This window comes from Amblyomma maculatum, chromosome 2 (genome assembly GCF_055883805.1).
Source record: "Amblyomma maculatum isolate TAMU_Amacu chromosome 2, ASM5588380v1, whole genome shotgun sequence".
Classification (NCBI taxonomy): domain Eukaryota; kingdom Metazoa; phylum Arthropoda; class Arachnida; order Ixodida; family Ixodidae; genus Amblyomma; species Amblyomma maculatum.
In genome coordinates, this window is record NC_139345.1 from 136483566 (window position 1) to 136554029 (window position 70464).

The following is a 70464-nucleotide window of genomic DNA, read 5'->3' on the forward strand; positions in this document are numbered from 1 at the left end:
ATTTTCTTAGAGTGAAAAGAGGCCAAGAGCATGGTGCTTACCTTTCACGTCTAGCATGGCGCTAGACGCTTTCGTTGACGCCAGAGCCATGAGGTTGGACTGGCAGACCTTGTGACGGGGGCGGCTTTTCGGCAGCTCTCCTGTCCGTCGAGACATTCGGTCTTGGTTTGAAGGTCGCCCTCCTCCCTATTGGCGTTTTTATCGGCGGCTCGTCGTTGCTAGCTGCCTCTGCCTCATTCGTCTCACTGGCGCTCCCGTCGTGGGCACGCTTCGCAGGGCCCTGGACGTTGGTCGCTCGGCCGCTGCTCCCTTCGAGGGTCCCCCGTCTGCCCGCAGACTCCGGAAGTTCAATTTTTGAGCTCTCAGCATCGCTCACCGTTTCTTTCTCCGACGGTCCGTTGCTTGGCAGTGCCACTTCCCTGTCTGGTCCACCGAGCATCTCGTCGCCACCCCCCGGGGGCACTAACATGCCTGTCGTTGCTGCCATCCTCTCATCCTCTCCGACCCCTTTTGCGGCCTCCTCCGTCTCTGCGACGTCCATTCGGTGTTCCGTCATGTCCGCCCTCGCTGTTGGTGCAGTAGCCACTGCATACGTTCGTACGCAGTCTTCCTCCGAGTGGCCAAACCGCTTACACGTCGCACACCGCGGAATCTTACATTCCCGGCGCACATGACCGGTCCCGCGGCAGCGCAGGCACTGCATGGGCCGCCCAGGCACCACAACAAGGGCCAACTCCCCTGCTACTCTTATCTGGTGAGGCAGATCTTCTATCTTCATCCCAGGCTTCAACTTCAGAAGCACGGTTCTCGTTGTTGAGCCCTTTTCGTGCATTCCCTGGACTCGCCACCGCTCACGGGTCACTTCCGTCACCTCACCGAACGCCGCAAAAGCTGTTCGGATATCCTCATCCGCCACGCCGTGCAACATCCAGTGGAGCCGTAGCTTCACCTGTTGGTCCTCGGGGTCAATGACGATACACCGTCGACCTTTCACTTGAAGCTCCTTGAATGCTAGCAGCCGCTTGGTTGCTTCCGTGCTGTTCAAAGTCACCGCCCAGACATGATTTATTTGGTAAGCCCCCAAGGCCACCACGTCTGGGAGCGTATCAATCTTGGCCAGGGCGTCCCGGAAATCTTCAACCCTGAAGGGTCGCACTCGTACGTCACCGTGCAAAAAAACTGTGTTGAAAACAACACGTCCGGTGGGCAGATGCGGCAAAATAATCTGATATTCCTTGTCGTCGTTTTCCTCAAGCCTGTTACCGCGGCCAGCCTGGGCCGCAATCGCCGCTCCGCCGGAGCTCATCATTCTGCGTCCGTACACGCCGGTGGCCGGAAGTAGAATCACTATACCACCGACGCCGGACGGAGACGCCGCATTTGACGTTGGCTTTTCCGCTATGCCCATTCAGACCAGCTGTGGGATTCGGACTGCAGGTCCAGCTGTGATGTGACAAAAAAAAGTAAAAATGCTGCGTCGGGCGGGAATCGAACCCGGGTCAACTGCTTGGAAGGCAGCTATGCTAACCACTATACCACCGACGCCGGACGGAGACGCCGCATTTGACGTTGGCTTTTCCGCTATGCCCATTCAGACCAGCTATGCGATTCGGACTGCAGGTCCAGCTGTGATGTGACAAAAAAAAAGTAAAAATGCTGCGTCGGCCGGTATTCGAACCCGGGTCAACTGCTTGGAAGGCAGCTATGCTAACCACTATACCACCGACGCCTTTTTTTTTTCTTTATTGCCTGGCTTTGACACAAATACACAGCACTGGAACTCAAAACAACAGGAAAAAAAGGAATAATATATGTACACAAAGGTAGCTAGCGTTCCCTAACACCCACTGAGGGGCAGGCATTGTCATGTTAAAATTCCTTGAGCACCGTCAAAGGTTCCAGCTTTGACAGCCACTCAGGAGCACATGGTTGCAATTTAAGCACGTCGAGCCATCGCTGCACACTTTCACGGAAATACATGCGGGCTGGCCGTGCATCTGGATCGCAGTGATAACCAGCCATTCGTGCGCGCCATATACTGTGGAGGCACATTAACATAACCTGGTCTAACGGCATATCATCGTGGTTATCCAATGGCAAATACCTAATTCCATGGGAATCAAGTGGCAACTGTTTTTTTATTGTCCTTTGCAGAATATCCCACAAATATACTCCCTCCCAGCAATGCAAAAACACGTGATCTATTGTCTCTGGCTGTTTGCAGATGAGACATTGGGCCCCCCACGGTAGGAACATACCCTTTTCCTCCATAAATAATTTTACACACAAAGTACCGGTATGTAGCATAAAGAAAAACGTTTTAGCTCCCGTAGAAACTTGCATTTTCTTTACGCGTTTTAATACATTACTTCCTGTGCCTCCATAGTATAAAGCTCTGTACAATGGCACCGGGAACACCACTTCACAAACATCCTTGTGTAATGTTCTCCTGTTAACATTACTTAAATACACTTTCGAAAAACGTGCGGTTAAGAATTTCACGCTCACAACAATTTCCCTAAAGAATCCAAAAAGAGAACCCGGCATACATTGAGTATAAACTACGAAATCAGGCAACGCTCGACCAAGTCTTTGTTGACACACTGTGCGCAGGAATGGATCGCTGGCATCCCTAAAAAACATAAACCGATTGACAATCTGTCGCACAAACAAATGACCCAGACCAAGCCCCCCATGCTTCACCTGCCGGAACAAATTTGTCCGACTGCATCTCTCCCAACTCGAGGCCCAAACAAACACCGCAAAAACTCGATGCAATTTTTGCACATTTACACGGGAGCAATGCAACACTTGCATAACATACCATAACTTACTAATTAAAAACAGGTTGCAAACTGCGGCTCTTGCAAATATTGATAATTGAGCGCTTTTCCATTTCTCCGCCTTTTCACGGGTTTTTTTGACCTGCTCTAGCCAGTATGGCTCGCTTTCCTTGTAAAATTCCAAGGGCACACCCAAGTACTTTGCAGGCGTTGTAACCCACGACACATTAGCGAAAGTGTCGGGGGTCAGCTGCCATTCTCCGTGCCAAAATCCCAGGCACTTACCCCAGTTAACTTTACTCCCTGTGACTTTGCTAAAATGTTTTACCACATCCACTGTCCTCTTTATACTGTCTTTATTCACACAAAAAACCGCAATGTCATCTGCGTAAGCCAGCAATTTGACTTCTGACTCTTGCAGTCGAAAACCATCAATGTCATTGTTTTGTAGGATGCTTAAACACAATGTTTCAATATAAATGCCGAACAAAAGAGGGCTGAGGGGGCAACCTTGGCGCACCGAACGTCGTACGTTGATGGGGGCATCCAGTGACTTATTGACAATTAATCTCGTAGTGCAGTTACGGTACGCCAAGGCCACTCCCTCTCGAATAACAGAGCCGACATTAACATATTCTAATATACTGAACAGAATAGTATGTGCCACACAATCAAAAGCTTTCTCCAAGTCCAACTGCAGTAACGCAACACATGCATGAGTTGCATCGCAGCATTCGAGCACACTTCTCGCTTTGTGAATGTTCTGAAAGATAGATCGCCCTTTGATACCGCACGTTTGGTGAGGGCCCACTAGTTCGCATATAACCGTTTGTAGTCTGCCAGCAAGCACCTTCATATAAATCTTGTAATCAACGTTTGTCAGAGCAATGGGCCTGTAAGACGACAACTGCCTAAGCTTATCTGGTTGGTCAGTTTTCGGAATAAGTACTGTGTGCGACGATCCGAAAGACGCAGGCAGTACCTTCAGTTCATACGCTTCATTAAATAAGTCACACAACAAAGGAGATAGCTGTTCCTTGAACGCTTTATAAAAAGCCGCACTCAGGCCATCAGGCCCGGGTGATTTCCCTGGGTTTAAATTTTCTATTGCCTGCTGCACTTCTTTTTCGCTTATTGGCCGCTCCAGTCTTTCTTTTTGTTCGTCATCAATTTTTGGCATCGCGTCAGGAAAGGATTCTTTAAATCGGTCCAAATTAACCTCTCGGGACGAAAATAGCTCTTCATAATACTCCCGGAAAGCTTTCGCGATTCCTTCGTTATCGGTTTCTGTGCGTCCTGCCCAATCTAGCTCTGCCACGTGATTTCGCCTTGCATTTGCTTTTTCTATTCCCAACGATCTTTTTGTCGGCGTCCCATCCATGGCCAATTTTTCCGCTCTCGCACGCACCAGTGCTCCGCGATAACGGTCTTCGTCATTCAGTTGAAGTCTTTGCTTTATTTTTCTAACGTCGTCCATGTATAACCCTGGCGTGTTACACTCCAGGGCTAACAATTTATCTAGCAAAGATCTTAAATGCATTTCATTTTGTTTTTCTTGAAACCGTACGCAGCTGGCTTTTTCTATAGCTTTGATTTTAACTTGTTGCTTACACAGTTCCCATTCTTGACCCAGTTCGTGGGTGTCCTCCTGACAAATCTTACCAATTTCTTCTTCTACTAGTCTGGTGAATTGCTCGTCATTCAGCAGTTTATTATTTAACTTCCACAATTCCCAATTAAAACCGCTACCTCCCTTTCTTGTTCCAATTGTACACTGAACCATGCAGTGATCTGAGTACATTACCGCCAAAACATAATAACCCTGGCATTTTGGGGCCAGTTCTGCGGACACATAAATCCTGTCAAGGCGGGCGTGGCTGGCACACTGAAAATGAGTATACTGAACCCGTCGCTCGCTCGTGAGACACTCTGCAACGTCTTCCAGTGCAAACTCGTCTATCAAGCGCGAAAGTACCTCTGTGCTACGATCCCTAAATGTACGATGGCTAGTTCTGTCACCGGAGCTCAGTACACAATTGAAATCTCCCAGGAAGACAAGTTGCTTATCCGTTTTTAAATACCCTTCAACAAAATCAAACAAAGCAGCCCTCTCATGAACTACCGTAGGTGCATATATACAAACAGCACGCCACTCAGCCGAGCAAATACTAAAATCGAGGACCACACCCCGACCCGACGGAAAAGAAGCATGCGACTGCACTACAAGACCCGGCAACTTCTTCACAAACAGGACGCATCCAGCAGAAGTACCGACTGCATGGCTGACAACTGCGTAAAACCGCGACGTGAAACGCTGCACCATGCTCTCGGTCTCTTGTTCACCATCGACTTTTGTCTCTTGAACTCCAAGTATATCGATGTCATTTTCATTTAAAAGGCGCAGGACCTGGCTCTGCTTCCTTTTCGCTGCTAGACCTCTCACGTTAAGGGTCTCAACCTTTAGTGACAGTACATAAGCCATTTTCTTAGAGTGAAAAGAGGCCAAGAGCATGGTGCTTACCTTTCACGTCTAGCATGGCGCTAGACGCTTTCGTTGACGCCAGAGCCATGAGGTTGGACTGGCAGACCTTGTGACGGGGGCGGCTTTTCGGCAGCTCTCCTGTCCGTCGAGACATTCGGTCTTGGTTTGAAGGTCGCCCTCCTCCCTATTGGCGTTTTTATCGGCGGCTCGTCGTTGCTAGCTGCCTCTGCCTCGTTCGTCTCACTGGCGCTCCCGTCGTGGGCACGCTTCGCAGGGCCCTGGAAGTTGGTCCCTCGGCCGCTGCTCCCTTCGAGGGTCCCCCGTCTGCCCGCAGACTCCGGAAGTTCAATTTTTGAGCTCTCGGCCTCGCTCACCCTTTCTTCCTCCGACGGTCCGTTACTTGGCAGTGCCACTTCCCTGTCTGGTCCCCCGAGCATCTCGTCACCACCCCCCGGGGGCACTAACATGCCTGTCGTTGCTGCCATCCTCTCAGCCTCTCCGACCCCTTTTGCGGCCTCCTCCGTCTCTGCGACATCCATTCGATGTTCCGTCATGTCCGCCCTCGCTGTTGGTGCAGTAGCCACTGCATACGTTCGTACGCAGTCTTCCTCGGAGTGGCCAAAACGCTTACACGTCGCACACCGCGGAATCTTACATTCCCGGCGCACATGACCGGTCCCGCGGCAGCGCAGGCACTGCATGGGCCGCCCAGGCACCACAACAAGGGCCAACTCCCCTGCTACTCTTATCTGGTGAGGCAGGTCTTCTATCTTCATCCCAGGCTTCAACTTCAGAAGCACGGTTCTCGTTGTTGAGTCCTTTTCGTGCACGCCCTGGACTCGCCACCGCTCACGGGTCACTTCAGTCACCTCACCGAAAGCCGCAAAAGCAGTACGGATATCCTCGTCCGCCACGCCATGCAACATCCAGTGGAGCCGTAGCTTCACCTGTTGGTCCTCCGGGTCAATGACGATACACCGTCGACCTTTCACTTCAAGCTCCTTGAAGGCTAGCAGCCGCTTGGTTGCTTCCGTGCTGTTCAAAGTCACCGCCCAGACATGGTTTATTTGGTAAGCCCCCAAGGCCACCACGTCTGGGAGCGTACCAATCCTGGCCAGGGCGTCCCGGAAATCTTCAACCCTGAAGGGTCGCACTCGTACGTCGCCGTGCAAAAAAAACTGTGTTGAAAACAACACGTCCGGTGGGCAGATGCGGCAAAATGATCTGGTTTTCCTTATCGTCGTTTTCGTCAAGCATGTTACCGCGGCCAGCCTGGGCCGCTATCACCGCTCCGCTGGAGCACATGATTCTGAGACCGTTCACTACGGTGTCCGGAAGTAGAATGACTATACCACCGACGCCGCACGGAGACACCGCATTTGACGTTGGCTTTTCCGCTATGCCCATTCAGACCAGCTGTGTGATGACGACTGCAAGTCCAGCTGTGATGTGACAAAAAAAAGTAAAAACGCTGCGTCGGCCGGGAATCGAACCCGGGTCAACTGCTTGGAAGGCAGCTATGCTAACCACTATACCACCGACGCCGCACGAAGACACCGCATTTGACGTTGGCTTTTCCGCTATGCCCATTCAGACCAGCTGTGTGATGACGACTGCAAGTCCAGCTGTGATGTGACAAAAAAAAGTAAAAACGCTGCGTCGGCCGGGAATCGAACCCGGGTCAACTGCTTGGAAGGCAGCCATGCTAACCACTATACCACCGACTTTTTTTTTCTTTATTGCCTGACTTTGACACAAATACAACGCACTGGAAAACAAAACAACAGGAACAAAGGAATAATATATGTACACAAAGCTAGTTCGCGTTGCCTATCCCCCACTGAGCGGCAGGCAATGTCATTTTAAAATTCCTTGAGCACCGTCAACGGTTCCAGCTTTGACAGCCACTCAGGAGCACATGGTTGCAATTTAAGCACGTCGAGCCATCGCTGCACACTTTCACGGAAATACATGCGGGCTGGCCGTGCATCTGGATCGCAGTGATAACCAGCCATTCGTGCGCGCCATATACTGTGGAGGCACATTAACATAACCTGGTCTAACGGCATATCATCTTGGTTTTCCAATGGCAAATACCTAATGCCATGGGAATCAAGTGGCAACTGTTTTTTAATTGTCCTTTGCAGAACATCCCACAAATATACCCCCTCCCAGCAATGCAAAAACACGTGATCTATTGTCTCTGGCTGTTTGCAGATGAGACATTGGGCCCCCCCACGGTAGGAAAATACCCTTTTCCTCCATAAATGATTTTACACTCAAAGTACCGGTATGTAGCATAAAGAAAAAAGTTTTAGCTCCCGTAGCAACTTGCATTTTCTTTACGCGTTTTAATACATTACTTCCTGTGCCTCCATAGTATAAAGCTCGGTACAAGGGCACCGGGAACACCACTTCACAAACATCCTTGTATAATGTTCTCCTGTTAACATTACTTCAATACTCTTTCGAAAAACGTGCGCTTAAGAATTTCGCGCTCAAAACAATTTCCCTAAAGAATCCAAAAAGAGATCCCGGCATACATTGCGTATAAACTACGAAATCAGGCAACGCTCGACCAAGTCTTTGTTGACACACTGTGCGCAGGAATGGATCACTGGCATCCCTAAAAAACATAAACCGGTTGACAATCTGCCGCACAAACAAATGACCCAGACCAAGCCCCCCATGCTTCACCTGCCGGAACAAATTTGTCCGACTGCACCTCTCACAACTCGAGGCCCAAACAAACACCGCAAAAACTCGATGCAATTTTTGCACATTTACACGGGAGCAATGCAACACTTGCATTACATACCATAACTTACTAATTAAAAACAGGTTACAAACTGCGGCTCTTGCAAATATTGATAATTGAGCGCTTTTCCATTTCTCCGCTTTTTCACGGGTTTCTCTGACCTGCTCTAGCCAGTATGGCTCGCTTTCCTTGTAAAATTCCAAGGGCACACCCAAGTACTTTGCAGGCGTTGTAACCCACGACACATTAGCGAAAGTGTCGGGGGTCAGCTGCCATTCTCCGTGCCAAAATCCCAGGCACTTACCCCAGTTAACTTTACTCCCTGTGACTTTGCTAAAATGTTTTACCACATCCACTGTCCTCTTTATACTCTCCTTATTCACACAAAAAACCGCAACGTCGTCTGCGTAAGCCAGCAATTTGACTTCTGACTCCTGCAGTCGAAAACCATCAATGTCATTGTTTTGTAGGATGCTTAAACACAATGTTTCAATATAAATGCCGAACAAAAGAGGGCTGAGGGGGCAACCTTGGCGCACCGAACGTCGTACGTTGATGGGGGCCCCCAGTGACTTATTGACAATTAATCTCGTAGTGCAGTTACGGTACGCCAAGGCCACTCCCTCTCGAATAACAGAGCCGACATGAACATGGTCTAATATACTGAACAGAATAGTATGCGCCACACAATCAACAGCTTTCTCCAAGTCCAACTGCAGTAAAGCAACAAACGCATGAGTTGCATCGCAGCATTCGAGCACACTTCTCGCTTTGTGAATGTTCTGAAAGATGAATCGCCCTTTGATACCGCACGTTTGGTGAGGGCCCACTAGTTCGCATATAACCGTTTGTAGTCTGCCAGCAAGCACCTTCATATAAATCTTGTAATCAACGTTTGTCAGAGCAATGGGCCTGAAAGACGACAACTGCCTAAGCTTATCTGGTTGGTCAGTTTTCGGAATAAGTACTGTGTGCGACGATCCGAAAGACGCAGGCAGTGCCCTCAGCTCATACGCTTCATTAAATAAGGCACACAACAAAGGAGATAGCTGTTGCTTGAACGCTTTATAAAAAGCCGCACTCAGGCCATCAGGCCCGGGTGATTTCCCAGGGTTTAAATTTTCTATTGCCTGCTGCACTTCTTTTTCGCTTATTGGCCGCTCCAGTCTTTCTTTTTGTTCGTCATCAATTTTTGGCATCGCGTCAAGAAAGGATTCTTTAAAACGGCCCAAATTAACCTCTCGGGACGAAAATAGCTCTTCATAATACTCCCGGAAAGCTTTCGCGATTCCTTCGTTATCGGTTTCTGTGCGTCCTGCCCAATCTACCTCTGCCACGTGATTTCGCCTTGCATTTGCTTTTTCTATTCCCAACGATCTTTTTGTCGGCGTCTCATCCATGGCCAATTTTTCCGCTCTCGCACGTACCAGTGCTCCGCGATAACGGTCTTCGTCATTCAGTTGAAGTCTTTGCTTTATTTTTCTAACGTCGTCCATGTATAACCCTGGCGTGTTACACTCCAGGGCTAACAATTTATCTAGCAAAGATCTTAAATGCATTTCATTTTGTTTTTCTTGAAACCGTATGCAGCTGGCCTTTTCTATAGCTTTGATTTTAATTTGTTGCTTACACAGTTCCCATTCTTGACCCAGTTCGTGGGTGTCCTCCTGACAAATATTACCAATTTCTTCTACTACTAGTCTGGTGAACTGCTCGTCATTCAGCAGTTTATTATTTAACTTCCACAATTCCCAATTAAAACCGCTACCTCCCTTTCTTGGTCCAATTGTACACTGAACCATGCAGTGATCTGAGTACGTTACCGCCAAAACATGATAATCCTGGCATTTTGGAGCCAGTTCTGCGGCCACATAAATTCTGTCAAGGCGGGCGTGGCTAGCACCCTGAAAATGCGTATACTGAACCCGTCGCTCGCTCGTGAGACACTCTGCAACGTCTTCCAGTGCAAACTCGTCAGTCAAGCGCGAAAGTACCTCTGTGCTACGATCCCTAAATGTACGAAGGCTAGTTTTGTCACCGGACCTCAGTACACAATTGAAATCTCCCAGTAAGACAAGTTGCTTATCCGTGTTTAAATACTCTTCAACAAAATCAAAGAAAGCAGCCCTCTCATCAACTATCGTAGGTGCATATATACAAACAGCCCGCCACTCAGCCGAGCAAAAACTAAAATCAAGGACCACGCCCCGACCCGACGGAAAAGAAGCATGCGACTGCACTACAAGACCCGGCAACTTCTTCACAAACAGGACGCATCCAGCAGAAGTACCGACTGCATGGCTGACAACTGCGTAAAACCGCGACGTGAAACGTTGCACCATGCTCTCGGTCTCTTGTTCACCCTCGACTTTTGTCTCTTGAACTCCAAGTATATCGATGTCATTTTCATTTAAAAGGCGCAGGACTTGGCTCTGCTTCCTTTTCGCTGCTAGACCTCTCACGTTAAGGGTCGCAAACTTTAGTGACAGTTCATAAGCCATTTTCTTAGAGTGAAAAGAGGCCAAGAGCATGGTGCTTACCTCTCACGTCTAGCATGGCGCTAGACGCTTTCGTTGGCGCCAGAGCCATGAGGTTGGACTGGCAGACCTTGTGACAGGGGCGGCTTTTCGGCAGCTCTCCTGTCCGCCGAGACATTCGGTCTTGGTTTGAAGGTCGTCCTCCTCCCTATTGGCGTTTTTATCGGCGGTTCGTCGTTGCTAGCTGCCTCTGCCTGGCTTGTCTCACTTGTGCTCTCGTCGTGGGCACGCTTCGCAGGGCCTTGGACGTTGGTCGCTCGGCCGCTGCTCTTTTCAAGGGTTTCCTGTCGGCCCGCAGACTCCGGAAGTTCAGTTTTTGAGCTCTCGGCATCGCTCACACTTTCTTCCTCTGACGGTCCGTTGTTCGGTAGCGTGACTTCCTTCTCTGGCCTACTGAGTATCTCGTCACCGCCCCCCGGGGGCACTAACATGCCTGTCGTTGCTGTTAGCTTTTCAGCTTCTCCGACCCCCTTTGCGGCCTCTTCTGTCTCTGCGACATCCATTTGGTGCTCCGTCATGTCCGCCCTCGCTGTCGGTGCAGTGGCGACTGCATACGTTCGTACGCAATCTTCCTCGGAGTGGCCAAAACGCTTACATGTCGAACACCGCGGAATTTTACATTCCCTGCGCACATGACCGGTCCCGCGGCAGCGCAGGCACTGCATTGGCCGCCCAGGCACCACAACAAGGGCCAACTCCCCTGCTACTCTTATCTGGTGAGGCAGGTCTTCTATCCTCATCCCGGGCTTCAACTTCAGGAGTACGGCTCTCGTTGTAGAGCCCTTTTCGTGCACGCCCTGGACTCGCCACCGCTCACGGGTCACTTCGGTCACCTCACGAAAGCCGCAAAAGCAGTTCGGATGTCCTCATCCGCCACGCCATGCAACATCCAGTGGAGCCGTAGCTTCACCTGTTGGTCCTCCGGGTCAATGACGATGCACCGTCGACCTTTCACTTGGAGCTCCTTGAAGGCTACCAGCCGCTTGGTTGCTTCAGTGCTGCTCAAAGTCACCGCCCAGACATGGTTTATTTGGTAAGCCCCCAAGGCCACCACGTCTGGGAGCGTACCAGTCTTGGCCAGGGCGTCCCGGAAATCTTCAACCCTGAAGGGTCGCACTCGTACGTCTCCGTGCAAAAAACTGTGTTGAAAACAACACGTCCGGTGGGCAGATGCGGCAAAATGAGCTGATATTCCTTATCATCGATTGCGTTAAGCCTGTTACCGCGGCCAGCCTGGGCCGCAATCGCCGCTCCGCCGGAGCTCATGATTCTGCGTCCGTACACGCCGGTGGCCGGAAGTAGAATCACTATACCACCGACGCCGCATGGAGACACCGCATTTGACGTTGGCTTTTCCGCTATGCCCATTCAGACCAGCTGTGTGATGACGACTGCAAGTCCAGCTGTGATGTGACAAAAAAAAGTAAAAACGCTGCGTCGGCCGGGAATCGAACCAGGGTCAACTGCTTGGAAGGCAGCTATGCTAACCACTATACCACCGACGCCGCACGGAGACACCGCATTTGACGTTGGCTTTTCCGCTATGCCCATTCAGACCAGCTGTGTGACGACGACTGCAAGTCCAGCTGTGATGTGACAAAAAAAAGTAAAAACGCTGCGTCTGCCGGGAATCGAACCAGGGTCAACTGCTTGGAAGGCAGCTATGCTAACCACTATACCACCGACGCCTTTTTTTTTTTTTTCTTTATTACCGACTTGGCAACTACAAAGAACGATGAAAAGTCGCATGGAATTAAAAACACAAGTCACTTTCTTACAGGTTTCTTGTGATAAAATGGATTAGGTGACATGAGCTTGTCCAAGACTGGCAGCCAATCCGGGGGTTCAGATTGCCCTCCGAAAACATCACGCGTGTACATTACACTTTCAACAAAGTATTGATGGGCTGGGTGTACGACAACATGCTCATGCCGAACATCCATCCGCGTTCTCCATATGCTGTGCATACACAAGACCATCAATAATTCACTGGGCACTTCTCCTGGCTGGACGCATGGAAGGTAGCGTATGCCAAACGGCGTTATTGGTAAGTCCTTTTTAATAGTGCGCTGCAGCACGTCCCACAAAAAAACCGCATCGTGACAATCAAGGAAAATATGCTCTATGGTTTCCAGCTTTTTGCAAATTAAACAGTCAGCAGACCAAGGCACGAAAAGGCCTTTGCTTTCCAGCCATGGCTTCACCGGAAGAGTGCCGGTATGCAATTGAAAAAAGAAAGATTTAGCGGACGATCTGATGGGCATTCTTTTCACTCTCTTCAACACGTCCCGCTCCGGATCCAAAGCATATACAGCGCGATAAAGAGGCACAGGTAAAAAGGTTTCCAATAAATCTTTGTACAGCCTTTTTCGCGTAACAGTACACATATACTCATTTGAAAATCTCGCCTTCACTATTTGGAAGGACGCGACAACTTCGCGAAGAAAAGCACTTAGAGCCACTGTCCCTGTAGACATAGTCGAAACTACATATTCCGGCAGTGAATCACGCAATCGCACTTGGATTACCGTTCTAAGAAAAACATCGCTTTGTTCGCGCAAAAAAAAGAACCTGGTTACAATCTGCTTTAAGTATAAATGGGACAATCCCAGTCCACCGTTATGCACCGTATGAAAAAGATTGCATCGACTGGTACGCTCCCATGTTGAAGCCCACACAAACGTGGCAAATACCCTATGCAGTTTTTGAACAGAGATTCTTGACATAGATAACACTTGCAGCATGTAAAAAATTTTTGCAACTAGGAACATATTGCAAACGGTAGCTCTTGCGAACATAGAAAAGTTATGTCCTCCCCATTTGTTTGTTTGGGTTTTAACTTGCTCAACTTCCCCGGCCCAACATTCCTTGCTTTCACGGTAATGCTTTAGTGGCACACCAAGGTAATTGCCTGGCGTTGTTGTCCATTGCATACTGGAGAACAGTTCAGGCGCGTATTGCCAGTTTCCGTGCCAAAATCCTAAACACTTTGCCCAACTAATTTCACTTCCACTTGCAGTGCAAAAAGCAGTGGCTTCTTTTACAACTTCTTGCACGCTCTCATGGTCAGTACAAAAAACCGCAATATCGTCCGCGTATGCCAAAACCCGAACTTCACTTTGAAAAAATCTATAACCGCGTATGTTTGGCCTTGCAAGTAATCTTAAACAGAAAGGCTCCAGATAAAGCGCAAACAAAAGGGGAGAAAGAGGACAGCCCTGCCTTACTGACGACTGGACAGGTATACGATCGGTTAAATGCTTATTCACGACCAGTCTCGCTGAACAGCACTCGTAAACCATTTTCACGCCATTTGTAATCATGGAACCAGCATTGACATACTCTAAAACAGAGAACAAAATTTCATGTACCACTTTATCAAATGCTTTGTGGAGGTCTAATTGCATCATGGCAACGTGGTCATGCATCGCGTCACAACATTCGAGTACACTCCTTGCTGCGTGTATGTTAGTAAAAATGGTCCTTCCTTTTATACCGCATGTCTGATGTGGGCCTACAAGAGAAGTAATTACACTTTGGAGTCTTCGCCCTAATACTTTCATGTAAATTTTATAGTCAACATTCGTTAGACTTATAGGACGGTAAGACGCTACAGACTGAAGCTTAACTGGGTCATCTGTTTTCGGGATTAGTACAACGTGTGACATTCGAAAAGACGGAGGAGGTACGTTCTTTTCGTAGCATTCACTAATTACTCTTTCCAGTAAAACAGCCATTTCAGTTGGAAAGGCCTTGTATATGGCAGCACCAAGACCATCTGGTCCGGGTGACTTATTGGAATTTAATTCCCCGATAACGGCCTCAATTTCCTCGGAAGTAATACTTGCTTCAAGTGTCTGCGCAACTTCGTCTTCCACTCTTGGCATCAGCGACAGAAAGTCTTTTCTGAAGCGTTCGATGTCCGGTGTTTTCAGGCTAAACAATTCCCTGTAAAATTCTACAAACGCCCGTTCAATCGTTTTCTTTTCCGAGGTAACTACGTTCTGATAGCAGATTTCTTTTATCTCTTTTGACACTGCGTACCGTTTTTCATCACTAAGTGCCCTTTTCGTGGGCGTCTCTCCGAGCCACAATTTTTCGCTGCGTGCCCTTATCACCGCACCGCGATACTTCTCTTCGTCTATCACCTCAAGTTTGGTTTTTATCTTTTTTATATCTTGGGTGAACAAGCCAGGCTTAACGCTCTCCATGCTAAGCATGTATTCAAGTGTGCTACGAAGTTCTTTTTCTTGTTCTCTTTCTTTACGTCGGAGAGTGCATGCTCGGTCAATAGCAGCTATCTTTATATCGCACTTAAACTGCTCCCATGCTTGTATAAAATTAGAGTCATTTTGCAACAGATGCGTAATATATTCTTTCACTTTAGTGGTAAACTCTTCATCCAGCAGCAGCTTTTCATTAAATTTCCATAGCTCCCAATTGAACTTTGTTGCCTTACTTTTCATGCCTAGAGTAATCATTACGAGGGAATGGTCACTAAAGCTCATGGGAAGTGTTTGATATTCCGAGCACAAGGGCACACAATCAATAGGAACATATATTCGGTCCAACCTTGCATGACAGCTACCTTTAAAGTGCGTGAACAATGCTTGACCTTCATGCGTCAGTATACAGCCAGCATCTTCAAGCTCTGCCTCATTAACAATGTCAATAAGTAACTCTGCACTTTTGTCACGAAGGACACGGTCTGTTGTTCTATCTTCCGGTCTACAGACACAGTTGAAGTCTCCAAGCAGGAGAACACGCCTCTCATGTATTAGGAAGGATTTCATATAGTGAAAAAACTCTTCGCGCTCAGACGTTCTAGTAGGCGCATAAACACAGATCACTCTCCAGTCCAATCCAGAAAAACTGAAATCACATATCAAAAGCCGACCACTCTCAAACGAGAACACAGACTGTACGCACAGTATACAATTTCGAATGAAAATGACACATCCCCCCGATCTTCCAACCGCATGACAAACGCAAACACTATATCTAGAACGATATATTTCAGCCATTTTATCTGTTTGTTGTTCGCTTTCCATTTTGCTCTCTTGAACTGCTAGCACATCAATTTCATTTTCCAGCAGAATGCGGTTCAGCTGCAGTTGTCTCCGACGCGTTGACAGCCCCCTCACATTTAGCGTGACTACGCGTAAGCTAGTGGTTAAATTGGTCGCCATCTCAAGAAATTATAAATCGCGAAACATATATCACTCACATCGCTTTTGCAGAAAGACAGCATTGCGGTTGATCTGTTGCACGGGATGACCATTCTTCCTTTTTGGCGAGTCCGTCCGTCGTTCCAAGCGCTGCTCCCGATCATGGACTGGGCTTGCAACGTCTCGACCGGAAAGGGTACCCCCGCTATGGCGGAGGCACAGGTGACACAGTTCTCCGGTCTGGGGGAACGTTTGGCCTTGGCTTGAAGGACGCCCGGCGAAGGGGGGCCGCCTTCAGTGGAGGCTGTCCGCTTTCCGCTCCTCCTTGGGTTGATTCCTCGTTGACACTGTCTTCATGCACCCGCTTCACAGGCAAGGTAGAAGCAGCTGGCATCTCAGCTTCAGTGTTCCCCTGTTCCTCACTGTGTTGCGTAGCCAAAGCTGGGCTTGCAGCACTGGCATTGCCGTCTTCTTTCGTGGGTGTCTCGGTCTCAGTAACATTTGACAACGGAACTATCAAATCTGATTCACGGTGTTCTTTCAGAGCAGGGGTCTTCTCAGAGGATTGTTCTTTCTGCTCTGCATCCTCAGTGATTCCACTGCTAGCTTCCTCGGCGTCCACTGCGTCCATCAAGTGCTCGCCAGCCACTTCACACGGCACGGGGCCTGCAACGTTGGCATACGTGCGCACACACTGCGACTCGTCATGGCCGTAGCGACGACACAGCCCGCAGCGCGGCACACGACAATCACGCCGTATATGTCCTTTCCCCCGGCACCGGAGGCAAAGCGGGGCTCTGCCTGGCACGTGGACGAGTGCGACGTCCTCGGCGACCCGAAGCTGATGCGGCAGGTCCTCAATGGTCACGCCCACTTTTAGCTTCAGCGTGACCGTTCGTGTCGTTGAAGCCTTGTCGACACACCCTTGCACCTTCCACTTTTCTCTTGATATTTCGGTGACTTTTCCAAAAGCCGCCAACGCCGCTCGCACATCATCGTCGTGCACGCCGTGAAGCAGCCAGAAAAGTTTTAGCCTGATGCCTTGGTTGCAGGGGTCAATGACCACGCATCGGTGCTCCTTCACTTCAAAAGCTTCGGCTTGCAAAATCTTCGCTTTCGCCTCTTCCCCTTTAAACGTTACAGCCCACACATGATTCATCTGATATGCCCCGAGGGCAACCACTTCCGGCAGCAGTGAAAGACGAGCGAGGGAGTCTCGAAAGTGCTCCACCCGGTACGGCCTGGCTTTTATGTCTCCATGCAAAAAAACAGTATGTAAAACACTCGAACCTGTAGGCAGATGCGGCAGAACCAGTTCATAATCCTTGGCAGGCCTTTCCGTACTCCTGATACCACGGCCCAGCTGGGCCGCTGAATCCGCTCCTTGGGAGCCCATGATGAACACGTCCGTCACGCTCGGTGGCCGGAAGTAGAGACTATCCTATACCACCGACGCCGGACGGAGACGCCGCATTTGACGTTGGCTTTTCTGCTATGCCCATTCAGACCAGTTGTGTGATGTGGACTGTAAGTCCAGCTGCGATGTGACAAAAAAAAGTAAAAATGCTGCGTCGGCCGGGAATCGAACCCGGGTCAACTGCTTGGAAGGCAGCTATGCTAACCACTATACCACCGACGCCGGACGGAGACGCCGCATTTGACGTTGGCTTTTATGCTATGCCCATTCAGACCAGTTGTGTGATGTGGACTGTAAGTCCAGCTGTGATGCGACAAAGAAAGTAAAAATGCTGCGTCGGCCGGGAATCGAACCCGGGTCAACTGCTTGGAAGGCAGCTATGCTAACCACTATACCACCGACGCCGGACGGAGACGCCGCCTTTGACGTTGGCTTTTCTGCTATGCCCATTCAGACCAGTTGTGTGATGTGGACTGTAAGTCCAGCTGTGATGCGACAAAAAAAGTAAAAATGCTGCGGCGGCCGGGAATCGAACCCGGGCCAACTGCTTGGAAGGCAATTATGCTAACCACTATACCACCGATGCTTCTGTTTTGTTTATTACCGGGTGGTAACCGTTACATGGGCGTAAGACCTCTAGTCAAAGTCTGACCAGTGTTTGGTGTAAAAGGTGTTAAGGGTGGTCAATCTGTCTGAAACAGGAAGCGTGTCGGGGGATCATTCTTTTAACCAAAAAACATCGCGTATGTACGCCACACTCTTACAATATTCTCGAGAAGGAGTGACAACAATATGGCCGTGTTTAACATCCAGAAGCGTTTTTCACACGCCATGCATGCACAAAAGTATTAACAGATCGCAGGGCACTCCCCTGTTTCAGCGCATGGCAGGAAACGTATACCGAATTTACCTATCGGTAAGTCTTTTTTGATGCTGCGTTTTAAGACATCCCACAAAAATACTGCATCATGACAATCCAGAAAAATATGTTCAGTCATCTCCGGTTTTCCGCATATCAAGCAGTTCACGGACCAAGGTACAAAGATGCCTTTGCTTTGTAGCCACGGCTTCACTGGGAGAGTGCCGGTGTGTACTTGGAAAAAGGATTTAACAGCTGCTCGTACCGGCATATTTTTCACTCTTTTCAGAACATGTCGCTCTGAACCCAAAATATATACAGTGCGATACAAAGGTACAGGCAACAACACATCAACAAGGTCTTTGTAAAGCCTCTTACAGTCAACCGCGGCGAGATACTCACTTGAAAATCTCGCTTTTATTATATCAAAAGACGCGACCACATCGCGCAAAAATGCCCTTAAAGCTATTGGCCCTGTAGACATGGACGACACAACGTAATCAGGCAATGAATCGCGCAATCGGACTTGAATAGTTGCCCTCAGAAAAGCATCTTTTTGACCACGCAAAAAAAAAAGGGGGAATCTGGTTACAACCTACCTGAGGAACAAATGTGACAATTCCAGCCCCCCATTCACCACCCTATGAAACAGATTGCTATGACTTGTGCGCTCCCATGTTGAACTTCAAATAAATGTCGCGAATACTCTATGCATTTTTTGCACAGACATCCTAGCAAAACATAACGCTTCCATCCCATAAAAGATTTTCGCCAGTAAAAACAAATTGCAGACAGTTGCTCTTGTGAACATTGAAAAAGTATGCCCTCCCCATTTTCCTGTCTGAGCTTTAACTCATACAACTTCATTTGCCCAGTAATCTTCGCTCGCGCGGTAATGCTCCAATGGCACACCCAGGTAGGTACCTGGTGTTACCGCCCATGTCATATTGCAAAACACCTCCAGCGAGTATTGCCAGCTCCCGTGCCAGAAACCAAAACATGGACCAGCTAACAGCACTTCCACTTGCATTACAAAATGTTGCAGCCTCTTTTACTTCTTTCACACTTTCATGGTTCATACAAAACACTGCTTAATCATCAGCGTATGCCAAGACATTAACTTCAGTTCAGTAGAAATTGCAACCCCGGATGTTTGGCCTTGAAAGCAGCCGCAAGCAAAAATGGCTCCAAATAGAGCGCAGAAAGCAGAGGAGACGAAGGGCAGCCTTGTCTCGTAGAATACAGCACAGGTATACTCTCGCTTAATTGCTTATTTATTACCAGCTTCGCCGCGCTACCATTGTAAATCATTTTTATGCCATCAGTAATAACCCTTCCCACGTTGACGTGATCCATTATTGAGAAGATAACTTAGTGTACAACTTTGTCAAATGCCTTGTGCAAGTCTAACTGCAACATGGCTACCCACCCATGCATTGCATCGCAGCATTCAAGGACACTTCTAGCTGCGTGAATATTGGTAAAAATTGTCCTGCCTTTTATGCCACACGTTTGATGAGGATCTACAAATAATTTATTTACACTTTGGAGACTTCGAGCTAAAACTTTCATGTATATTTTATAATTCACATTCGTTAAGCTAATAGGCCGGTATGATTCCCCAGACTAACTTAATCGGGTCATTTGTTTTAGGAATTAGTACCACGTCGGATACTCGGAAAGGTGGAGGAGTCACTTTGTTTTCGTAGAATTCGCTAATGGGTCGTTTCAGAGCGACTGCCATTTCTGTTCTGAAAGCTTTATATATAGATGTACTGAATGCATCTGGCGCAGGGGACTTGTTTGAACTCAGTTCCCGGATAGCTACTTCAATTTCCGCTGCTATTATGCGAGCTTCAAGGGTTTGCAAAAGTTCGTCCTCTAATCTCGGCATCCGTGGTAGGAAATCTGTTCTGAAGCATTCAGTGTCTGGCATTTTCAGGCTGAATAGATCTCTGTAATATTCCACAAATGCCATTTAGATTTCTTCAGTTCGAGATGTAACTTCGTTTTGATAGCAGATTTTCTTCTCTTTCGTCAGTGCATGCCTTTTTTCGTCGCTAAGCGCCCGTTTTGTGGACGCCTCCCCTAACCACAGTCTTTTCGTTACGCGCCCTTATCACCGCTTTATGGTACTTTCTTCGTCCAAAATCTCGAGCTTAGCTTTTGTTTCTTTTATTTCTTTTGCGAACAATCCAGGCTTGTAACACTACACACTAAGCATAAAATCATGGGCTCTGTGAAGCTCTTTTTCATGTTGTTTTTCTTTCCACCGAAGCGCACAAGCTCTATCTATAGCAGCTCTTTTAATATCGCATTTGAACTGCTCCGATACATGTATAAAATTGTTTTACTCAGTTTCCAGCATGTTCACTATTTCAGTCTAGACTTTCGTGACGTATTCCTTATCGTCAAGTAACTTATCATTAAATTTCCCTAAGTCCCAATTAAACTTTGTAGCTGTTTTCTTTGTGCCGATTGTAACCATGACTAGACAGTGGTCGCTAAACCTCACATACATTTTAAGATATTCCGTGCATAAAAGTGCACATTCAATAAGAACGTATATCCGATCCAATCCTGCATGACTACCTCCCTCAAAGTGTGTGTACTTTGCCTGGCCTTCGTGCGTCAATATCAAGCGTGCATCTTCAAGGTCATGCTCATTTACAATTTTGGAAAGTAATTCAGCACTTTTGTCGCGGAAAGAACGCTTGTTTGATCTATCGTCTGGTCTACAGACGCAATTGAAGTGGCCAAGCATTATCACACGCCTTTCAGTCAGTAGGAAAGACTTCACCCGGTGCAAACAACCCTCTCTTTCGTGTAGTACTATCATGAGCAATATGAGCAAGAACACACGAGCGCGAGGCAGATAGCCTCGAAACCCACTTGGGGCGATACGGTGCGGCCGCTGTGGGAAACAAAAGGGAAAGGGCGCTGCGGTTCCGTTAACTGTTGTCACCCCCGCCTTACTAGTATTACTGCGAAACGGCAGCTGATTGCGAGGCACCGGCCGCTAGCGATGATAAGGCGGTTTTGAAGCGCAGATTGTGAACAGTGGTATCTGTAGTTCTGCGCCAGATACCGCTGTTTACCTTTTCGTTTCTTACTTTTTCTTTCTGGGTGTGTGGCAAGCATGATGCAATGAGCTTTTTCTGGTCGACGTTTTTTTAATGGCCTATGATATGGCCAGTCACACGCAACCTTCAAATCTGCGAAGAACGTAAAAATGCCTCATCCCTTCCGACAGGGTGTCTTGCGATCAGCTGCCGTTTCGTAGTAATGCTAGTAAGGCGGGAGTGACCACAGTTAACGGAACCACGGCTCCCTTTCCACTGTTTCCCACAGCGGCCGCACCGTATCGCCCCAAGTGGGTTTCGAGGCTATCTGCCACGCGCTCGTGTATTCTTGCTTATATTGCTCATGATAGTACATTCGGTGCGTAAACACATATAACTCTCCAGGCCACTGCAAGCACATTGAAATGGCATATTATGAGACGTCCAGTTTCACATGAGAACACAGAGTCAACAGCCCCAATACAAGTTTTTATAAACAATAAGACATCCTCTGGACCTACCAACTGCATAGCAAACGCAAACAGCTGTATCTGCTTCGATAAACATCAGCCAGTCTATCTGTTTGCTCTTCATCTTCAATCATGGTTTCCTGAACTGCGAGCAAATCATTTCCTTTTCTAGCAGAATGCGGCTTAGTTGCTGCTGTCGTCTACGCACACAGAGGCCTCTTACATTTAGCGTAGCCACGCGTAAACTAGTCCCAAGATTGGTAGCCATTTAAAGAGATTGAGAGTCGCTGATCTGTACTCACACGCACATCCAGGGATATACAACGTTCGGAGCTCGAAGTTGTCCCGATCAATGATCGGGCTTCTACGGTGGTGACAAAGGAAAGCTCCTCTAAGGCGGAGGTAGCATAGACGGTGCCCTACGGTCCGGTGGCACGTTAGGTTTCGGCTGGAAAGGCGCGCGGCGCATTGGAGGTGCCTTCGGCGGAGGCTCCTCGCCGCGTTCCCCATCCACCGTTCTTACCTGGTAGTCTGCGCCTTCATGTGCCCGTTTTAATGGCCAGCTTGGAGCCGCGGGCATGTCGGCGTCGGTGCCCTCCTGTTTACCGCTCTGCTGCCCTGTCGAAACCAGGCTTCCGGTGCTCGAGCTGTCATCTTTTGTTAGAGATAGCATGCCCCCTGATGAGTCAGCCTGCTGAGCTTGCATCTCGGTGGCTTGACTGATTTTCTCAAGAGGTGCGGTTACCTCGGAAAGTTATTATTTGGGTCACCTCGTCACCACCGCTTTCACGGGTCGCCTCCGCCGCGTCTGCTTCTTTCATGATGTGTTCGGTAACCTTGTCATTACGCACCGGCCCCGCAACGTTTGCATAGGTACCGTCTTTGCCAAAAGTAACCAGGCTGCTCCGAAGGCTGCCAGAGCAAGCGCGCGGCCGTGTAGCGACGTTGCGCTCGCTATGTCTTATCGGTGCTCGTCAGCTTCGAGGGTACAACAGCTGACGTAATTTCGCACCCTCACTCTCGTCGGTTGGATGATAAAAACTAGGCGCGTATGATGTGCGGGCTACGGTTTCACGTGTGCGAAGCCCGGTCTGTGCCCAGCGAGGGCGCTCAGTCTAGCGACGGGGTTATTCGCTCTCCTTCGCAACTGCCGCGAAGCAGATGTAAGTAGCGTTTCTCGCAATATAATTATACGTGCTTGTGTTCTGTAATCCGTTGCTGAAACGCACCAGCACAACTGCGCTTACCTGCGTGTTTGATGCGCGTGCTTGTGTTCTGTAATCCGCTGCTGAAACGCACCAGCACAACTGCGCTTACCTGCGTGTTTGATGCGCCTGTGCATCAAACACGCAGGTAAGCGCAGTTGTGCTGGTGCGTTTCAGCAGCGGATTACAGAACACAAGCACGTATAATTATATTGCGAGAAACGCGATGCGCCTGTGCATTAACGAATGCTAACCCACTCCAAATTAATACGCTTTTTCCGAGGTACCATGCGTACTGCCACTTTTCGGGCCTTAACTCCGGTACAAAGATATAGGAAAGCTTGTGAACCCTTTCCAGCCACCTTACCTCTTTTCTAGGTTGTGTATAAATAAGTTCAAAGATTGATTCTAACAATTTCTTGCATTTGCTTGTAGGTAAGGTTTTATTTAAGTAACCAGCTATAATGAAACGTTCCTCACGCTTAGCCATTAGATGGCCATGATTACTTTCTCGTTCGCGGAACCTTTATTTCAGGGCACCACAGTGTGGCAAACCTAGCACATATTCGTCCTAGAAACGAACAAGAGCTCACCGTGTCTACTATCACCTGCTTTTCTGTTTTTCGCAGTTGCTGAGAGGAGCGAATAGCACCGTCGTTATACTGAGCACCCTCGCTGGGCAAAACCAGGCTTCACACACGTGAAGCAACAGCCCGCTCAAGGCGTATGTAAAATGGTGCCGAAGGCTGGGCCCAAAAACGGTCTAGCGCGACAGCAGCACAGCCACTTGGGGGGGGGGGGGGGCGCGAAACACTTAGATAATGAAATTCAAAAGCACAAATAAAAACGCTATAAAACAACGTAAAGAAATAAATATTTTAATGCCATGTTTTATAAAATAGCTAAACTATTTCAGCAAAACATTACGCCGCATTTTTACTTTTTTGCAACGTTCTTGTTACGCCCCCTGTTGATGAGTGTGTGGTGCATTTGCAGCTTGACTTTGCAGGCCTTGTTTCGGCACCCGGCCACAGTGGCCGCGGGAGCTCACGAAGCGGTTTCTTATCGCCAGCTGTCTGCAATAGCGCGCCTGCTAAAGCTTATAAATTTAGCTCGCCGGTCTCGAAATGCCCCTTTTGCGAAGTTTTCGTCGTCCTTGCACGTCGCAATTCTCTATCACCGTTTTGTAAAATTTGCACCCCGCGCGGAAGTTTTCTCGGTTTTGTCGTTTTCTTCGACGTGCGGCCAGTGCGAAGTCTTTTCTGTCTTTGCACGCTTGGCGTTGTTCTTTTGAAGCGCTTAACGCTTTATTTCAAGATGAGCTTGCGGCGTGTGAAGAAACGATGCGCCGTGGCACATTGCAACAGCATGGACAGTACCGTCGGTGTCAAGCTACACCGCTTGAAAGGTAGTTTAACAAAACTTGAAGTTGGGCTAGATGGTGCATTGTAACTTGACTGAAGATAAAGCGCACGGGAAGACACACACAAGAGAAGAAGACACAGGACACAGACACAGGACGCGCGTGTCCTGTGTCTTCTTCTCTTGTGTGTGTCTTCCCGTGCGCTTTATCTTCAGTCAAGCTACACCGCTTCCCGCTGGATTTTCACAGGTGAGCTTTTGTCAGTGTCGTCTGCTACAAGGCGTCTGCTCTAGGTATGCTCCGAATGCTTTCGTTAGGCTGTTCGCTTCTGTTTCTGTAACCAGTTCGTGCGCACATGGCTTTATTTTTTTTTTCGGGGATATTTATGTACTACACTACAGGGCACACACTTTAAGTGCTGAGCTGTGCGAAAGAGGCCCACCATTTGTCTGATTTATGGTGAGTTTCATGCAGCCGGCGATCACCAGCGTTAACTTGATACCGGGCTCTCAGGAGCAACCACGCGCATGCCACTGACCAGAAGGCCAGTTTAAAACCAATTATGCTGCCTGAAAAGTCTGAGCACACCACTGTTTAGTTTTCCAACACCGCGAAGCCAATTTGACCCTCGCAACTGGTAGTATCGAAATTCAGCCACGTGTATATGCGCGGCCTTGAGGGTGCTTTAACTGAATTCACTCAGCAGGAGTTACTGCCTGTCTTGTTATTGCTATTCTGCATATGCATGACCGTTAGGGTAACTTTAAACGCACTTCATTCTCGTCAATCTTAACCATAGAAATATATAGCTACCCGCATGGCATGAGGACGAGGGTACTTAACCGCACTCTTGGGCGCTGAGAGCTTGGGGCGAGCATTTACTACCATAGTTCAGATATAATGGAAGTATATTGTACTGTAGTTAGCATTGACAGGAATAATGACGCATTGGCGTTTGGAGTATGCAGTATTCCTTACGGCGCAATTGTGAGTAATGTGCACGTTGCATCACGTCCAGGTGCCGAGCGTGGGTGCAGTTCTGCCACAACGTCAGCCTCTGCGTATCTCTCGTCAAAAAGGCTGCGACCCGTACTGATGCGCCTACTTATGTCATGTCATGTTTGCCTCAATTGAAGCTGTCTTAGCACTGTCTTCTATGCTTTTCAATTTCCTACCTGACAACGTTCGTGGAACTGCAGGGCTTTTTTCTATCCGCACTGTGACCATTGGGATGAATAGCCAGCTTAAAGAAACTACTGCTTGAGGTGCCTGTGACGCGTATTTTTTGTTGCTGTGCTTTATCACTGTATTTTTTTGGTTGCTGTAATAAACCATGGATATGAAAACTATACTTGCCGTACACTTTATTGCAAACTGTACACTTGAGCCTGTGCTTTGTGCATCATACCTTGTACTCAAAAGTACTAGCACCAGTATTTCCACCAAGGTTTCCACTACGAATGATGCATGAGTACATGCTTAGCTAGCCAAGGTAAGCCAGCGTCTGAAAGTGTTGCTGCCTTTCTATGCTGCCTTCTTTGCCAGTCATTTTCATTGGGTTCCGAATTGCACATTAACAAGGCCATAATTAGCAGGAACTCGAGCACATTTGACTGGCAAAGGTTGGTGCGCACTGAAAGGCAACCTTCATGAGATACTGGCTTGAAAATGCGGGTTCTATAAAAAGACCACTTTAAAAGTCGCGCTAAAAACATACGTATGCGTGACGTCATTCAACGTCACTCATACGTAGTTGCCCCCCAATATGGCGGTGCCTATGAGCCGCCATATTTTGGACCAATGGGCGTCTATGGAGCCTTCGCTACCATGGTATATCTACCTTGGCCCGCTCATCAAACGCGCCGAGTTTTTATCCTCTAACGGGCGATAGTGAGGGTGCGAAGTTGCGTCAGCTGTTGTACCCTCGGAGCTGACGAGCACCGATAAGCCACAGCAAGCACAACGCCACCACACGGCCCTGCGCTTGCTCCGGCAGCCTTCGGAGCAGCCTGGTTACTTTTGGCAAAGACGGTACGCACACACTGGGACTCGTCGTGTCCGAAACGACGACAATGCCCGCAAGCGGCACACGGCACTCTCGGCGTATGTGTCTGGTGCCACGGCACCGGAGGCAGAGAGGAGCCCTGCCAGGAACATGGACGAGAGCAACGTCCTCCGCAACACGTAGCTGATGGGGCAAGTCCTCAATGGTCACACCCACCTCCAGTCTCAAAGTAACCGACCGCTTCGTTGAAGCTTTGTCGACGCAGCCTTTAACCCTCCACTTATCACGGGAGATTTTCGTCACATTCCCGAATGCTGCCAAGGCCGCTCGCACGTCGTCGTCTTGCACGCCGGGAAGAAGCCAAAACAGCTTAAGTCTTACACCTTGGTTGCTTGGGTCAATCACCACGCAGCGCCCACAGGTGGTTCATCTGATATGACCCGAGGGCAACCACTTCCGGCAGCAATGACAGACGCGCCAGCGCCTCACGAAAATGCTCGACGCGATATAGCCTGGCTTTGACGTTGCCATGCAAAAAGACCGTGTTCAAAACACTCGAACCTGAGGGCAGATGCGGCACAACCATTTCGTAGTCTTCGGCAGGCTTGTCAGTACTCCTGATACCGCGGCTCTGCTGGGTCGCTGAAACCGCTCCTTGGGAGCCCATGAAGCACAAGTCCGTCACGCTCGGTGACCGGAAATGGAATCCCTATACCACCGATACCGGACGGAGACGCCGCATTTGACGTTGGCTTTGCCGCTATGCCCATTCAGATCAGCTGCGTGATGTGGGCTGCAAATCCTGCTGTGACGTGACAAAAAAATTAAAAATGCTGCGTCGGCCGGGAATCGAACCCGGGTCAACTCCTTGGAAGGCAGCTATGCTAACCACTATACCACCGACGCTTTCTTTTTTCTTTATTGCCTGGCTTTGACACAAATACACCGCACTGGAACTCAAAACAACAGGAAAAAAGGAATAATATATGTACACAAAGGTAGCTAGCGTTGCCTAACACCCACTGAGGGGCAGGCATTGTCATGTTAAAATTCCTTGAGCACCGTCAAAGGTTCCAGCTTTGACAGCCACTCAGGAGCACATGGTTGCAATTTAAGCACGTCGAGCCATCGCTGCACACTTTCACGGAAATACATGCGGGCTGGCCGTGCATCTGGATCGCAGTGATAACAAGCCATTCGTGCGCGCCATATACTGTGGAGGCACATTAACATAACCTGGTCTAACGGCATATCAACGTGGTTATCCAATGGCAAATACCTAATGCCATGGGAATCAAGTGGCAACTGTTTTTTTATTGTCCTTATGGAGACGATCCCTTTGATGTTGACTTGTCCGCTATGCCCATTCAGATCAGCTGCGTAATGTGGGCTCCTGCTGTGACGTGACAAAACAAAAATACTGCGTCGGCCGGGAATCGAACCCGGGTCAACTGCTTGGAAGGCAGCTATGCTAACCCCTCTACCACCGACGCTTTTTTTTCCCTTGTTGCTGGTCATCACCAACACAAAACAAAACCACCAAAAACGCGCTACAAACAGAATGCTCACAGCAGAGCGGTTACCACAAGCATGACACTGTTAATACAGAAGCCGGCAGGCTCATACGAGTTGCCTTTGTCAAGTTAAAATTCCTTCAGCTCGCATAATGGTTCGACTCTTGAAATCCAGTCTGGTACAGTGGTCTTCAATTTGTGCATTTCAACCAATGCGTGTATGCTCTCGCGAAAGCAGAGCCTTGCAGGGTGGTCGTCAGGGTCACAGTGAAAACCCGCCATTCTGGACCGCCTTAGACTGTGCAGGCCTATTAGCATAACCGTATCAAGTGGAATCCCATCATTATTTTCAGTTGGCAGAAATCTAATCCCGTATGAGTCTAATGGTAATTCTTTTTTAAAAGTTCATTGCAGCACATCTTAAAAATACATGCCCTCCCAACAGTGCAGAACAGTGCGACGCCGGACGGAGACGCCGCATTTGACGTTAGGTTTTCCGCTATGCCCAATCAGACCAGCTGTGTGATGTGGACTGCAAGTCCAGCTGTGATGTGACAAAAAAAAGTAAAAATGCTGCGTCGGCCGGGAATCGAACCCGGGTCAACTGCTTGGAAGGCAGCTATGCTAACCACTATACCACCGACGCCGGACAGAAGCACCGCATTTGACGTTGGCTTTTCCGCTATTCCCATTCAGACCAGCTGTGATGTGACGAAAAAATTAAAAATGCTGCGTCGGCCGAGAATCGAACCCGGGTCAACTGCTTGGAAGGCAGCTATGCTAAGCACTATACCACCGACGCCGGACAGAAGCACCGCATTTGACGTTGGCTTTTCCGCTATTCCCATTCAGACCAGCTGTGATGTGACAAAAAAATTAAAAATGCTGCGTCGGCCGGGAATCGAACCCGGGTCAACTGCTTGGAAGGCAGCTACGCTAACCACTATACCACCGACGCCGGACAGAAGCACCGCATTTGACGTTGGCTTTTCCGCTATTCCCATTCAGACCAGCTGTGATGTGACAAAAAAAGTAAAAATGCTGCGTCGGCGGGAATCGAACCCGGGTCAACTGCTTGGAAGGCAGCTATGCTAACCACTATACCCCCGACGCCGGACAGAAGCACCGCATTTGACGTTGGCTTTTCCGCTATTCCCATTCAGACCAGCTGTGATGTGACAAAAAAAGTAAAAATGCTGCGTCGGCCGGGAATTGAACCCGGGTCAACTGCTTGGAAGGCAGCTATGCTAACCACTATACCACCGACTTTTTTTTTTTTCTTTATTGCCGTGAAACACAAAACAAAAGTACACATAATAAAACACGTCAACTACACTTGAGCTAACGCGTACGCGGCTAAAATCTTTTCAGGTTCCCCACCTCATCAAATAGACATTGCCATTGTGGTGGATCCTGCTGCATCCTGAAAGATTCGCGTATATACACCGCACTTTCAATGAAGGTTTCACGCGCAGATCGTGTATTTATATCTTCGTGACGCACCTGCATTCGTATTTTCCACAAACTATGGAGGCCAAGAAGCATAATTAAATCATAAGGTGCATCATCGTTCTGCACTGGTAGGAATCTGATACCGTACGGAGTTAGGGGAAGTTCCTTTTTAATTGTCCTTTGGAGGACATCCCATATAAAGACAGCATCCAAACACTGCAAGAAAACGTGCTCAATTGTTTCCGGGTTTTAGCACAACAGGCATTTTGTTGTCCATGGGACGAAGATACCTTTATCATTCAGCCAGGTTTTAACAGGGAGCGTATTAGAGTGAAGTTTTAAAAGGAACGTTTTAGCAGATGGCCTCATGGGCACCTCTTTTCAAAACGTCCTGCCCTGGGCCTCCACAGTGCAATGATCGGTAAAATGGCACCGGCAGCATCACGTCAATGAGATCTTTATATAGTTTTTTCCTTGGAACATTGTAAAGAGAATCAGAGGAAAACCGCAATTCCAGCAACATGCACGAAAAAACAACCTCGCGCAGGTAGCCAGTCACAGTACCAGGCATGCTTTCACATGACACAATCCATTCAGGGAGCAGCCTCTGCAATCGCACTTGCATCACAGTTCTTAGAAAGGTATCTTTTTAATCACGCAGGAATATAAATCGCGAGACCACCTGACGCAAGAACAGATGTGCAAGGCCAAGCCCGCCCCTTTTAACAGAAATAAACAAATTCGTCCGGGCGGTTTTTTCCCATGTGGATGCCCAAATAAAAACAGCAAAAACGCGGTGCATTTTCTGAATTGAGGTTCGTGAGACACACAACACATTCATGGGGTACCACAGCCTCGAAATAAGAAAAACATTGCAAATAGAAGCGCGCGAAAACATTGAGAGTTGCCTTCCTTGCCACGCATCCGCTTTTTCTTTCGCTCTGGATGTTTCTTCCATCCAGTGCACGTTGGGATCTCGATAACAATCTAAAGGCAAGCCTAGATATCGCGTTGGGAGAGCAGACCATCGCAGCTTACAGAAGAAATCAGGTGTCACGTCCCAATCACCGTGCCAAAACCCAGAGCTTTTCTCCCAATTGATCATACATCCGGTTTGATCACAAAATGTTTGGACGACACCCGTAACTTCACAGATGCTCTTTCTAGTTGCACAAAACACTGCTATGTCATCAGCATATGCTAGCATTTTCACGTGTGCTGATTGCAGCTTGAACCCTAAAATGCGATCGCTATCAATGATAGCCAAGCAAAGTGGCTCTAAATACAGTGCAAAAAGCAGGGGTGAGAGCGGGCAGCCCTGTCTTACCGATGAACGTACTGCGATGCTGTCAGTCAGTTCACCATTCACTATAATACGGGTCGTGCAGTTCGCGTAAGCCATTTTAACACCCTCCACTATGACTTTTCCAAGGTTAGAATGCTCCAAAATGGAAAAAAGAATTTCGGGGGAAACACGGTCAAAGGCTTTCGCCAAATCTAACTGCATCATGGCTATCTGACCACCGAGTGCATCAACACAATCTAGTACGGTTCTTGCGACATGTATATTCGTGACAATGGATCGACCCTTGATGCCGCACGTTTGATGAGACCCAACCAGTTTTTTTATTACGCTTTGCAGTCTTTTTGCTAAAACCTTCATATACACCTTGTAGTCAACATTGGTGAGGTTAATCGGTCGATATGACCCCACCAACAGTCGTTTCTCCGGATCATCTGTCTTGGATATTAGCACAATGTGCGATGTAGCGAAAGACAATGGAACAGTATTACGTTCATAAGCTTCAGTGATTACATCGAGCATAAACTGAGCCGCATACTGCTGAAAAGTTTTAAAGAAGGCAGCGCTTAGACCATCCGGCCCAGGTGCTTTCCCAGGTGTCAGGTTATCTATTGCAGATTCTATCTCCTGCAACGTTATCGGTGTTTCTAGGCGCGCTTTACTTTCGTCATCCAGTGCAGGCATCAGTCTTAGAAAATCTGTTTGAAAGCCGCCTACAGTCTCAAGCTTAGCGCTAAGCAGTTCTTCGAAGTGCTCTGCTACCGCACGCTGAATATTTTTAGCATCTTCAGTGATATGGCCGGCATACCTTATACTCCTTATTTATTTCTGGCAGCCGTATCTTTTTTCGTCTGCTAGGGCTCGTTTTGTCGGCACTTCTCCAGCCCAAAGTTTTTCAGCCCTTGAACGCATAACAGCCGCTGTGTATCTTTCGCTGTCGATTGTTCCCAGCTCCCTTTTAATCTCTCGTATTTTACTGGCGAAATGCCCTGGCACTGAACTTTCCATGCTCAAAAGAAACTCGAGTTGTTCATTCAGTTCTTTTTCTTTTTCTTTCTCTTTATGCCGCACCTTACTGCTCTTTTCTATGGATTTCAATTTGACCCACTCTTTGAAGCTGTCCCATTCCGCTGCAAAACTTACTGGTCGCATAGCCAGACGATCTTTAAACTCGGTCTTAACTTCCGTAAGGAACTCTTCATCGGCGAGAAGTTTGGCATTCAGTTTCCATAGGTACCAGTTAAAGCGCGATTTCTTTCCTGCCCTACCGAACACTGCACTCACGAGACAGTGATCGCTGAAAGACACAGGTTTGACCTCATATGCAGTACATAGGGAAACAAGATCAACCGACGCATACACCCTGTCCAATCTAGCATGGCTATCTCGCTGAAAGTGCGTGAACACTGGTTGGTTTCCTGTGGAGAACACACTACCAACATCCTCAAGGCCGTATTCATGCACAAGTGCATTCAACAGCTCGGAGCTTCTGTCTCTTCGAGGTTTACACTTCGCCGCTCGGTCCACAGCAGCGCACACACAGTTGTAATCGCCAAGTACAAGCAAGATTTTGTCGACCTTCAACCACAATTCAATAGACTCAAAAAACAATTCACGTTCGCATTCTGAATTGGGAGCATACACACACACAACACGCCAGCATAAATTACAGTAGGTAAAATCAGTAACCAAAAGCCGACCACTTGGACAGGCAAAAACGAACTCTACACTTACTCCCAGCGTGTTACGTATAAATAAAAGGCATCCACCCGATACACCAACAGAATGGCATACACACACATAAAAGTTTGTCTGAAAAGAAGCCACCATACGGTCAGTGCTTTCTTGGCTCTCAATCTTTGACTCTTGCACAGCTGCTATATCTATATCATAATCCACAAGGAGGCGACTGAGCTGGCATTGTCGCCTTCTCGCTCCCAGCCCTCTGACATTCAAAGTAGCTACGTGTAACGCCGAATTAAGCTTGAGAGTCATGTGTTAGAAAGGGCCGCTCATACCCGCATGGTGCCTACCTTCATGGTTGCGTGGCCTCCGCTTCTGAAGAAGAGCGGCATATGTGTGCACGTATTGTCCTCCCAGCAGAACCTCGGGCTGCATCCAAACGAAGTCCAAGCACCGTTTTTCATTTTTTTTTTTTCACACACGCCCCGCTTGGTTGCAGAATGTTCCTGACGCTGGTCGGTAGGCAGCCGACCCACAAATCGTTCAGGACACCACAAAACCTACGGAGGCGGTTTCCCCGCCTGCCGCGTGTCGGCAGAGAAGTTCGGCTTCGGTCTCAAAGTCGATCTTCGGATGCCCGCAGTTTTCGGCGGCGGCTCACCACAAACGCCGCCTGGCAGCTGAGTCTCTTCGAAGCTTTCCTCGTGTGGACGTTTTGAGGCAATTAAGGCCGCTGTCTCCGGCCCAACTTCCATGGCATCAGTGCAAGGAGGCTCAGTACTCAGATGCTCCTCAGCGTCAGAAAACTTGATTACGTCTTCTGACGCTTCCTTTGAAGCGCTTTCGTGGTCCTGTTGGTCCTGCAATGGAACGTGCGAGACGTGCCGAGTTTCATTCTTTTCACTTGAGACCGTCACCTTTTGCTTAGTTAAAACCGTCATGGAAGGCGCGTCCTGTTTCGTTGACTGTCCTCTAATGTCGGCCGCCTCCTCCGCTTCCACCTCATCCATTATCAACTCGGACGTGTCCTCGCTGGTCCCAGGTCCGGCAATGCTTGCGTAGGTACGCGCACACTGGCTGTCTTCATGACCGAACCGTCGACAGGTTCCGCAGCGAGGAACCCGGCACTCCTTGCGTATGTGACCCGTGTTCCGACAGCGTAGGCACAAGGGAGGTCTGCCTGGCACAACAACGAGCGCCAGCTCACCGCTAACGTTCAACTGATGTGGCAGGTCATCCAGCTTCACGCCAGCTTTCAACTTCAGCGTGACAAGTCTAGTAGTCGAGCCTTTTTCTACCATACCTTTCACACGCCAGCGCTCCCTTGTAACTTCCAAAACCTTTCCATACGGCGTAAAGGCAGCACGCACATCCACGTCTGGCACGTTGTGTAACAGCCAGTGAAGTTTCAGTCGCACGTCCTGGTTGGCCGGGTCAATTACCAAGCAGCGACCGTTTTTCACACACAACACACCGACACTAACAAGCTTGGTCACTGCTTCAGGATCCTTGAGAGTGACAGCCCAGACGTGGCTCATCCGATACGCCCCCATCGCAACAACATCGGGGATCAGCGAATGCTGTGCCAACGCGTCGCGGAAATCTTCCACCCGGTACGGGCGGGCCCTGATATCGGCGTGCAAAAAAACAGTATTCAAAACAAACCGACCTGTTGGCAGTGCAGGCAAAACGACCTGGTAAGAGGTTTCCTGTTCAGCAGTCCTGTTACCGCGGCCTGACATGGCCGCTGAAGCCGCTCCTGAGGAGCCCTGCATCCTGCGTCCGTTCACTGGCGTGGCCGGAAGCAGAATCACTATACCACCGACGCCGGACAGAAGCACCGCATTTGACGTTGGCTTTTCCGCTATTCCCATTCAGACCAGCTGTGATGTGACAAAAAAAGTAAAAATGCTGCGTCGGCCGGGAATCGAACCCGGGTCAACTGCTTGGAAGGCAGCTATGCTAACCACTATACCACCGACGCCGGACAGAAGCACCGCATTTGACGTTGGCTTTTCCGCTATTCCCATTCAGACCAGCTGTGATGTGACAAAAAAATTAAAAATGCTGCGTCGGCCGGGAATCGAACCCGGGTCAACTGCTTGGAAGGCAGCTATGCTAATCACTATACCACCGACTTTTTTTTTCTTTATTGCCGGTCCTCGGCTTTCACAAAACAAAGACAAAAAAAATATGTACACAGTTATACAAGAAGCGAAATCCCCAAGAGAGGACCAGGCATTGCCACATTAAAATTCTCTGAGTGTTGTCAAAGGCTCTAGCCTTGAGAGCCACTCAGGGACAGGATTCCGTATCTTCTGTATTTCTACAAACTTGCAGATGCTCTCTCGAAAATATATACGCGCTGGACGCGCTTCGGGGTCACAGTAGTACCCGGCCATACGAGAGCGCCATATACTGTGGAGGCCCACCAGCATGACTAAATCGAACGGGATCCCACCCTCATTTTTTGTTGGCAAGTACCTAATTCCGTGTGAATGCAACGGGAGCTGTTTCTTCATGGTCCTTTGTAGCACGTCCCAAAAATAAACCCCTTCCCAACAGTGCAAAAAAACATGGTCTATGGTCTCCGGTTGCTTGCAGATTAAGCAGTTTGGTCCCCACGGTAGAAACTTCTTTTTTTCCTCCAAAAAAGATTTGACGGGTAAAGTTCCAGTGTGCACTTTAAAGAAAAAACTCGACTTCCGGCGATACATTCATTTTTTTAACCCTTTGCAACACATTACCGCCGGGGCCTCCACAGTACAAGGCCCTGTACAACTGCACCGGAAAGATAACATCGCACACATCTCTGTACAACGTTTTCCTTGTTACGCTGCTCAAATATTCCTTTGAAAACCGAGTAGTTAAGAATCTGACGCTGGTTACTATCTCTCGGAAATAACCAAAAATGCCTCCTGTCATGCATTTTGTTGCAACTACATACTCTGGCAAGGCTCGCCCTAACCTTACTTGGCACACTGTGCGCAGGAAAGGATCTTCAACATCACGGAAAAACAAAAATCTGTTTACCAGTTGCCTCACAAATAAGTGTCCCAGCCCTAGGCCTCCGTCTTTGACCCGTCTGAACAAGTTTGTCCGCATGCACCTTTCCCAGCTAGAGGCCCATACAAAAACCGCAAAAATTCGATGTACCTTTTGCATGTTAATTCGCGAGCAGTGGAGCACTTGCATCACATACCACAGTTTACTAATAAAAAACAGGTTACCCACAGTGGCTCTTGCAAACACGGATAAATGAGTACATTTCCCCTTTTCTCCTTTTTCTTGTGTCTCTTGTGCCTGCCCCTTCCAATATAATACTGTTCAGTATCTCTGTAAAAATCCAACGGGACTCCAAGGTACTTTACAGGGGTCGTACACCAGGTCACATTAGCGAAAGTGTGAAGAGTATCCGGCCATTCTTCGTGCCAGAACCCCACGCACTTTCCCCAGTTCACCTTGCTTCCCGTGACCAAACTAAATCTTTTAACACCTTCTACCGCACTGCTAATGCTATCCTTTGTGACACAGAAAATTGCTACATCATCTGCATATGCTAGGACTTTCACTTCCGCTTCATGCAGCCGAAAACCATGAACAGCATTATTCTGTATTATGTGCAAGCACAAAGTTTCAACATACATACAAAACAAGAGTGGACTGAGGGGGCAACCCTGACGCACCGAACGTTCCACGTTAATGGGGGCCCCCAACGATTTATTAACAATTAACTTTGTAGTGCCGTGTCGGTACGCCATGGCCACACCCTCAGTGATAATAGAACCTACATTGATATGATCTAAGATAGAAAACAAAATCTCATGAGCAACACAGTCAAACGCTTTTTCAAGATCTAGCTGGAGAATTGCCACAGGTACCCCAGTGACGTCGCTACACTCCAGCACACACCTTGCCTTATGAATATTGTAAGCAACAGACCTGTTCTTTATGCCACATGTTTGATGAGGGCCAACAATTTCTTTAATAACGCTCTGAAGCCTCGCCGCCAACACTTTCATGAATATTTTATAATCGACGTTCGTTAGTGAGATCGGCCTATATGCAGTAACCTATCTGAGTTTTATAGGATCATCTGTTTTAGGGATGAGGACGGTATGGGCCGCACCGTAAGACGGGGCCAACTCCTTACGATCATAGGCATCATTAAACAGCAAAGTCAAAAGTGGGGTTAATTCCGTTTTAAACGCTTTGTAAAAAGCTGCACTTAACCCATCTGGGCCAGGAGACTTTCCGGAGTTCAAGTTCTTTTTCACTAATTCGCCTCTCCAAGCTTTCCTTTCGGGATTCATCGAGCCTAGGCATAGCGCCGAGAAACTCGCCTTTAAATCTGTGCACGTCAACTTCATGTTGTGCGAACAACGCCTGATAGTAATCAAAGAAAGCATGATGGATGCGATCGCTATCGGTCACTACCCCACCCGCTCCTTCGATCTCCTGAATTTCGTTGCGTCGAGCGTGCGCTTTTTCCATTCCTAAAGCCCGCTTAGTAGGCGTCTCCCCTGCAAACAATTCTTCCGCTCTCGCCCTCACTATCGCCCCTCGATATCGGTCTTCCTCGATAAGTTCAAGCTTTTGCTTTGTTTTCTTAATATCTTCCTTACCTATGCCGGGCGTTTTACATTCCTGCGCCAACAATTTTTCAAGTATATCTCTCAGCTGTTTTTCCTGTAATCTTTCCTGATGCTTTAGCAAAGTAGACCGCTCAATGGCCTTCATCTTAAATTCTTCTTTGGCTAGTACCCACTGGAGCCCGATTTCGTTTTGACACTCATTTACTATTTTGGTCATTTTTTCCGTCACATACTCAGTGAAAATTTGGTCTTTTAGCAGTTTACAATTTAATTTCCACAGCTCCCATGAAAATCCACTGGCTCGCTTCATTTTGCCTAGAGTGCATATCACTGCACAGTGATCTGAAAAGGCCACTGGTAAAACTCGGTATTTTTGACACTTTGGTATTAAGTCCAGTGACATGTAAATCCTGTCGAGGCGAGCATGACTAATACCTTGAAAGTGGGTGTATTGCACACTACGTTCACCGTCTAAACATTCCGCCACATCATCTAATGCATACTCATCTATTTGTCGTGACAGTAAGTCTGTACTTCTGTCCCTGAAGGCTCTGGTGCTGCTTTTATCGCGAGCCGCCAGAACACAATTGAAATCGCCCATGAGCACTATCTGTTTCTCACTAGTGCAGTAATATTTCAGGCTCTCAAAAAAGGAACACCTATCCTCCAATTCATTAGGTGCATAAACACAGATAACCCGCCATTCTATATTCTCAAAACCGAAATCACAAATCACGTATCGCCCTGTCTCTCCGGAAGTATAAGTCTGCACGTTAAGTCCAGGCAACGTTTTTACAAGAAGGACGCACCCGGCAGAAGTTCCGACTGCATGGCTCACAATGGCATAATACTTCGACGTGAAGCGCTGCACCATGCTCCCGGTCTCTTCCTCTCCCTCGACTTTGGTCTCTTGAACGGCCAGCACATCGATGTCTCTGTCCGTTATAAGGCGCAACACCTGGCTCTGCTTTTTCTTCGTTGCTAACCCTCTAACATTAAGCGTCCCGAATGTCAGAGCAGGGGTTGGATCCATTTTAATATAGAGTGAAGAGACCGAGAGCATTTGCGCTCACCTTTCGCGTCTAGCACCCGGCTAGACGCCTTTGTTTCCGCCGCAGCCCTCCGGTGCGGCTGCATGGTCTTGCAGCGGCGGTGGCTTATCGCTGGCCCGCTTGTCCCCCAGAAAGTTCGGCTTCGGTCTGAGAGAGGACCGCCGGGACTGGACCGTTTTCGTAGGCGGCTCCTCAACGCTTGACGCTGTTGTTTTGTCCTCTCCATCACCAGTCTGGGCGTGAGGTCGTTTGGCCGAGACATTGCCCGCACGAACATTGCACTGTTGCTCCTCGCTGCTCGTCGAGGCCATCATCGTGGGTTCCGTAGCTGCCAAAAAGCTATCTTCCTTCTCCTCAGTATCAGCCCAGGCCGCTGCCGAGTCTTTTTTTTCAGGTTGCCTCTCTGCCTCACTTGACACGTTTGTGTTTCTGCTAGAAGTCCCAGAAGAGACAGTCGCCGCTTCCGGCTTGCCTACTTCCTCGACTCCTTTCGCCGCCTCCTCCGCCTCTGATACGTCCATCTGGTGTTCAGCTATCTCCTCCCTCGATGCGAGCCCCGTGGCCACCGCATATGTACGGACACACTCACTGTCGACGTGGCCGTACCGCCTGCATTTCGAACACCGGGGCACCTTGCATTCACGTCTAACGTGACCGCTACCACGGCAGCGCAGGCACTGCATAGGCCGCCCAGGCACCACAACAAGGGCCAACTCACCGGCGACTCGCAGCTGGTGAGGTAGGTCATCGGCCTTAATACCGGGTTTCAGTTTCAGGAGAACTGTTCTCGTTGTTGACCCCTTCTCTTTGACGCCTTGGACGCGCCACCGCTCCCGGGTCACCTCGGTTACGTTACCGAAAGCAGCAAAGGCCGTCCGGATGTCGTCGTCGGCCACACCGTGCAACATCCAGTGCGGCCGCAGCTTCACCTGTTGGTCCTCTGGGTCGATGATGATGCAGCGACGTCCCTTTACTTCTACTTGTTTCAACGCAGCCAGCTTCTTCGTTGCTTCAGCGCTGCTGAGCGTGACAGCCCGAACGTGGTTAATCTGGTACGCCCCCAACGCCACAACATCGGGGAGCGCACCAACGTTGGCGAGGGCATCGCGAAAATCTTCCACTTTGTACGGCCTATTGCGCACGTCGCCGTGCAAAAACACGGTGTTTAAAACAACACGTCCTGTAGCCAGCGTCGGCAAAATCAACTCAGTCTTATCATCCGTATTAAGATTCCTGTTTCCGCGGCCGGCAAGGGCCGCTGTCGCCGCTCCGCTGGAGCTCATGATTCTGCGACCGTCACGCTCGGTGGCCGGAAGTAGAATGCTATACCACCGACTTTTTTTTATTTTTTTTTCTTTATTACCGACTTGGCAACTACAAAGATCGATGAAAAGTCGCATGGAATTAAAAACACAAGTCACTTTCTGACAGGTTTCTTGTGATAGAATGGATTAGGTGACATGAGCTTGTCCAAGACTGGCAGCCATTCCGGGGGTTCAGATTGCCCTCCGAAAAACATCACGCGTGTACATTACACTTTCAACAAAATACTGATGGACAACTTGCTCATGGCGAACATCCATCCGCGTTCTCCATACGCTGTGCATACACAAGACCATTAATAAATCACTGGGTACTTCTTCTGGCTGGGCGCATGGAAGGTAGCGTATGCCAAACGGCGTTATTGGTAAGTCCTTTTTAATAGTACGCTGTAGCACGTCCCACAACAAAACCGCATCGTGACAATCAAGGAAAATATGCTCTATGGACTCCAGCTTTTTGAAAATTAAACAGTCAGCAGACCAAGGCACAAAAACGCCTTTGTTTTCCAGCCATGGCTTCACCGGAAGAGTGCCGGTATGCATTTGAAAAAAAAGAAAGATTTAGCGGACGATCTGATGGGCATTCTTTTCACTCTTTTCAACACGTCCCGCTCCGGACCCAAAGCATATACAGAGCGATAAAGAGGCACAGGTAAAAAGGTTTCCAATAAATCTTTGTACAGCCGTTTTCGCGTAACAGTACACATATACTCATTTGAAAATCTCGCCTTCACTATTTGGAAGGACGCGACAACTTCGCGAAGAAAAGCACTTAGAGCCATTGGCCCTGTAGACATAGTCGAAACTACATATTCCGGCAGTGAATCACGCAATCGCACTTGGATTACCGTTCTAAGAAAAACAACGCTTTGTTCGCGCAAAAAAAGTAACCTGGTTACAATCTGTTTTAAGTATAAATGTGACAATCCCAGTCCACCATTATGCACCGTATGAAACAGATTGCATCGACTGGTACGCTCCCATGTTGAAGCCCACACAAACGTGGCAAATACCCTATGCAGTTTTTGAACAGAGATTCTTGACATAGATAACACTTGCAACATGTAAAAAATTTTTGCAACTAGGAACATATTGCAAACGGTAGCTCTTGCGAACATAGAAAAGTTATGTCCTCCCCATTTTTTTGGGTTTTCACTTGCTCAACTTCACCGGCCCAACATTCCTTGCTTTCACGGTAATGCTTTAGTAGCACACCAAGGTAATTGCCTGCCGTTATTGTCCGTTGCATACTGGAGAACAGTTCAGGCGCGTATTGCCAGTTTCCGTGCCAAAATCCTAAACACTTTGCCCAACTAATTTCACTTCCACTTGCAGTGCAAAAAGCAGTGGCTTCTTTTACAACTTCTTGCACGCTCTCATGGTCAGTACAAAAAACCGCAATATCGTCCGCGTATGCCAAAACCCGAACTTCACTTCGAAAAAATCTACAACCGCGTATGTTTGGCCTTGTAAGCAAGGCTCCAGATAAAGCGCAAACAAAAGGGGAGACAGAGGACAGCCCTGCCTTACTGACGACTGAACAGGTATACGATCGATTAAATGCTTATTCACGACCAGTCTCGCTAAACAGCACTCGTAAACCATTTTCACACCCTTTGTAATCACGGAACCAGCATTGACATACTCTAAAACAAAGAACAAAACTTCATGTACCACTTTATCAAATGCTTTGCTGAAGTCTAATTGCATCATGGCTACGTGGTCATGCATCGCGTCACAACATTCGAAAACACTCCTTGCTGCGTGTATGTTAGTAAAAATGGTCCTTCCTTTTATACCGCATGTCTGATGTGGGCCTACAAGAGAAGTAATTACACGTTGGAGTCGTCGCCCTAATACTTTCATATAAATTTTATAGTCAACATTCGTTAGACTTATAGGACGGTAAGACGCTACCGACTGAAGCTTAACTGGGTCATATGTTTTCGGGATTAGTAGAACGCGTGACATTCGAAAATACGGAGGAGGTACATTCTTTTCGTAGCATTCACTAATAACTCTTTCCAGTAAAACAGCCATTTCAGTTGGAAAGGCCTTGTATATGGCAGCACCAAGACCATCTGGTCCGGGTGACTTATTGGAATTTAATTCCCCGATAACGGCCTCAATTTCCTCGGAAGTAATACTTGCTTCAAGTGTCTGCGCCACTTCGTCTTCTACTCTTGGCATCAGCGACAGAAAGTCTTTTCTGAAGCGTTTAATGTCCGGTGTTTTCAGGCTAAACAATTCGCTGTAAAATTCTACAAATGCCCGTTCAATCGTTTTTTTTTTCGATGTAACTACGTTCTGATAGCAGATTTCTTTTACATCTTTTGACACTGCGTACCTTTTTTCGTCACTAAGTGCCCTTTTCGTGGGCGTCTCTCCGAGCCACAATTTTTCGCAGCGTGCCCTTATCACCGCACCGCGATACTTCTCTTCGTCTATCACCTCAAGTTTGGTTTTTATCTTTTCTATATCTTGGGCGAACAAGCCAGGCTTAACGCTCTCCATGCTAAGCATGTATTCAAGTGTGCTACGAAGTTCTTTTTCTTGTTCTCTTTCTTTACGTCGGAGAGTGCATGCTCGGTCTATAGCAGCTATCTTTATATCGCACTTAAACTGTTCCCATGCTTGTATAAAATTAGAGTCATTTTGTAACATATGCTTAATATATTCTTTAACTTTAGTGGTAAATTCTTCATCCAGCAGCAGTTTTTCATTAAATTTCCATAGCTCCCAATTGAACTTTGTTGCCTTACTTTTCATGCCTAGAGTAATCATTACGAGGGAGTGGTCACTAAAGCTCATGGGAAGTGTTTGATATTCCGAGCACAAGGGCACACAATCAATGGGAACATATATACGGTCCAACCTTGCATGACAGCTACCTTGAAAGTGCGTGAACTTTGCTTAGCCTTCATGCGTCATTATACAGCCAGCATCTTCAAGCTCTGCCTCATTAACAATGTCAACAAGTAACTCTGCACTCTTGTCACGAAGGACACGGTCTGTTGTTCTATCTTCCGGTCTACAGACACAGTTGAAGTCTCCAAACAGGAGAACACGTCTCTCATGTATTAGGAAGGATTTCATATAGTGAAAAAACTCTTCCTGCTCAAACGTTCTAGTCGGCGCATAAACACAGATCACTCTCCAGTCCAATCCAGAAAAACTGAAATCGCATATCAAAAGCCGACCACTCTCACACGAGAACACAGACTGTACACACACTATGCAATTTCGAATGAGAATGACACATCCCCCCGATCTTCCAACCGCATGACGAACACAAACATTATATCTAGAACGATATATTTCAGCCATTTTATCTCTTTGTTGTTCGCTTTCCATTTTGCTCTCTTGAACTGCTAGCACATCAATTTCATTTTCCAGCAGAAGGCGGTTCACCTGCTGTTGTCTCCGACGCGTTGACAGCCCCCTCACATTTAGCGTGGCTACGCGCAAGCTAGTGGATAAATAGGTCGCCATCTCAAGAAATTATAAATCGCGAAACATTTCACTCACATCTCTTCTGCAGAAAGACAGCATTGCGGTTGAACTGTTGCATGGGATGACCATTCTTCCGTTTTGGCGAGTCTGTCCGTCGTTCCAAGCGCTGCTCCCGATCATGGACCGGGCTTGTGACGTCTCGACCGAAAAGGGTAACCCCGCTATGGCGGAGGCACAGATGACACAGTTCTCCGGTCTGGGGGCACGTTTGGCCTTGGCTTGAAGGACGCCCGGCGAAGGGGGGCCGCCTTCAGTGGAGGCTGTCCGTTTTCCGCTCCTCCTTGGGTTTGATCCCTCGTTGACACGGTCTTCGTGCACACGCTTCACAGACAAGGTAGAAGCAGCTGGCATCTCAGCTTCAGTGTCCCCCTGTTCCTCTCTGTGTTGCGTAGCCGAAGCTGCGCTTGCAGCACTGGCGTTGCCGTCTTCTTTCGTGGGTGTCTCGGTCCCATCAACATTCGGCAACGGAACAATCACATCTGACTCAGTGTTCTTTAAGGGCAGGGGTCTTCTCAGAGGATTCTTCTTTCTGCTCTGCATCCTCAGTGATTCCACTGCTAGTTTCCTCGGCGTCCACTGCGTCCATCAAGTGCTCGCCTGCCACTTCACTCGGTACGGGGCCTGCAACGTTGGCATACGTGCGCACACACTGGGACTCGTCATAGCCTTAGCGACGACACAGCCCGCAGCGCGGCACACGACACTCACGACGTATATCTCCTTTCCCGCGGCACCGGAGGCAATGCGGGGCTCTGCCTGGGACGTGGACGAGTGCGACGTCCTCGGCGACCCGAAGCTGATGCGGCAGGTCCTCAATGGTAACGCCCACTTTGAGCTTCAGCGTGACCGTTCGAGTCGTTGAAGCCTTGTCGACACACCCTTGCACTTTCCACTTGTCTCTTGATATTTCCGTAACTTTTTCAAAAGCCGCAACGCCGCTCGCACATCATCGTCGTGCACGCCGTGAAGCAGCCAGAAAAGTTTCAACCTGATGCCTTGGTTACGGGGGTCAATGACCACGCATCGGTGCTCCTTCACTTCCAAAGCTTGAGCTTGCAAAATCTTCGCTTTCGCCTCTTCACCTTTAAACGTTACCGCCCACACGTGATTCATTTGGTATGCCCCGAGGGCAACCACTTCCGGCAGCAGTGAAAGACGAGCGAGGGAGTCTCGAAAGTGCTCCACCCGGTACGGCCTGGCTTTTATGTCGCCATGCAAAAAAAAAACAGTGTGCAAAACACTCGAACCTGTAGGCTGATGCGGTAGAACCAGTTCATAATCCTTGGCAGGCCTTTCCGTGCTCCTGATACCACGGCCCAGCTGGGCCGCTGAATCCGCTCCTTGGGAGCCCATGATAATCACGTCCGTCACGCTCGGTGGCCGGAAGTGGAATCCCTCCACTATACCACCGACGCCGGACGGAGACGATGCCTGTGATGTTGGCTTTTCCGCTATGGCCATCCAGACCAGCTGTGTGATGAGGACTGGAAGTCCTGCTGTGCTGTGACAAAAAGTAAAAATGCTGCGTCGGCCTGGAATCGAACCCGGGAAAACGGCTTGGAAGGCAGCTATGCTAACCACTGTACCACCGACTTTATTTTTCTTTATTTCCGAAGTATACATGAACAACAAATGGTCACACTTAATAAAACACTTCAGCTGCCCTTGAGCTGACGCGTGTGAGGTTAATATTTCTTCAATTTTACCAGGTCATCCAGAACTTCTGCCCACTGTGGTGGGTCGGGGAGCGCGCAGATACATTCCCGTAGATAAACAGCACTTTCAACAAAATTTTCACGTACACTGCAAATGTTAATATCTTCATGCCTTACTTGCATTCGTGTTTTCCACAAGCTGTGGAGGCCCAGAAGCATTATTAAATCATAGGGTACGTCTTCGTTCTCCACCGGTAAAAACCGGATGCCATAAGGGTTTAGTGGCAGCTCTTTTTTAATTGTTCTTTGCAGCACGTCCCAATGAAATACTGCATCCCAGCAGTCTAAGAATGTGTGTTCAATTGTCTCTGGCTTCTTGCAAAGCTGGCAGTTTGTCGTCCAAGGGACATAGATTCCTTTTTCGTGAAGCCAGGTTTTTACGGGTAGAGTGTTCGAGTGCAACTTAAGAAAGAACGTTTTGGCAGCCGGTCGAACTGGCATCCTCTTCACACGTTTTAAAATATCCTGCCCTGGGCCTCCACGGTAAGGCTCCCGATACAAAGGTGCCGACAGCATGATTTCCACTAGGTCCTTATACAGCTTTTTCTTGCCAACACTGTACAAATATTCACGGGAAAAACGCACTTCGAACAACTTGTAAGAGAGAACTACCTCGCGCAAATATCCTGTGACAGCACCACGCATGTTTTCACTTGAGGAGACAACAAATCCGGGTAACAGCCTTTGCAGCCGCACTTGCATGACTGTTCTTAAAAAGGTGTCATTTTGGTCGCGAAGAAAAAAAAAGCGCGATACCACTTGGCGCAGAAACAAATGAATCAAACAGACTCCTCCGCTTTTTAAAGAAAAAAATAAATTCGTTCGCCTCGTCTTTTCCCAGGTCGAAGTCCAAAGAAAAACCGCAAACACACGATGAATTTTTTGAATGGCAGTTCGTGACGCACATAGAACATTCATTACATACCATATCTTTGAAATCAAAAACGCATTGCAGATGAACCCGCGTGAAAAGATTGACAGTTGCCTTCCCTGCCATGCTTCCGCTTTCTCTCGCACTCTATTTGTTTCTTCCTTCCAGTGTAAGCTAGGATCGCGATAACATTGTAGGGGCACACCCAGATACTGCATTGGCAAGGAAGACCATTGCAATCGGGAGAAAGAAGCCGGTTCAGCCTCCCATAAGCCGTGCCAAAATCCGGAGCTTGTTTCCCAGTTAACCCGACATCCAGTCTGGTCACAAAACTTTTCAACAACGTTAACCACTTCACAAATGCTCTCTCTGTTTTTACAAAATACTGCAATGTCGTCCGCGTATGCAAGTAGCTTCACATGCGCCGACTGAAGCTTGAAACCCGAGATGCATTCATTATTGAGAATGGCCAAGCATAATGGCTCGAGATAGGCTGCAAAGAACAGAGGAGAGAGTGGGCATCCTTGCCTCACCGAAGAACGCACTGCGAGACTGTCAGTGAGATCGCCATTCACTATAATACGCGTCGAGCAGATTGCGTACGCCATTCTCACTCCCTCCACGATTACCGAGCCCAGGTTACAATGCTCTATAATGGAGAAAAGGATGTCGTGTGATACGCGATCGAGCGCTTTTTCCAAATCCAGCTGAATCATGGCAACCTGACTTCCAAGCGTGTCTACACATTCCAGTACGGTACGTGCCACATGTATATTTGTGGCGATGCTGCGACCTCTTATGCCGCACGTTTGGTGCGGTCCGACTAATTTGGCTATTACACTCTGCAATCTCTTCGCTAAAACCTTCATGAAGATTTTGTAATCAACATTTGTCAGGCTTATTGGCCTATAGGACTTCACCAACAGGCGTTTCTCTGTATCATCACTTTTTGGAATAAGTACGATGTGTGACGTAGTAAATGATAATGGCACTTGTTTGCGTTCGTAGGCTTCTCTTATCATTTCCAACATAAGGCTGGAAACATGGTTTTTAAATGCTTTGTAAAAGGAGGCGCTCAGCCAACCTGGTCTAGGGGCTTTCCCACATGGGAGGTCATCTATGGCCTTTTCTATCTCTTGCATTGTAATAGGCATTTCAAGGCTCTCTTTCACACGATCTTCGAGCGTTGGCATTAGCCGTAAATATTCTATTGGAAACCCTTCACTATGTTCGCGCGTATTACTCAGAAGCTCAGCAAAATTTTTCAGAATCGCACACTTTATATCTTTAGCATCGTTTGTAATCTGCCCTTCATGTCTTATTTGCCTGATTTCCTTATGGCAAGCATACCTTTTTTTCATCTGATAGCGCTCGCTTTGTCGGCGCCTCGCCAGCCCAGTTTATCGCTTCTTGCGCGTATAACCGCGGCTCTGTACTTCTCAGCGTCGATTCTTTCTAAATGAGATTTCACATCTCTTATTTGCTTAGTGAACTTTCCTGGCGCACAACATGCACAACAGGCACTCAAGTTGTCCATGAAGTTCCTTTTCTGTTTCTTTCTGTTTGTACTGAATAACACTGCTCTTTTCTATTATCTTCTCCTGCTCTTTAAATCTTTCCCATTTATCTGCATGGCTTTCTTCATGCACCTTAAGCAAACATTCCAAATCATTCGTGATTGCCTTAACAAACTCTTCATCCTCCAAAATTTTCTCGTTCAGTTTTCATAGGTGCCAGTTGAAAACAGATTTCTTAACCTTCATTCCAAAAGTCGCAGTAACAAGGCAATAATCACTAAACGAAATAGGTTTTACATTATAGTCGGTACAAATTGGAACGAGATCAATAGATACATGCAGCCTGTCTAGTCACGCATGACTATCGCGTTGAAAGTGCGTGTATTCCGGACGGGTTCCAGCAGAAAAAACATTTCCAATGTCTTCCAAGCAATAGTCATGCAACAATACATTCAACAGTTCAGCGCTCTTGTCTTTCACTGATATAATCTTCACTCGATCAGTAGCAGCACACACACAGTTAAAATCGCCCAATACCAGCAAAATTTTGTCACATTTCAAGTACGGCTCAACTGAATAAAAGAAGTTTTGACGATCACTTTCAACATACAGACAGCACGCCAAAATAAATTTGAGAACACAAAGTCAACAACCAAGAGTCGGCCACTTTCGCATGCAAACACGCAGTGTACGCTTATACCCAAAGTATTGCGAATAAAAAGAAGGCATCCGCCTGATGCCCCCACAGAGTGACAAACACGCACATCAAAGTTTGCATGGAAAACAGACACCATGCGGTCTGCATGGTCCTGAGATTCTATCTTCGACTCTTGAACGGCTAATAAGTCGATTTCATTATCTAGCAGCAGGCGATTCAACTGGCATTGCCGCCTTCGGGCTCCAAGCCCTCTAACATTCACGTTTGCTACACGTAATGGGACATCTAGCTTAATTGCCATGCGTCTAGAGAAAAAGGCGCCCGATCCATGTGATGCCTACCTCAATCGTCCATGTGGCTCTGCTTGTCCGAGGTTCCGAAGCGTACGCGCTCGTATCCGGCCTCCCAAAGGGATGTCTGAATGCGTACTGAGGCGTGCCTGACCACCGCACTTGCCACCTTCCATAAACACAGTCAAAGAGCCACAGCCGAAAACAGGCTATGACGGCTGACGCACCCCCTGCACTCACATGCATTAGGTCACGTCCAAACTACGGAGGCGGTTTCCCCGCCTGCCGCGTCTCGGACAAAACGTTCAGCCGAGGCCTCAACGTCGAACGTGGAACCCCCGATGCTTTCGATGGCGGCTCGTCACTACCACCACCAGGCTGCAGATCCTCACCGGCGCTCTCATCATGGGGCCGCTTCCCAACGGGTAGGCCGCTTACTCCTGCGTTGAAGTCCATAACGTCGGAGTTGGGAGACTCCGCGCTGCCTTGGCTTTCGAGCACAGGTTCTCTGGCGTCCGCCACGCTGTTACTTGCGTCCAGTTGGGAACCATTCTCCACTGGTGCAGAATCCGCTGTCGCGACGGCCGTGGACGTCCCCATCATTGTCAAAGGGGTCAACACCGGCCCATAATTCCGTGCCGGTTGCCCGGTTGTTTTGGCTGCCTCTTCCGCGTCCGCCTCATCCATCAGATGCTCGGAAAAATCTTCGCTGTTCCCAGGACCAGCGATGCTCGCGTAGCTGCGAGAACACTGCCCTTCTTCGTGGCCAAAACGACGGCATGCACCACAACGCGGAACCTTACACTCTCGGCAATTGTGGCCGGTACTTCGACACCGGAGACATAACAGAGGCCTTCCAGGTACTACGACGAGCGCCAACTCACCGCCGATGTTCAGCTGGTGCGGCAAGTCGTCCAGTTTGACCCCCACTTTCATCTTCAAGGTGACAATCCTGGCAGTTGAACCCTTATCCGATATGCCATGCACACGCCAGCGCTCCCTGGCCACTTCGGAAACCTTTCCATACGGCGCGAAGGCCACACGCACATCTTCATCCGGAACGTTGTGAAGCAACCAGTGGAGCTCCAGCCTCACATCCTGGTTGGCCGGATCAATAACGAGGCAGCGACGTTGCTTCACACACAACTCACCCACTCCAGCAATCTTCTTCTCAGCATCCGCGTCTTTCAGGGTGACGGCCCAGACGTGGCTCATGCGATACGCCCCCATGGCGATAACGTCAGGGAGCAGCGAACGCTGAGCCAACGCGTCTCGGAAATCTTCCACCCGCTACGGGCGGGCCCTGATATCCGCGTGCAAAAAACTGTGTTTAACACAAAACGCCCTGTTGGAAGACTTGGCAGAACAACCTGGCAGTCATTATCCTGTTCCATAGCCCTGTTACCGCGGCCAGACATGGCCGCTGAAGCCGCTCCTGCGGAGCCCTGCATCCTGCGTCCGTTCACTGGCGTGGCCGGAAGCAAAATCTCACCACTATACCACCTACGCCGGACGGAGACGCTGCCATTGATGTTGGCTTTTCCGCTGTACCCATTCAGACAAACTGTGCGATGAGGACTGCAAGTCTTGCTGTGCAGTGACAAAAAGTAAAAATGCTGCGTCGGCCGGGAATCGAACCCGGGTCAACTGCTTGGAAGGCAGCTATGCTAACCACTATACCACCAACGCCGGACGGAGACACTGCCTTTGATGTTGCCTTTTCCGCTATGCCCATTCAGACAAGCTGTGCGATGAGTACTGCAAGTCCTGCTGTGCTGCGACAAAATGCTGCGTCGGCCGGGAATCGAACCCCGGTCAACTGCTTGGAAGGCAGCTATGCTAACCACTATACCACCGACGCCGGACGGAGACACTGCCCTTGATGTTGGTTTTTCCGCTATGCCCATTCAGACCAGCTGTGTGACGTGGACTGCAAGTCCGGCTGTGATGTGACAAAACAGTAAAAATGCTGCGTCGGCCGGGAATTGAACCCGGGTCAACTGCTTTCTTTTCTTTATTGCCGTGAAACACAAAAATGCACATGATAAAACACGTCAACTACACTTGAGCTAGCGCGTACGCGGCTAAAATCTTTTCAAGTGCCCTAACTCATCAAACAGACAATGCCATTGTGGTGGATCCTGCTGCATCCTGAATGCTTCGCGTATATACACCGCACTTTCAATGAAGTTTTCACGCGCAGATCGTGTATTTATATCTGCGTAACGCACCTCCATTCGTGTTTCCACAAACTATGGAGGCCAAGAAGCATAATTAAATCATAAGGTGCATCATCGTTCTGCGCTGGTAGGAATCCGATGCCGTAAGGAGTTAAGGGAAGTTCCTTTTTAATTGTCCTTTGGAGGACATCCCATATAAAGACAGCATCCAAACACTGCAAGAAAACGTGCTCAATTGTTTCCGGGTTTTTGCACAACAGGCATTTTGTTGTCCATGGGACGAAGATACCTTTATCATTCAGCCAGGTTTTAACAGGGAGCGTATTAGAGTGAAGTTTTAAAAGGAACGTTTTAGCAGATGGCCTCATGGGCACCTCTTTTCAAAACGTCCTGCCCTGGGCCTCCACAGTGCAATGCCCGGTAAAAAGGCACCGGCAGCATCACGTCAATGAGATCTTTATATAGTTTTTTCCTTGGAACATTGTAAAGAGAATCAGAGGAAAACCGCAATTCCAGCAACTTGCACGAAAAAACAACCTCGCGCAGGTGGCCAGTCACAGTACCAGGCATTTTTTCACATGACACAATCCATTCAGGGAGCAGCCTCTGAAATCGCACTTGCATCACCGTTTTTAGAAACATATCTTTTTGATCGCGGAGGAATATAAATCGCGCGACCAATTTACGCAAGAACAAATGTGCAAGGCCAAGACCGCCCCTTTTAACAGTAATAAACAAATTCGTCCGGGTGGTTTTTTTCCCATGTGGATGGCCAAATAAAAACAGCAAAAGCGGAGTGCATTATCTGAATTGAGGTTCGTGACACACAGAACACATTTATGAGGTACCACAGCCTCGGCATAAGAGAAACATTGCAAATAGAAGCGCGCGAGAACATTGAGAGGTGCCTTCCTTGCCACGCATCCGCTTTTTCTTTCGCTCTGAAAGATTCTTCCATTCAGCGCACGTTGGGATCTCGATAACAATGTAAAGGCACGCCTAGATATAGCGTTGGGAAAGCAGACCATCGCAGCTTATAGAAGAAATCAGGTGCCACGTCCCAATCACCGTGCCAAAACCCAGAGCTTTCTCCCAATTGATCTTACATCCGGTTTGATCACAAAATGTTTGAACGACACTGCGACTTCACAGGTGCTCTTTCTGGTTGCACAAAACACTGCTATGTCATCAGCGTATGCTAGCATTTTCACGTATGCTGATTACAGCTTGAACCTTAAAATGCGATCGCTATCAATGATAGCCGAGCAAAGTGGCTCTAAATACAGTGCAAAAAGCAGGGGTGAGAGCAGGCAGCCCTTCCTTACCGACGAAAGCACTGCGATGCTGTCAGTCATTTCACCATTCACTATAATAAATGTCGTACAGTTCGCATAAGCCATTTTAACACCCTCCACTATGACTTCACCAAGGTTAGAATGCTCCAAAATGGAAAAAAGAATTTCGTGAGAAACACGGTCAAAGGCTTTCGCCAAATCTGATTGCCTCATGGCTATCTGAGCACCGAGTGCATCAACACATTCTAATACGGTTCTTTCGACATGTATATTCGTGGCAATGGATCGACCCTTGATGCCGCACGTTTGATGAGACCCAACTAATTTTTTTATTACGCTTCGCATTCGTTTTTCTAAAACCTTCATGTACACCTTGAAGTCAACATTGGTGAGGCTAATCGGTCGATATGAACCCACCAACAGTCGTTTCTCCGGATCCTCTGTCTTGGGTATTAGAACAATGTGCCACGTAGAGAAAGACAATGGAACAGTATTACGTTCATAATCTTCAGTGATTACAGCGAGCATAAACTGAGCCGCATACTGCTGAAAAGGTTTAAAAAAGACAGCGCTTAGAACATCCGGCCCAGGGGCTTTCCCAGGTGTCGGGTCATCTATTGCAGATTCTATCCCCTGCAACGTTATCGGTGTTTCTAGGTGCGCTTTACATTCGTCATCCAGCGCAGGCATCAGTCTTATAAAATCTGTTTGAAAGCCGCCTACAGTCTCAAGCTTAGCGCTAAGCAGTTCTTCGAAGTGCTCTGTTACCGCGCGCTGAATATCTTTAGCATCTTCAGTGATATAGCCGGCATAACTAATACTCCTAATTTCTTTCTGGCAGGCGTACCTTTTTTCATCTGCTATAACGCTCGTTTTGTCGGCACTTCTCCAGCTCTAAGTTTTTCAGCCCTTGCACGTATGACAACCGCTGTGTATCTTTCGCTGTCGATTGTTTTCAGCTCACTTTTAAGCTCTCGTATTTGACAGGTGAAATTCCCTAGCACAGTACTTTCCATGCTCAAAAGAAACTCAAGTTGTTCATTCAGTTCTTTTTCTTTCTCTTTATACCGCACCTTACTACTTTTTTCTATGGCTTTCAAATTGACCCACTCTTTGAAGCTGTCCCATTCCGGTGCAAAACTTACTGGTCGCATAGCCAGACGATTTTCAAACTCGGTCTTAACTTCCGTAAGGAACTCTTCATCGGCGAGAAGTTTGACATTCAGTTTTTATAGGTACCAGTTAAACCGCGATGGCTTTCGTTTCCTACCAAACACTGCACTCACGAGGCAATGATCACTGAATGACACAGGTTTCGCCTGATATGCAGTACATAGAGAAACAAGATCAACCGAGGCATACACCCTGTCCAATCTAGCATGGCTATCTCGCAGAAACTGCGTGAACTTTGGCTGGTTTTAAGTGGAGAACACACTACTAACATCTTCAAGGCCATAGTCATGCACAAATACATTCAATAGCTCGGAGCTTCTGTCTCTCCGAGGTTTACACTTTGCCGCTCGGTCCCCAGCTGCGCACACACAGTTGTAGTCACCAAGTACAAGCAAGATTTTATCGACCTTCAACCACAACTCAATAGACTCAAAAAACCATTCACGCTCGCATTCTGAATTGGGAGCATACACAAACACAACACGCCAGCACAAATTAGAGTAGATAAAATCAGCAACCAAAACCCGACCACTTGGACAGGCAAAAACGGACTCTACGCTTATCCCAGCGTGTTACGTATAAATGAAAGGCATCCACCCGACACACCAACAGAACGGCATACACACGCATAAAAGTTTGTTTCAAAAGAAACCACCATACAGTCAGTGCTTTCTTGGCTCTCAATCTTTGATTCTTGCACGGCTGCTATATCTATATTATTATCCAAAAGGAGGCGACTAAGCTGGCATTGTCGCCTTCTCGCTCCCAGCCCTCTAACATTCGAAGTAGCTATGTGTAACGGCGAATTAAGCTTGAGAGTCATGTATTAGAAAGAGACGCCTGTACCCGCATGGTGCCTACCTTCATGGTTGCGTGGCCTCCGCTTCTGACGAACAGCGGCGTATGTATGCATGTAATGTCCTCCCAGCAGAATGTCGGGATGCATGCAGACAGTCCAAGCACCGTGTTTCATTTTTGCTCACACAAGCACCACTTGGTTGCAGAAGGTTCCTGGCGCTGGTCGGTAGGCAGCCGACCCACAAATCGTTCAGGACACCACAAAACTACGGAGGCGGTTTCCCCGCCTGCCGCGTGTCGGCCGAAAAGTTCGGCTTCGGTCTCAATGTTGATCTTCGGATACCCGCAGTTTTCGGCGGCGGCTCACCACAAACACCACCCGGCAGCTCCGTCTCTTTGACGCTTTCCTCATGCGGAAGTTTCGCGGCAATTAAAGCAGCTGTCTCCAGCTCAACCTCTATGACATCAGTACGGGGAAGCTCAGTACTGAGATGCTCCTCGGCGTCAGAAAAATCCATTACATCTTCTGACGCTTCCGTTGACACGCTTTCATGGTCTTGTGATGGAACGTGCGAGACTTGCCGAGTTTCATTCTTTTCACTGGAGACCGTCACCTTAAGCTTTCTTAAAACCGTCATGGAAGGCGCATTCTGTTTCGTTGACTGTCCTCTAATGTCAGCCGCCTCCTCCGCATCCACCTCGTCCATTATTACCTCAGACGAGTCTCCGCTGGTCCCAGGTCCGGCAATGCTTGCGTAGGTAGTACTTCGTGGCGCAGGGTAGTTCGCGGCGGGCCCGATTTCGATCTCGGGAGCGCGCCCAGCACGTCCATTCCCAGCATGTCCAGTCCTAGGCACGGAAGGGCTTTGCGGGCGGTGTAATAGGCATTAAGGAGTCAGCTGGTGTTGTTCATAAGACCATTCGATACTGACACCTAGGCACGTTCTGACGTTACGAGTGACGTCAGCACGGAGGCGAGGCCGTTAATACTTTTCTTGAATTCTGGCAAGTCTACGTGTCATCCCTAAATGTCCTGAAGTGGGTTCGTCATGGTATAGGGCGCAGGCTGGCCGGTATTACGACCAGTTATGGCGTAGTGTTTGCGGAACAGGTTTTCATCACCGGAACACCATTGCGAATACGCGAACAAGACAGCACGCGCCTGCAATTTTGCGGAGTAGGATTGTTTCCACCGCTACGATAATCCATTACGACTCAAAATTCGGCCTCGGAAATTTGTTTTCCAGCCTGCCAGGTGGCATTGATTACACGCAAGACGATGTCATCTTTAGAAGCCTCAGTTGAAAGATCTACACAGACGCAGGACATACAATCGACATCAAAGAGTTTGCTTCCCGACTTATACCCGACGGCCACATGGTATTCCTGAAGCTGTATATTTTATCTGATGAGGCGGACGGACGGGACTTTGAGGTTGGATAGCCAGCATAAGGCACGATGCTCAGTGACCACTTTAAACTGTCTACCGGAAACTTTTGGCCATATGTTTGAAGTGGCCCGCGCCGGAATTGTTTCTCGGCAACAGAATAGTTGGATTTGGCTTTCGACAAACACCGCCTTGAATAAGCGATTACCAATTATTGACCTATTCGAACCAGTACAGCACATAAGCCGATATTGCTGGCGTCGGTATGAGTTTCGTGTGAGCGCTTTCTCGAAATGGGCCAGCACAAGACATCAAATAGTGCGGAATGAAGATTCTTGCGGTGCCTACCATCGAATGGTGCGTCCGTCCTTATCAGGCACGTCGAAAGCTTGGCAAAGCAAGCAAAATGTTCTACGAAGTGCAGTGATGAGCGCATAAGCCAAGAAAACCACCGCTTTCTTTCAGCTCTCGAGGTGACTAAACATTGCGGATAAATTTGTTGTTTTTTTCTCATGATCGGGCTGAACTTCCACTTGGTTCACGACGTGTCGTAATAACTTCACATGCGGATACGCGAAGTGGGATATCTCATTTTTGAGTGCAAGTACAGAAAATCTCATAGCTTATACTACAATTCGAGGCAGCAAAAGATACTCCGGAAAAGTTGGAGTAACGATGCCAACATGGTTAATATAGACGAGGGACGCCTGGCATTTCAGATCGGCAAGGACGCGGTCCATGAATCCATAAGGAGTTGTAAAGTTGTCGATGCAAAGCACAGTTCAAAGTAAACAACCGCATATTCATGAGATCTGTCCAAAGTAACCAAGGCTCTTTTTCGCGACTATCATTGACCTCAATTTGTCATTCGCACTGCAGTGGCGCACCAGAGCATCGTCTATCTCAGGAACACGATTGAAATCCGTCCCGATGGGTTTGGGTATGCGATTGTAGTGTTAACAGAACATGTTCTTTTTTTTGCTTCAAGAAAGGAAGAGATGTAGGCCATGAACTACTGAAGATTGAATAACGTCGTCGTATAGCATGTCCTTTACTTGGCGACCACTAGCGTCACGTGTGAGAAACGCGGTAGAGGTACAGCAGGGGGGGGGGGGGGGGGTGTACACGTTCTTGTCTCTAATAGCACTATGCTTCGCTGGGTGAGTTTATCCGAATACCGATGATAACGAGGAGGTATCTTCATAGCGCTGAAGAAAATCCAGCTTGTTGCTACATCGCTAAGAGGGTTTGATTAATGTCGAACGGAGAAACTGGTGACTGTGCGCTCCCGTTCAAGCGACACAGTGGAAAGACTGGGAGTGCTGCTGACATGAGCTATAGCATTAACATGAGCCACAACGATTTCCACGTTCATATGTTGACGTCCATTGTCAAGACTGCTTATGAGTACTTCTGTATTTCTGTCAATGAGACGAACAACACCTCTGGCGATAGCAAGGCCCCTGGCAAAGAACACAATGTGGTCGCCTTCCGCGACACCTTCAAAATTCAGCAGTCTCGGTGCTGATAGTTACATCTGCACCCGAACGAGGGTGAATGATGAATGGACAGTACGTTCGGGTTGTCCGAATCTCTATGAATTGAGTTTTCAGTGGAGACGCGCACTGACTTTGGCTGAAGGACTGCGCGCAGTTCTCAGTCAAGCACATACCTTAATGACGCCTTGCGAACAATGTTCGGATATGGCGAATGTTCTCAGGTACGTGGCACCTTCAACAGTCACTCGCTGTTAAAGTGTCAGCCGGAGTACTCAAGTGATCCCCAGCAGTGCGAATCCGTGGGCTCACCCAAGGAGTCGTCAAAGTTTTCAGAGCGGCGGCGAAATGCCCACTGATGAGTGATCGGCCCCCTTGTGCACGAGCACTGTAACGTTGTATCCGTCGAGGAAAATGCCATTTCACTGTCGTAACTGTCTTGTGAAAGGTACAGCCCGGTGTTCGCTTCGATTTTTCAGGTGCATGTGGCGTCGGGTCGGGGTATCGTGACTTCGGATGGCAGTCGGTCGTGGCATCAGATCATCACCCATTTCCGATGTGGCAAGTTCTTTTGAATTGCGTTCATAGCAACCACCCCCTCAACGTTTGCTGCTTTTAGCAATCCTGGCGGAGATATGGCAACCTTCCTTGCGAAACATCACCTTAAGACCAGCACGAAATTTGGAAGCCGACCTGCGTGCACCACTGGCAGGTACGGGCAGGATATTTGTCGATTTCTTTAGGGACTGCACACGCTGCGGACGTGCTACATCGGTAGTGAAATCCTGCGGGTTTATCCGACAATGCATGCAGTTGCGGTACGGGTGTCTCGATTCACCGCAGTGATAGCAGAGTGTGGTCGGTAGTTGGGAGTGTGCACCCCGCCGGGGTGGCGCAGTGGTTACGGTGCTCGACTGCTGTTCCCAAGGACACGGGATCGAATCCCGGCCTTGGCGGCCGCTTTTCGCTGAAGGCCAAAAGCAAGGCGCCCGTGTGCTGTGCGATGTCAGTGCACGTTAAAGAACCCCAGGGGGTCGAAATTTCCGAAGTCCTCCACTACGGCGTCTCTCATAGCCTGAGTCGCTTTGGGGCGTTAAACCCCACAAACCAAACCATTTGGGAGTGTGCCAGATGTCACTTTAACCTATTCACACTGGAGCCGAAGAAAAGGCGGTGGCGTCCGTAAAGAGGTAGAGGTTTCCTGACGGCGAGTCGGTGGTGGTCCTTCCGGACTACCAGGAGCGGTGCATGCGATCGATGCAGCTGTGTATGGTTGCAATGAAGCTGGCTTTGCAAATGTCCGTTGCAAATATTCATGAATTATTCTCAGGTAGAGTAGAAACCGCTGGTGAAGGTGTTTTATCCGGGACCAACTTCTTGAGCTCCTCGCAAACTACGGTTCATACGGTTTCACGAAGTTGCATTGGTGATGTCGCCTTTAGCAGTCTTGGACAAAGGCCGGAGCTCATACTGCCGCACACTTATGCCTGTCTTTTTCACAGCTGTTGCCTCATAAATACTCTGCGACAATTTTTAGTGGAATGCGAACTTCTAAAAAAATTTGCACCTTGAGATCTCGCATAAGGTACCGAAGTTTCTTTTGTTCAGGCATATTCGTGTCAGCTCTCCGAAACAACTTCGCCATGTATTCGAAGTTAAGCAGTTGCTCTCATTTTGGAGCTGAATTAAGGATAGAAGGAGCAGTTAGACCCGTTATTTTGGAGCACCGTGGTGACGCCCTTCAGTAACTTATCTTTGAAAACATTCTACCTTCTTATGGGAGATTCTCGGTTCTCGCGCCACGTACGAGCTGCGCCCTCAGCAAAACGAACGCGTGCTGAAGTCTACAGTTGTCCGCTCCTCTGTTGTACCATGCCACACGTTCACATTTCTGCAGTGTTGTGATCTTGTGTTTATCACGTGTGCCTTGGCGGTCACTGCCTCCACTTGGCAGATATCTCGGAGGGAATGGGGGATCCCTGGCCTCAAGGCAAACCATCTGCTAGAAAGAACCCTCGAGCTGTGCCTTAGACATTTTACTCCACAAGCATAGACTTGGCCTACCAAGACGAGGTGAGAAAATGTTTGTTTCTGGAATTTCTGTTTTGGGTTGTGGTGTGCTTGCGCGTGATTCGCGGTGCAAATAGATACTCGCAAAATATCCTATGTTTCGTGCAGACCGAGGAACTACAACGAGGCCCAGCGTACGTGAAGAATGACCAGCCTTTCTTCTTGATCGGTAACGGCTGTCACCTGTGTACACAAGTGATGCTGTCAGATTTACGAGCGAACTTTGCGCTGCAGCTCAAATCTTCCTTTCAGGACAAGCAAGCAAATAACTAAAAGGCAAAGCCCCAGCAACTGGGATTGCGTCCAATCAGGTTCAGCGATGCTACCGCCAGACAGCTCCCAAGAAAGACCTCTGCTGAGTGGAGGAACCGGGCGGGCGCTAAGAGACAAACCTTGTTTAAGTGCGCAGGACCGGGCCCGAGAATAAGGTCATAGATGGTCCAATTGAATTGGCAGAAATTAGAGAGAAGTCCTGCAGGATCTCAAAAAGAGATCTGCTCCAGGCCAGACAATATAACAAACACTATGCTTAAAATTCTGGACGAAGAATCTTTACATTTCATTTGCAAAGTAATGAATAAAATTTGGGAAGGGACCGAAATCCCAGAGAAGTAGAAAATCTCCAGATTGGTCCTTATTCCTAAACCGGGCAAGAAACTTGAACTATCCAACATGAGGCCCATATCTCACCTCTTGTCTGGGAAAGCTCATGGAAAAAGTGGTCCAAATCAGAATCTCTAGGCATATGGAAAACAAGAAACTGGCCAGTGGAGATGGTAGGGTACAGGAGGGGATTAAGCGCACAGGACGTCATGCTCAGATTAAAGCACGACATCATGGATGCTCCCCAGGACGATTCATCATATAGAGCCATCCTGGGACTTGATCTCACAAGGCATTTGATAATGTTGAGCAGAGAGCGGTTCTCGAAGGCCTCAATTCGGCTGGAATGGGACGCAAGTGCTACAACTATGTCAAAGATTTTCTCACCTGCAGGAAAACTGAAGTTAGCTTCATGGGACTTGGGTCCGAGCCCATCAGTAGCGGAGGCATAAGAACACCCCAGGGATCTGTTCTCACTCCGGTACTCTTCAATTTTGCAATGAAATATCTCTCGTCTCATTTTAATAAGATGGAAGGCATCAAACATAGCATCTATGCAGACGATATAACAATCTGGACCGATGGAGGCTCCAGCACCGATATATCACATAGGCTCCAGGAAGCGGCGTATATAGCCGAAAACTACGCCCTAGGTAGAGGACTATCTTGCTCTCCTCACAAATCTGAACTTTTCTCAGTGTGCAGCAAATCCCAACTAACCAAAGAATCCCACCTACCGCACCTACACAACCCAGTGGAGGTATACGTGGGAGGGAGCAAAGTACCGAGAGTCAGCACCATTGGGATCCTGGGGTATTTCCTACAGCAGAATAAGAAAAACACCACCATCCTGAAAAAGCTTCAGACGTATGTCGACCAGGTAACGGGGATATTCAGGCGAATCTCTCTCAAGAACAAAGGCCTCAGAGAACACTGCCTAATAAAACTGCTTCGTGCCTTTGTAATCAGCAGAATAGCTTATGCCATCCCCTTTCTCAGTCTCAATCTTAGTGAAGTAGAGAAGTTAGAGAAAATGATCAAAACGTCATTCAAAGGGGCTTTAGGCATCCGCCCAACTAGTTGCCAGAGAAGCTTCTAGCTATGGGAATGCATAATGACTGGGAAGAGATTGCTAAAGCGGTCAGGGAGGCCCAAATTTGGCGGCTCAACTCTACTGTAGTGGGCCGAAAAATACTGCAAGAACTATAGCATCACTCAGTTGAGTTACCCTATGTTACTGAACTCCTGGAGATTGAGGCGCGGAAACTGTTCGAAATTGCACCGATCCCTAACAATATGCACCCGGTTCAAGACAAGGAACGAAGACAGCATAGAGCAAAATTTATTCAAAGCAAACTAATAAATGATCCTCCTGGGGAATAAGCATATTGCGATGCTGCCTGCGGGCTAGAAGGGGCCGCAGGCATAGCAGTAGTAGATGGGAACCCCTCCCAGAAAGTAATTAGATCCATTATTACGCGTAACGCTTTGATAGCTGAAAAGGCTGCGATAGCGCTAGCATGAACAGGAGGGGGGGTCAAAAGTTTCCAGGCCACAGGGTCTGCTTCTGAGCAGTGTAGTCAGGCAGCTACGACGACCCCAAATCTCAAAATACATGTGGAGGATAGAAGAAGCATTATTCTAACCTCTGCGATCATTTATAGCTTTAATGGGATCTCCCGTGTCAGAATATGCCGACCAGAAGCAAAACCTGCGGCCTGGGAAGTTTTGACCCCCCCTGTACAAGCACTAAAGCCAGAACTATCCTTTCAGATAATAAGGCGGCTGTTAGGAACATCGGCAAAGGCCTAATTTCCAAGCAGGCGGCCAGTATACTGAGAAAGCATCCGCTAAACCGGGAGGTTTCAGTCATCTAGGTACCAGCTCACGAGGGTCTACCAGGCAATGAGGCTGCTCATCGCCTCGCTCGAGATGTATACACTCGAGCGGCCATAGAGACACTGCTACCCGGAGACAAAGTACCCCCTCATCACCTACAAGGAGCTCTCTGAGACTCCCAGATTTAACAGAAGGATCTATCTACCACCAGATAGGTCTCTAATACCCCCAGGCCGGGCGAAACATTCAGGCCAATCGTTTCTTTCCTCATGTTACTCTGCATAATGAGTTGACAGGGGACCCAGAAGCTTGCAATCTCTGCAACGTACCTCTGAGTCAAAATCACCTCATATGGCAATTCTCCGATTTTCCGGGAACTAAAGAAACTGATCCCATTGATCAAATTATCTGGGAGTCCTACATCCGCAGCCCAAATGTGGGTGACCAAAAGGTCGTCCTACGCCTGGCGGAGGAAGCTTACTCCAAGACCTTCTCTGCGGCCATTGTGCAGTGGAGCCGACAAGGAGACCCTCCCCCTGGCTGAGCCCCTGCCCCGAGGTCCATGTCGGTGTAAATAAAGTCTTCTCACTCACTCAATCACGCACTCACTCACTCACTCACTCACTCACGCACTCACTGCGTTCTTTTTGTTTTGGCCTGGTCCCATTCTTGCTGTGTTTCTGTCATTGCAATAAATCTATAACTGACATTTTTCCTGAACGCTTCTGTCTCCTCGTCCTGTCTTCTGCGAAGAAGCTACCGCTGGGCTCGGGTCGCTACAGTAGCCAGTCTTCGTCTGGCAACCGTTGGAAAGTTGGAGATTCCCGCGGCTTCTGATATACAATGGAAGGTGAGGTAATGGTAGTCTGCATGTCAGTTTCCGGCTGGACAGTCGTTGCAGATGCTGCTAGACGAAAGACGTGCGCCGTAACGCTCGAGCGAAACTAAGGATTCTAAGCTTTGTTTGAAAGACTCGGGGCCGGTGGCTGCCATGGTGTACGATGGCAGATGACCCTCGCGTATTGAATCTCGGCTTTCTGAGGAGTAGAAGGCTTGGAGTGAGTTACTACGTGCCTCCGCCCACTATTAGGCAAGGTTCAGTACGTCTGAGGAGCCACTCGTCAGCCAATTCAGCTTTTTCAGGCGAGATCTCACAAAAGCAGCGCTCTGAAATTTTTAGCCGAACAACGAAGATGAACGAATTATGGCAGTATAATGTGCACATTCCACTTTGAACAAAGCGTGCCAAACTGCAAGAGGCTATCCTAATTTTGTGAAGCACCCACTTAAACCACAGCATGTCGACTAATAAGACCCAAATTCCCAGGTAAAGGGGTGAAATGTTTGGCTGATAAAAGCAACTTTTTTGACTCCAAGCCGCCTCGCCCCTCTTTAGAAGTGGGGAGACACTGCTCGATAACTTCGGTCCCGGGAAACGGCGGCTTGCCCAAATGAAGCCTGGTGACAGAACCGGGAGAGAGAGGCCATACTGCGGCCTCTACGGATTCCTAAGCGATTTCCTGCGGCTCCCAGCAGCCATATCAGCTCTCAGTTTGTAACCCATCAATCTTGTAGATATCTGAAGAGAGTGTTCCTTTAACTTTCATACTTTTTTCTTCCTCAGCCGGCGCATCGGCGCTGGGCCTGTGCCCGATGCAAACACGCTATTAGAACGATGACTCGTAACAATAGGCAAAGGGATCTCGCTTGGCTCGGGCTAGTTTTGGTATTTTTTTCTGAGCGGCAAATCAGCAGCAGCTTTCTGGAAATTGTGTTTGGTGTCATGTCTAAAAACGTTCTTTGCAGGAATTTTTCATGGTCTTTTAGACATTTAAGTTTCACTATAGGCCGTAGCAGAGAAATGATGTTGAGCCTCACGTAAGCCAACAATTCACCGCCTTTTTTATTTCCGTAGTTCTCTTTATAAGTAACATTGTCTGTGACTAAAACGAAAGCCCAGAAGGCAAACTAAATGAGCGAACAAAATATTCCAGAATGCTTTAGTGCACGCCAGATCTCCGTTTAAAATCGTGCAGCACCAATTGCACAGCGTAAAGCATCCCGATCAAATCCCCACCAGCTTATTACATCCACTGCCAGTCAAGTGTCTCTCTCATATCATTCTGATAAACCCGGTCCTATGCTGGCTGCCTCCACACAATCCCAGCAAAGATCATTGCCTCATCCGCCCAACTCGCGTTCTCTAGACGCTTGCCACTCTTGCCTTCCCTTGAAATATTTTATGAATTGTCTTTTCTCTCTCTCTCTCTATTCTAATGCCTTCAGCCCAATAACTAGACAGCAGTGAATCCCCGCTTTATGATGTTGTCTACGGTGTGGGTTTCTAGGCGCAGCGAACCTTTCGGAAAGGTTTCGTTACACAAATAGACTTGATCAGCCTCTTTATTCGCAGCAGCCAGACAAGCGCTGTTCCGAGAGAGAGTCGCGGGCAGGCCGCAGCACTCTTTCTCCCCAACTTCAAGCTAACATCGTTAAATGGTAGCCGTTACAGGTAAATCGTTTCAATTCAACGTACACTACTCTAAAATGGAAATGGAAGCACAGGAGCTCACGCAAGTTTTCTGCTGCACATAACGCAATCGCCGCTGACGTGATCTGTACACTCATTGTTCAATAAATTTAACGGCTTAAAAAAAAGCACATACAGGGACAGCGAGACAAAGCGCCACTGCCAACTGGTTTTATTATATGCATGAAACGCATGTACACCTTCGTAGTCACGTGCGCAGGCATGGCGCTTTGTCCCGTTGTCTGTCTAGGTGCTTTTCTGTTATTTTTTGCGCTGTTAGATTTCTGTAACAATTAAGCAGAACCAACTAGCCCAACAGCAAGAACTCTCAAACTGTACACTCGCTGTTCCCTGTTCGGCGGTGTCACCCTGACCACCAGCTTCAGTCAAAGAACAGTATTCTGACGAGCATTTAAAGAGTATTAGGGGTGTTGACGGACTGTTCATCAGGTGTGCTCTAGCACTTCGTAGCATGAACCAGTATCTAACAATAATAGAGCAGAAATTTTCTTCAAGTTCTCTTGACAGTTATACGAACGTTCATCACTGCTAACTTACGTGTTGACATTTGTGGCATTTCCGACATGCTCGACATCATCGACATTTCGAATCCCTCTGAAAAAGAAGGAAATAATTACTTATTATCTACAGTGTACATCTTGATGCAATGAGAACAATTCTGAATAATTAAACACACATCGGTTCCGCGCTTTGCTTACATAAGTGAGGAAACTACCACAGCCATTTTTCTGACCCATACCTCTATGTATATATTGTCCATGACTGTCGATTTAGGCTTCCATTATTAGTCGCCTGCTTCAAGAAGGGCATAAATGAGAGAACGCAGGCACTATATGTGGACAATTTTGAATATTGCAGTCACTTTCTTGAGCACTAAAAGACCCCAGGAAGTGTCATGAAAGAGCAATGTGTCACAGTGGCACGCAATCGTGTTGCGTTCCATTTAGTTTTCCTTAACTGCATGTTTAGTTCACTCTGTGTGCCAAACATGAAACACCTTAGCACGGTACCGTCCAAGGCCGCTATTCTCAGAAAATATGGGGTCTACGCTTTGAGCTAAAAATGACGGCCATGCCCGAATCAGCTGGCAGCTTGCCGGCGACGTGGCCGCACACTGACTGACTATTCGCTGTGAGGTCGATCTTGTAGACGCAGCAAAGGCAGTCTTCGCCTCTCAAGTAGAGGTGCGTGATGTGAAGGCAGCTTCCAGGACAATGATATTGAGTTTGGCAAGCTGCCCCTAGACCACGTGGGCACGGTCATGTGGCTTGGTCTAAGCAGGGCATCCTGTTTGCAGTTGATGGCCTTTCATTTAATCTGGCGGGTTAGAACAGTATAGCAACTAGTATATACAGAAAATAGAAATTAATAAGAAACGAATAGCAAAGTGCTTGTATCCAAATGACGTCTGGAAGGTGGGTCGGAAGAAGGGAGCCATTACCTCTGCAGAGTGATGGCCTTGAATGCGGAGCGTAAGCGCTTAACCGGTTATTAACCTTAAATGTTTTTTTTATACCAGAACTCAGTATCATCATTTCGTCGACGTAAATGTTTTGTGGACAACTACATTGGAGCAGTCGTACAGTACTGGAAGGAAAGCATTTGCGCTACCTCTTATTAGCTGCAGACAATGAAACACTCTGCATCGACTCTAAGCTCATGTTATATCATGCGTGACAGTATTATTATAAGAAAAACCAGGTCCAATTTCCTACACTGTAGTCATTAGGATCAAATGTGCTTGCTGAAAACAAAGGACAGCAGTGCTTCTTTTTGCACGAACAGAACGCAATGCTCTTGAACTTAATGGGCACATACTTTTACACGGTAAATCTTTTGTTAGTGTGCGAAAAAATGCTTCGTGGTAGTTGGTATGTTATGAAACGCGCTAGAATACTTTTGAAAGCAAAGGATATTTACTTCACATATGAAAGGGCATTCACATTTTAGAAATAAGTGAGAGCGTTACGAGTATAGCTCTCGACGAAGTAAGCTGAGCTGCAAAGTGAGTTTTGTTGCGGAGGCAACACTACGCTAGTCGCTGAGCCATTTCGCAGTGCCCCCGATGAGCCAAGCTGTGCATGCGCAAGGAGCGAGTGAGATCACAAGGAGCGCCAGGAGGGAGTGACGTCATACAGTGCACAACTAACACGCCGGGGCCACCTCCGACTCCTCCGCGGAGCGGTGACTCAGAAGTGCCGCCGCCGCGTTCACCGCAGATGTTGCTTGCACTATTCTACTCGGGATGGCCATTGGTCAAACCACAGCTAATTGGTTGATTTCAGTTTCTGTCAAGCTCTCCAAGAGATGGGAGTTCCAATTCAACTCATCTGTCTCCTCGGGAACCTGTATGAAGGGCAAGAGGCCACAGTCAGAACTGCGCATGGTCTTACTGATTGGTTTCCGATTGAGAAAGGAGTAAGGCAAGGCTGCATACTCTCGCCCTGCCTATTTAACCTATATGCAGAGTGCATCATGAGGAAGGCCGGCCTGGACGAGTCTTCAGCTGGAGTGAAGATTGCTGGAAAACGTATCAACAACCTTAGATATGCGGATGATACCACTTTAATGGCAGAAAGTGAAGTGGAACTCAAGAGACTTCTGATGCGCGTACAAGAAGAGAGTGAAAAGTTTGGGCTTAAACTGAACATTAAAAAGACAAAGATCATGGCGTCTTGCGCTATCAAGTCCTGGAGCATCAATGGACAAGAAGTGGAAGCTGTGACAGATTTTCTGTTCTTGGGCTGCAAGATTACCTCGGAAGGAGACTGCAGCTATGAAATTAGGAGACGCCTGCTTCTGGGAAAGAGAGCAATGGTTAGCCTTGACCGCCTAGTAAAGAGCAGAGAGATTAGTCTGCCAACCAAGATCCGTATAACTCGTGCTATGGTCTTTCTAGTTGTGATGTATGGATGCGAGAGTTGGACTGTGAAAAAGGCTGACCGCCGAAGAATTGACGCGTTTGAATTGTGGTGCTAGCGAAGACTCTTGAGAGTTCCTTGGACTGCCAGAAGATCAAATCAGTCGATATTGTCGACCATAAACCCAGACTGCTCATTGGAGGGTCAAATACTAAAGTTAAAGCTCAGCTACTTTGGTCATCTGATGAGAAGAGAGGAGTCGCTGGAGAAAGATTTGATGTTGGGAAAGGTTGAGGGTCGCCGGGGAAGGGGTAGACAGCGAACGCGATGGTTAGATGGCATCCTCGAGGCACTGCAGATGAAGTTATGTGATGTTAGGAAGATAGTGAGAGACCGGAAAGCGTGGCGTGACATGGTCCATAGGGTCACGAAGAGTCGGACACGACTGAACGACTGAACTGAACTGAAGGTCCCAGACCGACTCAGGCTGTGACAGACGAATTAGTGTTTGTGATCAAGACCAAAAGAGCAGTTATGTCCCTTAATTCCGCAATTTCAATAGCAGAAAGTATACGGTTCACCTTCATGTGTGAGCAGATAAATTTTCAAGTACTAAATTGCACATAAAATCTTTATTGACAATGCGAAGGGAGACTCATCATCATCATCATAATCATCCGCCTGATTGTACCCACTACAGGGCGAAGGCCTCTCCCATATTTGTCCACTTAACCCGGTTCTGTGCTAGCTGCATCCACTTGACCCCTGTGAACTTCTTCACCTTATCCGCCCACCTAACTTTCTGCCGCCCCCTGCTACGCTTTCCTTCCCTTGGAATCCAGTTTGTTACCCTAAGCGACCATCGGTTATCCTCTCTTCGCACTACATGTCCTGCCCATACCCATTTCTTCTTCTTAATTTTCACTAAAATGTCGGTAACTTGAGTTATTTCTCTGAACCAGTCTGCACGCTTCCTATCTCTTAATGTTACCCCTACCATTTTGCGTTCCATAGCCCTCTGGGTTGTCCTCAACTTAAGTAGAACTCTCTTGGTTAGCCTCCACGTTTCAGTCCCATAGGTGAGTACAGGTAAGATGCAACTGTTGTATACTTCCCTCTTGAGCAATACCGCTAAGCTGCTAGTCATAATCTGCGAGTGCTTGCCAAATGCGCTACATCCCAATCTTATTCTTCTTATTTCCTTTTCATGGTCCGGATCTGCGGATACTACCTGTCCTAAGTAGACATATTCGCCTACTACTTCCAGTACTTCGCTACCTAATGTAAACTGCTGTTCCTTCCCGAGGCTTAGTCTTCTGCATATTAATTTTCAAGCCTACCTTTCCACTTTTCCTGTACAGGTCATCAATCATTATTTGCAGTTCATCCCCCGAGTTGCTTAGCAAGGCAATATCAACAGCAAATCGCAGATTACTGAGGTATTCTCCATCTACCCTTATCCCTAACTGCTCCCATTTCAAGTCTCTGTATACTTCCTCCAAGCAAGCTGTGGATAGTACAGGGGAGATTGTGTCTCCTTGCCTAACACCTTTCTTTATGGGAGCGTATAATAATGTTAAAGATATGACATTCTTGCTTGCGACGTTTCATGTTGCTTTAGGGGAGCTCTCATTGTTACGTTGTATAGTCGTTTTAGATATGTGTTATCTTTCGTGTAATGCATTAATAAAGCAACACAACCTCATCTGGAAAACGAGCCATCTGTCCCATCGCTTTCTGCTGTGTACATTGAAAGCGAAGCATGCCATTTGACATAAGTGAGTAGCAGCAGTTTCAACAAAAGCTTTATTTCTCCCGTGACTCGTCAGCCTGTGCGGTAGCGTTTCTGTCACACTATAGCTGTCAATTAAACTCGTGACGTCATTAGTGAGGTACTGTGTAAGGCGAAAGCCTGCCTAATCTTTAAGAACCATCATCCATTGGGAATCTGACTCCTACACCTCCGATTATAAACTAAGCGTGTTCAGCCTAAGCCACGGCGGGCACGTGAGAAACATGTCTCAGATCTCTTTTCTGGCGCAGTGTCAAACGCGGTTCCCATGGAGACCGCCGCCGCTGATGTCATAGCTGACCTCAGAAGAGAGGGCGGCGGCATGACTGCATTTTGGGGAGAGATTGGTGCAGCGATGGAAAAAAGCCTAGAAAGTTCGCGTCGAATGCGCTTCAGGCGCTTCGAGCTTGTGTCAGAATTCGACGTGGCTATCGAAACCCCGCACGATAGGAGCCACACCGCACAGCCAATCTCACACTTCAATGAGCACTGTAACTAATGCGCACAAATGCCAGGCGAAATCCTTTATAGGCTCTTCAACGTGCGTCCGTCCGCACAAAGAGACACATCCACGAATAAATTTTAAAAAGTTCTAAGGTGTAGCTTCTTCAAATCATCTAACAAGCGCTAAGAGCTAGGAAGCAGTCAGCCACATCTCAGCACAAATTTTGACCTCATTATAGTCTATACGTCAGGACATAAGGATGCAGACGCTGACACGCTTTCTCGTGCGCCTGTCGAATTCGTTTCACCAGACACTGATGACGCTGGCAGCTTGCCGATCCAGAATTGCGAGCCCTGATCGATTATTTAGAAGGTCGGCCAGCCTCCATACCTAAGTGCTTTTCTCTGAGTTTCTCAACTTTCTGCCTGAGAAGTGATATGCTCTATAAGCACAACTCCAAATCCGAGTCGAGAACCTACCTCCTCGTGGTACCCATAGCTCTACGAGAGGAAATCCTTTCCGCGTGCTACAATGAACCAACTTCTGGCCACTTGGGCTATTCTCGCACACTTGCTAGATTACTACAGACATTTTACTGGCCGAACCTTGCCACTGTTATTAAGCGCTATGTCCAGAGCTGTCAGCAATGTCAGCGTCGGAAGGTTCCGCAATCAAAGCCTGCAGGCCTCCTCGTGCCCATAATACCACCACGCGCACCATTTCATCAAGTCGGCATGAACCTTCTCGGTCCTTTCCCTCGCTCCTCCGATGGCAATCATTTGATAATCATTGGCACAGATTATCTGACTCGCTATGCCGAGACCAAAGTGCTACCTAGTGGTACAGCATCTGATGTTGCCCATTTCTTTGTCCACCAGATCATACTGCGGCACGGTGTTCCTACCTGTGTTATTACTGATAGAGGGACTGCCTTTACTTCTCAAATGATGGCCGAAGTTTTTCATCTCAGCGGTACAACGCATCTAAAAGCTACTGCTTACCATCCGCAGACATACGGGCTGACGGAAAGGCTTAATTAGACCATGGCGGACATGGTGACGATGTATGTCGACGCCCAGCATATTACTTGGGATGCAATCCAACCACACGTGACATCCGCGCACAATACAGCAGTCCAAGAAAGCACACGTTTCACGCCATTTCGCCTAGTTTACGGCAGGGAGGTTCGGATGATTCTGGACGCAATGCTTCCTTGCGAAACAGATAGCGAGCTTTCTACTGACGCCGAGGAGTTTGCCCAAGATGCTGAGCAAGCATGCCAACTAGTACGCGTCCAGATCGCCCAGCAACAGGACGATTCACGCCGGTACAACCTCCACCACAGACGAGCTTCCTACAACACCGGGGACCAGGTGTGGCTGTGGAAGCCTGTTGGACGCCTTGGCCGATCAGAAAAGCTGGTTTGCCGCTGCTGCGGACCATATAAAATCATGTGGTGCCTCAGCGACCTCAAGTACGAGGTGCTCCCGGATGGTCCAGAGCAGAGAGGCCATCGGCACCTGGTCCAGAGACAATTCATGTCTTGCGAATGAAGCCGTATTTTGCGCGGTAACTGAAAAACGGCATCTGCAATTTTTTTCTCGTTTGCTTTTGTCCGCTTGTGTGCACGTGTGCCTGTGTGCGTCACGCCTAAGGAGGGAGGAATGCCAGAGGGTGCTCGAGGCGAAAGACGTTGAAGTGAATAGGCTCCGCCTTCGCAGGCCGTATCTAAAACTGCGACCGTGAACTTTCAAGTGTACCGGCTCTCTTAATCTAGCCCCAGTCATCAACGCCATGACAATAACTTACAATAATGTGCGAGACACCTGTCAATAGCAGAAGCAGGGCAAACACCAGGTCATCTCTGATTGAGTTTAATCACGTTTGTGAATGTGGCAACATGATGCTCAGACTCTACCACGCGCTCCCAGTCCAAACTTTCTTTTTCTACTTTTCGTTCCGATTCCAGATTCCTGTGCGAACATACAACACCGTCAACATGTTTGTTCGGCCCCGCTTACGACTTGCAGACAGCCGACGGCTTAGTACGGAGAAGCCGGCTGATTTTTGTACCGTTTATCTATAATCATTCTGTTGTTCAAGATGGCCGCTATCGTTAGCCTGCCCTTGCATTTAACCGTTTTCTTCAAAAGCACAAAAATATCCATCTAAAGGCTATTAAAACGTTTCGTATTCGCTATGCCTAATTAAACAAGAAAAGCAGCCGCAACCTCGCTACATGTGTACGCCTTACGAAACAGTTTTTCACACGGCTGGGCACATGTCTCAACCAGAAATACCGACCTAATATGGTCACTTTTTATTTATTGCATGTTCGCAGGCGACAAATTTAGTCACTTGAATGCAAGTGCCTCCGATG

At 48.2% G+C, this 70464-nt stretch overlaps 1 protein-coding gene, 17 non-coding genes and 2 pseudogenes across 18 annotated transcripts; all 20 read right to left on the reverse strand.

The window, feature by feature from the left end:
- Window positions 1-1473: 1473 nt before the first annotated feature.
- Window positions 1474-1545, reverse strand: TRNAG-UCC (transfer RNA glycine (anticodon UCC)). The gene has a single exon. It is a non-coding gene; the product is annotated as a tRNA-Gly (tRNA).
- A 112-nt stretch (window positions 1546-1657) lies between these two features.
- Window positions 1658-1729, reverse strand: TRNAG-UCC (transfer RNA glycine (anticodon UCC)). Its single transcript has one exon. It is a non-coding gene; the product is annotated as a tRNA-Gly (tRNA).
- A 5008-nt stretch (window positions 1730-6737) lies between these two features.
- On the reverse strand, window positions 6738-6809 carry TRNAG-UCC (transfer RNA glycine (anticodon UCC)). Its single transcript has one exon. It is a non-coding gene; the product is annotated as a tRNA-Gly (tRNA).
- Window positions 6810-6920: 111 nt separating this feature from the next.
- TRNAG-UCC (transfer RNA glycine (anticodon UCC)) lies at window positions 6921-6992 on the reverse strand. The gene has a single exon. It is a non-coding gene; the product is annotated as a tRNA-Gly (tRNA).
- Window positions 6993-11993: 5001 nt separating this feature from the next.
- On the reverse strand, window positions 11994-12065 carry TRNAG-UCC (transfer RNA glycine (anticodon UCC)). Its single transcript has one exon. It is a non-coding gene; the product is annotated as a tRNA-Gly (tRNA).
- Window positions 12066-17295: 5230 nt separating this feature from the next.
- TRNAG-UCC (transfer RNA glycine (anticodon UCC)) lies at window positions 17296-17367 on the reverse strand. The gene has a single exon. It is a non-coding gene; the product is annotated as a tRNA-Gly (tRNA).
- A 110-nt stretch (window positions 17368-17477) lies between these two features.
- TRNAG-UCC (transfer RNA glycine (anticodon UCC)) lies at window positions 17478-17549 on the reverse strand. The gene has a single exon. It is a non-coding gene; the product is annotated as a tRNA-Gly (tRNA).
- Window positions 17550-17659: 110 nt separating this feature from the next.
- On the reverse strand, window positions 17660-17731 carry TRNAG-UCC (transfer RNA glycine (anticodon UCC)). The gene has a single exon. It is a non-coding gene; the product is annotated as a tRNA-Gly (tRNA).
- Window positions 17732-21395: 3664 nt separating this feature from the next.
- LOC146199981 (uncharacterized) lies at window positions 21396-26814 on the reverse strand (annotated as a pseudogene).
- A 129-nt stretch (window positions 26815-26943) lies between these two features.
- TRNAG-UCC (transfer RNA glycine (anticodon UCC)) lies at window positions 26944-27015 on the reverse strand. The gene has a single exon. It is a non-coding gene; the product is annotated as a tRNA-Gly (tRNA).
- Window positions 27016-27530: 515 nt separating this feature from the next.
- TRNAG-UCC (transfer RNA glycine (anticodon UCC)) lies at window positions 27531-27602 on the reverse strand. Its single transcript has one exon. It is a non-coding gene; the product is annotated as a tRNA-Gly (tRNA).
- A 595-nt stretch (window positions 27603-28197) lies between these two features.
- On the reverse strand, window positions 28198-28269 carry TRNAG-UCC (transfer RNA glycine (anticodon UCC)). Its single transcript has one exon. It is a non-coding gene; the product is annotated as a tRNA-Gly (tRNA).
- An 84-nt stretch (window positions 28270-28353) lies between these two features.
- TRNAG-UCC (transfer RNA glycine (anticodon UCC)) lies at window positions 28354-28425 on the reverse strand. Its single transcript has one exon. It is a non-coding gene; the product is annotated as a tRNA-Gly (tRNA).
- Window positions 28426-28509: 84 nt separating this feature from the next.
- Window positions 28510-28581, reverse strand: TRNAG-UCC (transfer RNA glycine (anticodon UCC)). The gene has a single exon. It is a non-coding gene; the product is annotated as a tRNA-Gly (tRNA).
- A 239-nt stretch (window positions 28582-28820) lies between these two features.
- Window positions 28821-28892, reverse strand: TRNAG-UCC (transfer RNA glycine (anticodon UCC)). The gene has a single exon. It is a non-coding gene; the product is annotated as a tRNA-Gly (tRNA).
- Window positions 28893-33973: 5081 nt separating this feature from the next.
- TRNAG-UCC (transfer RNA glycine (anticodon UCC)) lies at window positions 33974-34045 on the reverse strand. The gene has a single exon. It is a non-coding gene; the product is annotated as a tRNA-Gly (tRNA).
- Window positions 34046-34201: 156 nt separating this feature from the next.
- Window positions 34202-35256, reverse strand: LOC146199989 (uncharacterized; annotated as a pseudogene).
- Window positions 35257-35347: 91 nt separating this feature from the next.
- On the reverse strand, window positions 35348-39007 carry LOC146199990 (uncharacterized). The gene has a single exon (XM_084595311.1). It carries the CDS (start codon window positions 38989-38991, stop codon window positions 37750-37752), a length of 1242 nt encoding a protein of 413 aa, XP_084451437.1. The 5' UTR covers window positions 38992-39007; the 3' UTR covers window positions 35348-37749.
- Window positions 39008-49211: 10204 nt separating this feature from the next.
- TRNAG-UCC (transfer RNA glycine (anticodon UCC)) lies at window positions 49212-49283 on the reverse strand. Its single transcript has one exon. It is a non-coding gene; the product is annotated as a tRNA-Gly (tRNA).
- A 100-nt stretch (window positions 49284-49383) lies between these two features.
- Window positions 49384-49455, reverse strand: TRNAG-UCC (transfer RNA glycine (anticodon UCC)). Its single transcript has one exon. It is a non-coding gene; the product is annotated as a tRNA-Gly (tRNA).
- Between the last annotated feature and the right edge of the window lie 21009 nt (window positions 49456-70464).

Excerpts from the sequence above, each read along its gene's own strand:
- LOC146199990 (XM_084595311.1), bottom strand. The coding sequence starts at position 38,991 with ATGAGCTCCAGCGGAGCGGCGACAGCGGCCCTTGCCGGCCGCGGAAAC.